The sequence below is a fragment of the Falco punctatus genome, assembly GCF_963210335.1.
Source record: "Falco punctatus genome assembly, chromosome: 7".
Classification (NCBI taxonomy): domain Eukaryota; kingdom Metazoa; phylum Chordata; class Aves; order Falconiformes; family Falconidae; genus Falco; species Falco punctatus.
This window is the reverse complement of record NC_137587.1, coordinates 32,809,117-32,874,360: the sequence shown is the minus strand read 5'-3', so window position 1 is coordinate 32,874,360 and position 65,244 is coordinate 32,809,117. Positions and strand designations below refer to the sequence as shown.

Here is a 65,244-nt window from a genome sequence, read left to right as displayed (position 1 = left end):
ACTAATCTTCTAGGACTTTTACTCAGCACAGCATCTGGGTCACTTGGGGTTGGCCATAGCAACAGGCTCGAGAAATAAGACCCCCTGTTTTGTGTAAATGGCTATATACTTACACTTGTAGTGAGGTTTGCATAATTGTGTGTTATTGTAATGATGTGGTTATATTTCTCTTCTTGATGTTTAAAACAGGAGATCAGTATGTACTAGAAACAGGCTTATAAAACTTTAAAACGTGACATCCATTTACTAGTGCTTGCACAGCTCAGTGAATCTGTACATAAATATTATTACGCCATCAAACAGAAATATGATAAAGCCACTAATGAGTTAGCATGTTGGCTGATGGTGAATCATATAAAGGAAAATGTAAAACATTCAGCACTGAGATTTTTTTGAAGCAGTCTAAGGAAATGCCTAGTTTCTGATGGAAAATGTAGATTGAATATTCCTCCATTGTCTTGATCCCTTCACTGGTTATGTTAGGCAGGCTCTAGCGTCATTCTCATCAATCATACAGTCTCAAACAGATCAGCTGAAATTAAGGTCAATGAGGCAAAGAGAAATAGCTCGTTGTACCGGAAATTTTGTATTTTTCCCTGTCTGATTAGTTGCATTGTTGCTATAGCTGAGTTGTCAGCTGTCAGCTAATGGCCCAAACCTGCAAATACATATTCACATGCATATTAACGGTAAAGGAACTTACCCCTCAATCTGTTATGTACACGCAGAGTTTTAGCAGGGTGAGTAGCTAAATTATGGCCTGGTGTATATTACGCAGTGTCAACAGGAGTGTAAGAATGATAATTGTTTGGTCTTACTTTTGGGTTTTAATCTGCTAAAATTGCATGTCTGACATACAGTTTTGTTTTCTTTTAGCTAATGCAAACATTTCATATGTTTCTCTGCTGACATTTGTTTGAAAATGTACAACTGTAATGATGAAACTTCATCCCACAGAATTCCTTTAGGCTTCAGAAATAATGGTATCTAATTATTATAAAAATACTACTAACAATGCTCACTGGATGCAAAGAAAACCACTATCTTTTCCTGCCCACAATAACAAATTATTTAAACATTGACAATGTCATCTTCATTCTTCCTTATGCATCCAATACCAACATTTTTGCATTAGCCATTGTTATTAGAGAAATAAGAGTAGTATCTGCAAAACTGAAATTGAATTGATTGGTAAGGGAAAAAAAGCAGCACATTAAAATTTGAAAACATATATAGTAAATTTTAATCCATATCTTAAATTGACAAAGCCAGAATTATTTATAAAGTCTTTCCTATTGAGTCTGCAGGAACTGAAAGTGAGAAATCAGACCTCTGCTACACAATCATTTTATTGCATTTACCCACCACCAACATCAACCCACCATAATACTGCTGCTCCTCAAGAAGGTAAGTATAGTGGACAGCAGCCAGCCTCCTCTGCTCCAGCTCTGGCTCACCGTGGCTCCCGTCTGGTGTCCCTTGCTAATGCTAGACTAGTAACACCTTGCCTCCAGAGACTGACTGACTGAGACTCATTATGATGAGGTCTGCACGATATCAAGGCCACATTAAGATACCAGGGACTTTAATTGTTTCCTGAAGACCTGGCTCCAGGAGGCATTTGGGTATAACAAATTCTCAGCATCATAAGACAAATCTGCCTGGGTCTAACTGGTAACTGAGCCTGTGAAGAACCCAGAGCCCAGGTGATAAACCTGCATTTCCCATGCTATGTAGGATGATAGGATGGAAAATGGTCCTCATCAGCACTCCAGGCAAGTCAGCTGGTTGTTGTCAGCAAGAAATGGATGCTCCTGCTGCTCCTCCTGCCCTGCAGGAGGGACTTTGCTCCCTAGTTTACATTAGGGAAGCCCAAAGCTGCTTTCACCCAGGTGGAAGGAAGCTCTGCAGCTGCCACGAGAGGAGTGCCACAAGGACCACGTTAGGCTGAATTTGTACTGCTTGCAGAGGAAAGGATCCCAGTGCCGTAAGCGTAGCTAAGTACCATCTATGAACAAGGCAGGATGTCCTGTTGGTCTACAGAGCTTGACTTGGGATCCAGGCTTTGGTACAAAACCCTGCTGCAGGGGCCAGTTACAGCCCAGACCCACCCCCACTGGCAGTCACGGATACTCTGTCTGCGAGAGACTGCACACGGAGGGCTGTGCGCTGAGTGCATGGCACCGCACAGGCATGTTTCAGGATGAACAGGCACCTTTTAGGTAACGGCTATATTATATAAAGTTGGATCATAGGGAACGGTTGGGTGCTTTCAACCCTACAAATTACCTTTCACCATCTGAGTCCCCAGCTGAAATGGAAATAAGCAAACCTAATGCTTAAGACAATGAGAGTCTTATTGGATACCAGATGGTTCATATGTAGATAAATTCATATGGATGCATGTGGGATTTCAGCCTGGTGTAAGGGTTTCCATGCTGGACAGGTTTTGTTTCTCTTGGATCAGTGGTGGGGAAGGAGAGCTACGCTGAGTTTGTAAGACCCTTTGGGAAGAGCCTCCAAAACGCACAGCCAGGCATGCAAGCAGTGCAGGTTCTGCAGGGTGTCTGCAGGGTATCTGCTGGGAATAAATGTGAACAGATTTTTTTTTTTTTTCCCACTGCATAATGTACTATTCCTTACATTTGTAAATCTTTGTAAATCTGTGCATTCTGCTCCAAAGAAGACAAACCCTCTCAGCAAAAAAAAAAAAAAAAAAAAACAAACCAAAAAAAAGAGGTGCTTACGGATATGTGCAGTGAGTTCCTAGGCTGCCAAAAAGTACTCTTGGGAAGCAAGCCAGAGTCACTCGGAGGCCTGGTCAGTGTTTTCTTTGGAAGGTTGCAGCTGGAAATTGCTGCTGAAACATTTTCACTGAGGTTCTTTCTTTCAATTAGACATATTTCTTCCAGAAACTTTCCAAGGAACAATAATATTTTTTTCTTCAAAATACTGGCTAACCAGAAACAAGGTACTCCAGCCAAATCTCAGACTATTTAGTTAGTGAATTCTGCAGTGCTGCCTCCCTGGAGTTTTAATTGAGTTACTTTTTATCCCCATTCCCCTCTCTGGGCCAAGTTCTCTGCTTATGCCACAATGCACTCTGAAACGTCAGTTCTCACTCAGCAATGATGAGACCTCCTGACATGGATGAGACCCTGGAGCATTTGAGGTGAGCTCTAGGATATAGATTAAAGGGAAGTATAAGATACTTGGACTTAAGCAATGCGTCATACTAAAGTGTTATCACAACTTAACTGAAGCTTTTCTTGTATTTGGCTGCCTACTGAATCAAAATTTTACCTGTGGGCCAGGGGAGGGATGGGTCTGGGAATTCAACTAGAACAGTATCTACTAGGTTATCAGACAATAACACAAAGACGATCACTGACTGTCCTTAAAATGATATGGTAGACCTTTACACCACAATAAATCAAAACAGCAGCTTCCAGAGGGTCCCAAGCCGGGTACATGTAAAAACTGTCCTGAAGTGCAACGAGCTGCACACTGCTGCAGAGCTGCAGGCAGAAGGAGCAAAAGGTACGTAACTGAAAAGACTGCCCTGTCAGACAGCACACAAGAAGATATATTCCTGTATGAAGATGTGATTCCCGAGATGATGAACTTTCAGTGTCAATTATAGGAGCCACTGGTGAGAGCGGTAGCCTTTCTTCTTTCTCTCCACTTGATTGTGTGCATAATGTAATGTAAATAGTTTTATCTTCTTCTTTCTTGAAAGTCTTCTGTACCTACCCGACAACACATCAGACACTAGCAAGGAGAATGTCACTTTCCTGTCACCTCAGGAAAATATCTTTGACTCCCATAACACAAACCATCAAACTATATAGGAGGATAATTTAAAAATACAATCTTATTCTTAGTTGACAGAAGCAAAAGTTGATGTTTTCATATCTTATTAAGACACTGGATATTAATTTCCTTCTACTCAAATGCAAACATGAAATTTCCTGTCACTAATGGAGTAATATTTTATTTTTAAAAATCTACTTTGGAAATTATTTGCATTACAAGCCAAGCCAAGCCAAAAATGAGACTATCAGCTATTTCCCTGCCAAAGCAGATTTACCATTCAGCACCTGTAATGAGAAGTTTTATTCAACTATTTATACTGCAGTTGTTGCCTATAAGGTATCTACGATATATTTGTTACCCGGTTGAGTATTTCTTACAGGTGCATGCTGAAAACTGCTCACGTAGAGAAGCATGAGGGTAACTTGGCTCCAGCTGGCACTCGGCAGAAAGCAGGCCTGCGTGCAGCTGCCTAGTCGGCATACTTTCAGATCTTTTTACAAAACATTTCCCTTCCACAGTCATTCTTGAAAACATACTTTTCCCATATCAGTATTCATGAATACCAAATAAAAGGTAAAGAAATTGCCCTTGAAGAAAACTCTTCATTTTTATTTAAATGAATACACAATGAATCTACTTAAGAAGTACCTGCCCCAGGATATTTCTAGAACTATCTGTGAACAGAAACCTGTAAAATTATAATATTAAGTGTTAAACTGTTTATGGAATGAGATAAACCTTTCTTCCTATTTCAGAGTGCAGTAAAAGCCCTGTGGCAAAGCACATGGCACACGGCTGTGGAGGGCGCAGGGTGGTAGGCAGCTGGACACACTGCCTACGCCAAGACTAACAGGCAAAGGACAGCACACCCGCAGCTGGAAACTCGTTCCCTAATGGGTCTTCTGTTGGGGAAGGCAGAGTAAACACAGAGTCCTCAGGCTTCCTGATCCACCAGTCCAGCTTAAGCACCTTTGGGCTATTTGCAGTGCCTGTCTTGTTGAAGATGCCACCCACCCGTGTGTCTGGAGTGTAACTGTGATGAGCAGCAAAAGTTGATGCTTTAGGGGGGTGGGTGTGTTATATGTTGTTTTACAATGCAGAGCTATTATTTGTAATATTAATAGAAGTACTTAATGAAATTTCATTCATTAACCATCTTCATGGCCACAAGATGATGACAAGTAGTATCATTTGACACAGAGGGAGGCAAAGAAATATCAGGCATCAGAACTCCATCTCTTGACTCAAACACTGCCCTTTCCCAGGCTTCCCCTCCAGAAGACAGATATGAGCCTCAGGAAGATTGCTTTGGTGTTTTCAGGAGAAGGAGAGGTTCGAGAGAAACATCTGCAGACACAGGACCCTGCCAGCACAAGGGCAAGCTGGGGTTGGCCTGGTGGCTGGGGTACGTGCAGGTGTGCTCTGGGACATAAGCACCAATGCCATTGCCACATGCTGCCATCAGCAGTAGTTTAACCAGAAGAAAAAATACAGAGTGGAGGCAAGTATATTTTAGCTTTTTTTTTCCCCCCCCCCCATTCCGGATGATCAAAAAGCAGAGTTTGCTAATTCCTTATAATTACTTGTGAATAACTTATAAATTAAAAACCAAGATCTGCCTCACCAAGCTCCACTGAACTGTTTCTCCACTAATGTTTCTCACCCTCTCCAGGACCTGCAGCTCCACCAGCACCGTCCAAACATAAATGTTTCCTCAACCACACCGGCATGCTTGGCACTTTCTTTCTGTGCTGTTCTCTGCTGGTTCAAATCTCTGCTCATTTTCTCGCCCTGTCATGTTTTCATTAATTTTTATTCTTTCTTCCTTCAGTTTTCATTTTGGATTTAATTTTTATTTATTTACTGACCTTTTCCCTTCTTCTAGTGGATTTGTTATTGAATGTATGATACCCACAAGTGACTAAACACCTCTGTTTATGAGAGGTGCCCCTCAGGGTTTTCTGGGCTTGATTTTATATCCTGCAATGAAATTCCATATTTTTGACACCAGTCTTAGCCCCTAGGAACTGGTGAAAAAGCTCATTACTGATTCCAGAGGAGCAGGACTGAGACTTTAGAATCAAATTTTTTACAGCTCCAGCTGATTTCAATAGTAATCCCCCTTGTGCATCTGAGGATGCAATCCAAACCACAAGTCAGTAAACATTTTTTTAAGAGGATATGTCAGAGTTAATGGGCAACGTACTTAGGCAGCTTGAGGCAAAATTGAATTCTCATATTTTTAATGCTTCATATATTTATAGGTACTGAACTCTGAAGAAAAATGGTGACCATCATCATTGTACATTCCTGTCAAAAACATAAGTCATACAACTTCACTGCACTGACCTCAGTTAAAGCACATGTCAGAGAATCGTATAGTGTTAATGATCCTCACATTTAAAATATTTACAGTCTCGATTTTGCTTAAGCCCCTCACTACAGGCTCTCTAAATTTCTCTTTTCAGCTGCATAAACCTTTGCTGGCTTCTCTCAATATAAATACTTAGAGAATGTGACCAGATTCTGAAAGTCATAAATGCTGTGAATTTTGTAATATTTTTGTGAGATGCCTCAATATTCCTTTCATTAGCTTTTTTTTTTTTTTTTTTTTAAAAAAAAAAAAAAAAAAAACCTATAAATAGAGCCTGCTTTCTGCAACCAGTCTCCAAAGGTCACCTTACAATGTTTTGCTATTTCCCGTATTAAGCAGCAATGCTTTTCAGCTGACATTCCAACTTCAAGTCATGCATATGAGCATGATGTGAGCTTGCTTCAGACCACAGTGAGAGGGCTGCAAACAAGACTGCTGTATAATTGCTGAGAAAAATAACATCCATTGTCAAAAAGGGCACTTCATCAAACAAAATTTAGCTGCATGAATACAAGTGTCTCCAAATATTTGGTTCATGCTAAAAATATAGCACATTTATTAAAAATATATATTTATAAACATTGGTATGAACAGACACAAATGTTAAGCAAATGAGAAAAGAAAAATAACCATGTAACGTATTTCTCCCAACATGTTATCAGTTTTAGGCAGACCTTGGTCAATGGAATTGTTTTTTTCATGATTGCACCATATGTTCATTCTAAATAAAAAGCTTGTCAGATTCAATGTAAATAAAAGCAAAAACCAAGAAAAAACCAGTCATTTCACCTAACAGACATGTGATCTGTGCTATGAAGCTATCATTGAGTTCAATCTTTGCGGGTATACAGTATGCATTTCTAATTGTATATAGCATAGAGCTTCTTTCTTTCTTTTTTTTTTTTTTTTTCTCCCCCAAAGTGTGTTAAAACAACATATCCCTGATGGATTTCTTCAAAGCTACAACTTACATAATTGCAGTCATTTTCTTCCAAACTGAAAACCAAACTGAAAGGAAGTAGGCAGGACAAGAGAGTTAAGCTTGTTACTGTGTGAAAAAGTCTTGTTAAATTAATTGTGCTTCAGCCTTCGCTGCCTGCAGGCAGTGCTTTTGTGATGTGTTAATATAATACAGAGTCAATTCTGATTAAACAACTTGTCAATAATCAGCAATGTTTGTCGTCACTTTTAATGGCTGTTTTATCTGGTCTATTTGCATGCCTTCTAGTTTACAGTGTTGTGTAAATATACACAAAAATGATCACAATGAGGTTCAGAATTGTCCCAATAATTCCAAGCATTGCCAAGATGGTTTCTTCCTTGCTTTCCTTTTCTTGACTGCCTTTATCTTCTTCATTTCCACTAGTGATTACCATCTTGGTGGCCAGTTTCTTTATCCTCCCTTTCAGGATAACCTGGATTTAGGAACAAAAACATTAAAATGGATTGTTAGTTCGAGTTTCCAAACTCATACTAATAGTGGAGCCAATTGAAGAATTTTTGCCCCATAATGCGTTATATGAAGAATTCACTTTGAAAGTATTAATATTTTTACTAGCTATTTAGTAAATGCTTAATTAAAATGATAATTCAGCTAGCCTGTAGATTACTTATAACCCTCCATTAACACTCTGCTTTTGTGGCAGCAATCGTCCGTAACACATATAACTCATCTGCGATGTTGTTATAAAATTGGTCAGAAATGTACTGATGAGGTGTGACTCCACCAGCATCAGCGGGGACTTTGCCTGCGTTAGGGCTACAGGAGATCATCTCATCAAGTTGTGGAGACCCTAGATTTACACTGTAGTTCCAAGAAGCAAGTGGGTGAGGGAAATAAAACTCGGAAGACCTCTTTTTTAATAGGAAAAATCACCAAAGACAAAGGTATTTTGTCTCCTATTGAGAAGGAAGACAGCAGTGACTTCCTAATAAATAATTCAAAATGGAAGCAAAACCAAAATAACATCCATCTTGCCTTTTATTTTCCTCGTTCCTAATGCACAAGGAAAAGTTACTTGCAGTGCAGTGAGTTGAAGTGTATCGATCTGCCTGCAGGGAGAATACAGACATTTCCCAAGCAGCAGCCTCATCCTCTGCTTCAAAAAAGAGGATTCTTCAAACATGGGACCAGCCCTGACTTCTGGCACTGCTGGAGCCACGAACAAGGCAGCTCTCTTGGTCTTCCAGAGACCCAGACTCTGAGACCTGGGTAAACATTTGATTGTTCAAGTAAAAATGGATAAGCTCTATTTATCTGTGCTTATCTAACGCTGCAAATTTTGCTCTCATGGGCAAACCAGAGTGCCACAGAAAACTGAAAAAGGTTGGCTGGTTTCCCAAAGACAACTGATCTGCCAACAGCTGGGTTCCGGCAATGCCCTGCTGTTACCTCCCAAGCTGTAAACCATATCCCATGATGTTCCTGCTGCAGGAAGCAGTGGTAGGATGCAGCAAAAAATGCTCCCCAACAGCTCCTGCCTTTTAGAGGGGTTTGTTTGGAGAAGGGGGGCACAGGCACTTCCCTCATTCCTCCCTCTGGTAACCCATGGAGCAAACACGCTAGATCCCACGCAGCACAGATGTTCAGGGTGATGAGGGCTCCTCAAGAACAGGCCACAATCTGCACGGACACATGTGTGTGCGTCCCAGCACATGTCACCAGAGGGGAGCCCTGACCTGCAGCTCCACTGAGCTCCTGGGCTGCACAGCCGTAGAGCAGCCACCAGAGCACCAAAAGGATGGAAAGGACTGGGAGAGGTAAGCAAACCCTGTGACAGAGAGACTGAGAGCAAAAATGGAGAATCCAGACAAAGCAACTTGCATTTGGTCACATCTGCAAGTTGTTTATATGTAGGACAGTGAGTAACTACTGGCAGCTTCCTAGAACGGGTGTCCTGGTTGAATTCAGCAGGTACAAGTGATTAGCAGTGAGTAAGGCAGAAGCGGGGACCTGTGGAGGTGCCACTGGCCTTTATACTTACACTTGTGTTAGCATTTACGTGTTTTACCTTAGCATCACCAAGTGATTCAGAGGAAAACAAGAATGAAAGAGTCAGTAACCTGAGGGTATCCATGACAGAATCAAGTCAGCAGGAGCAGGAGGCACCAGGCAGAGGGATACTACATCAGACAGCAGAGCATGCTCATCTAGCAGGTCTTCAGGTAACCTGCCCCAGGAGAGCAAAGCTTCAGAGTCACCAGGTACCTCTCAGGGATGCTGGCTCCTGTGGCCCCGCTGCAGGTTCCCTTCCAGCCCCCAGAAACATCCCTGTCCCCACAGTTCCTCCAGCCACAGCCACCCGCAACTCCTCCTGCAGGACCTACCTCTTCTAGCAGCAGAAGGGCTTTGTCATATTGCCCCCAGCTGGTGTCCAGGGGACGGCTTGGTTGCATCTGACGGGTGCCCTCCCTATCATATTAATTGCCACCATATACAGTCAGTGATACCTTAACAAGCAAATTGGCTCTGGGAAGTCACAGGAGAATTCCTACTAAAGCCATTTACACTAACCTCACAACCAAAGCACATCCACTCCGTGTGGCATCAGATCACAAACTCGCATCCCAAGCTATGATGCGCAGCCATTACTTCACCCGCAAAGCCATGAGTCATTTGGATATCATGTTCTTTTCCCCTTCAGTAACTGGGAGGTTTTCCCTCTGGCCATATGTTTGCATTTCACTGTTTCTTTGAAAAATCAAGTGGGATCACAAATATGATCTGATAAAATCCCAGGCCTGGAACACAAGGATTTGAAGGGAGGGTGAAGTCCTTGCTGACTGGCTCCCACAAGAGCCAAGCGCTCTTGATTCAGCACTCTGGCTCCCACAGAAATATGGTCATACCCAAGCATCTTGTGGGTCAAGCCCTTCTGGCTCTGAAAAAAGCCAGAGAAGGTACAGTGGGCCTCTCTGCATCCCATGGTTTAGGCAGTTTCCCATTCACATGAATATAAACCCACAGCGAGCAGTGCAGAGCCCCAGATGGGGTGGATTTGCACACGCACTGCATCCACAGACACTCTTAACTTTGACATGGTGACTGCACCACATGCACTAGACAATCTCATTTCTAGGATTAATGTGAGCAGAGGCAGCATGAGGGCATCTGAACCCCTCTTATTAACATCCCCAATCTTTTCTTACTAAAGTCAAACTGTGAAGCATAAAGTTAGTGTCAAACTCTTTCAGGACACTAGATCCTAAAAATGTGATTTTTTTGGAGATCATCTCAGTTGCTGCATTCATGCCTGTGTGCTCTCTATTTGTTTGGCTCATGCTATGATGCAGCCTGGGACTGCATGAACTGCATCCTTTTTGGGTGAAACTACACCCAAAGATGTGCTCCAGGAGCTCTTCATGTGCTATAAAAACAATAAAATCGATTTCAGTTCATGGCAGCAGGGGCCCAGACAAAAGCTTATCTGAAGTAAAACCCCCAAAACATGTGTAGTGTGGACACTGGCACCATTAGTTTCCCTGGAGGAGTTGCTCCAGCAGGTCCAGGCTGCTCACCATTTAATACATCACCTAAACTACGAGAGAGAGCGAGCACAGTGGGCTTGGTATTAAGAAGCATTTAACATTCAAACAGGACAGGACTGGGACCAAATGCAATTATATTAGTACTCTGCCAAATATAGTACTGTTGAAATCGAGGTAAGCGTTGACTTTGAACTGTGAGGAGACCAGAATCAAAATTGCTTCTCCACATTTAAGAACTGACCTTGGGAGAAGAGGAGCACTCTCCTAATGTTAGATTCAAGACTTTAACCTTCACAGATCTCATGCTTAGAGTAGTATTTTGGATAGCTGAAGTGTGGGGGGTTTTTTTGCTACTGGGAAAATATTTGCTGTCAGTTTTAGTATAATTACACCAATTAAGAAAAATAAAGAAGTTTTCTGGCTTTCTGGGTACTTTTTTTCAACCTTTATTATTCTCTTCTGGAAATTGCTTTCGTTTTTTTGACATTGTTTCACATTTGTAAGATTCTTATGACACTTTACTCCTTTTATATTTTTTATACTTTTTATATTTATGCTTGTCAGAAACATTCCTTTTGTTTACCCAGAACTGCTGCTAGAACTGCTGAGACAGGAGGGATAGAGAGTACTAGATTTACCAGCTCTTTAATAACTATCCCTGTTATTTACTTACTACTTCATTAAGAAAGTGCTTTCCTGCCACATCAAAATTACTGTGTTTCCTACTTCATTTTGTAAGATTCATTATTAACTTAACATCAGCCTTTTGAAAAGCTACGTATTCCAAAAAGCTAGCCATGGAAAGATATGTATTCCACATATTTTGCCTTGCACAGGGGAGAAAAGGACAGTTCGGTGGTTAGGACACTCCTTGCGCTATTCATGTCCTTGCCTTACTGCTGAATTCTTAGATATCTACAGGAAATCCACTTTAAGCCTCCCTCTGCCTCAGTTTCTCACCTGTGAGATTCTTTGAAGAACCGCCCAGCCTATGTCAGAGAACGATCCATAACATAAGTCAGGCCTCACAAATACTTCCAAAAGAGGGAGACACTAACATGGAAAATTTCAGATCCAGCAGTGCTGTAAAATATACGCACTACCATCACCCCAGATCTGTGGGATCTGTTGTACGCCACTGTCATTGCAAACAGCCCAGCGAACAAGGCAAAGCATTTCTAGCCAAAGGAGATAATCCTTACTTGTCTCTTCATTCTCAGCATGAACAGCAACTGAGCTAAAGGTGATGGCTTAGTGGCAGGGCTTTGGAAAAGGCAGCAGCAAGCACACTTTAGTGAATTTACTGCAGTATGTTTGTCACATCGAAGATACAAAGCACATCCCTCGTGAAGCACCTGTCCCAACATATCTGTCAGCTTTTGAAATCACTGGCACCTTGACTAGCTCTTGAAAAAGTTTTGTAATCTTAAATAATTTCTCTTCTAAGTCATTATTTACGAGCTCCCCAAAAAGGCTTCAGGTGGAGGGTGCAGCTGGCAGAAGCGGAGCTTCTGGGAAGTCTGAGGAGGGGAGGATGGTCCAGGCTTTGCCGGAGGCCCTCACCACTCGTGCTGACCAGCCCCGTTTTGCCATGTATTATCTGGCACTTTGAAAGACAGGAACGAAAACTTCTGAAAAGCTCCCAGGGTCAGATGCTCAGCTGGTACAAAGCAGTCTCCCTCCCCTGAGTTCAGCTGAGCCACCTCCACTTACACTCGCTGAGGATCTGGCTCCTTGTACTCAATCTAGCTTGAATATCAGCAAGCACAAATTTAGTATTCTTAATCCATAATCACAGACAATCACCAGCCAAATTGTTTTGATATTTAAACTTGTTTACAGTCCCCAGGCTATTAGTTGTGATGACACATTAAGAGATAAGAGAGGTTTAATTTTCTGAGGATAGTTCCACCCTCTGGGGATAAGAAACACACAGCAGAAACTTGTTTTGATTAGCAAACAGAAATCATACAAAACCGAGTGTGAGTTCAGATGCTGCTGAACTGACACCTTCCCTTATCTCACAAAGTACTCGAATTACCAAGCAAGGAGGAGAGGCTCCGAGGATTTAACCCCACTTGAACATCACAGCCCACTGGACTTCTGCTCCTTTCCTCCTAACAAGTTATTTTAATCTCATTTTCAGCCAAGGGCAGACTTGGGAAAGTTGGGTGCTCAGCGCAAGTCCTGGACAGCCTCCAGGCAAGATGCTAGGCAGGGCAGTTCGGTGGATGCTGCACTGCTGCTCCTGATCTGTGGGAAGAAGGCAAACAGTGCGCACATTTGTGCTCGCTGGCAGTCCCTTTTCTAAGGATTACATGGGCATATTCTCACTCCTGTGATGACTTCATATCCACTCGCAACCCTTGTACTGTTTTGACTGGATAAGACCTCTCCTAAACTCCGCTAACATAGTATGTTGTCAGCTGTCAGTCAAGATCCTGCTCAGAGAAGCACTGGCGGGTGCAGGGACACACATTTGCATTTATTTTTAGCGTTGGATTTCAGGGAACTGAAAAGCACCATGTAAATGCAAGATAAGGCCAAAAGAAGCTCTGAGGCCATAAGAAACTTCACTAAAAGCTCATTCAGACATAGCAGCTTGCACAGGCAATGTGCAGTACGTGTGAATAGCGGATTAATTGAAATGGAATGAGCAGCAACTAATGTACGGTAGAAATCAGAATACATGAGAAAAGCAAAGAACAGCCATGGTAGAAATCAGAATATGTGAGAAAAGCAAAGAACAGCCATAAGAAAAATGAGAGAGGGAGACAAGGAAAGGTGCCAAGGGAGAGGTCTTTCATTAGAGAAAAAAGACCAGAAAGAGCAGGAATGTGAGCCAGGTTCAATAACACTCCTCAGCAGTGAGCAGAGACCAGCGCCTAAAGAAAAGAGATGTCTCAGCAGAGAGAGGACACAAGCACTTATGTAGTCCTCAAGCAGGAAAATAAACCCACGTCAGGCTGCTGCTCTGCTGGCTGGTTTTAGTCAGTGGGAAATACATGCTATTTATAGCACTGCAGCCAGGATATTTCCAAAGGTTCAGCAATGTGAAATCTCCTCTAGAATAAAGGGAAGCACTCAGCAGCAAAGAGGTTATTCTGAGAGGGCAGAATTCAAATAAGTAATGCATTACAGGGCTCATTCTGCTCCCCACCATGGCTCTGATCCAGTTTATTTAGACAGCTGGTTTTGTTCCCCGGGCAACTCAGAACTTAGAGGATGCAAAGGACTTGCAGCCAGGTTTACAATTTTACCTTTCTTCTCATCATTTGTGTCTCTAGGACCATCCACAGCCCTGAAATGCTCAGGATACCTAAGCTCTGTTATAAGACCAAATATTTTGAATACAAGTATCCTTATCTTCAATACAAAGCTATGATCTATAGCAGAATAATGATCCTTAAATACCAGGCTATTACTACAGACTCTCTTTTGCCTGCCTCCTGCAGACAGTGTTATCCACAGATTCACTAAGAGCCTTTGGCTCCTCCCTTATAGTAAGGTCTCACATACCAGGATACCTAAGGCTTCACAAGTCCTACTTTGTGAAAGAAATAAACCTGAATGAAATGAGAATAAGTCAGCCTTTAACACACAGCCCTCTCCTCTTTGATATGGGATGCACTATGAAGAACGAATTGTTATTGATCAAAATGAGTAGTTCATTTAAAACACAGCTGCAAGATTTCCAAACTTTGCAAATCCAGAAATGATTAATTTTCTGGCTGTGCCTAAACAGAGGTGAAATTTCAGTAGAATTCTGCATGGTTTAGACTGATTTACTTTGTGTTCACAGTCCATTTTCCTGATACACAGTACTGTGGTTGGTTGCCTGGTACTGATACTCAGAAGCAACTCTCAGTTGGTACTGCAGCACACACTTGCCATTTTCCTCCTTTTAAATACACAGTATTTCTTTTCAGACCTTTTGAGTCAAAAGAGTATTTCCTCCCTCCCACTCTTCCTGAGGTTAGCCCCTGATACCCTCTATCAGCAAGAAGAGAGGAGGGATAACAGGGTCTATGGTTATTTTGGCTGCATGAATCCCTCTGCAATGTCTGCAAATGCACTGGCTCTCAAAAAAATTCTGACTGTCTGCGCTCCATTTTCAGACAATTTAATGCTCTGCTGCAATAAATGGCTAGTGCTGAAAGATAAAAGTTGCATATTGCAGACACAGTGACAGAGGACAGATCTGGGCTCCGTCTTTGTATAGTTTCTGCTGAGCCCTGTCCTGCAGAGCCTAAGGGATTCCTGTCCCAGAATCAGCAGCTGCAATGGAGAAGGAGAAGAGAAGCCAAACATCAACCCCAGACAGGTCTGTGTCTCACTGCTGTTCCTTTCCCATCAGTGGCGATGGGACAGAAGGAGCTAGCCACAGTGATTTCCCAGAACTGCCTTAGAAAACGTCCAGTAAAGGCCAAACAGGCTGCGGTGTTAGTGGGCATAAAAGTAGCCAAACGGAGCCAGATGACAGTCCTGCTGACCAGATGTCTCCTTGTCGTTAGCTGATGCCAAAGGTGCACAGCGTGACTGCAGCAATGCTTACCCCACTGTAGCTAACTAGGATCCAGAAATCTGCAGCTCAAGGACTTCCTCCACCAGAGTAAGCATCTTTGGGTTTCATGCCTCTCTATAGATTTGTTTTCTCTAAATTTGTCTAATTGCTGCTTGCACTTATTTTTCCCCTATACAGTGTCCTGTAGCAATGAGCTCAAAAGAAAATTAAAGGACATCTGTAAAAGGATCCACTTGTTATTTGAACCTGTTACTTCATTCCTTATTGTAATTTGTGAAACTGTGAGAAATCAGCTTTTATTCTGCAGGCCACCTAGAATGCTGGAATTTTCTTATCATAGCCCTGTAGTCATCTTTTTTCAAGACTGAAAAATCCTGGTCTGTCTAGTTGTTTCCTCGAACAGAAGCCATTCTGTGCTTTTGGTTATTTTTCTTGCCTCTCTCTCTTCCTTGTCTAGTTATCCAAGGAGGGTTTGAAGCAACAAAGGGCAAAACCTTTCTGGGCTTCTGGTATTAGTGTGCAGCCCGTGCATTGACCTTGCTCTCCAAAGGTTTCATAATTTATAGATACCAAGGTTGTTAGAACAGACACTTTTCATTTGAAGAAAAGAGAAGGAAAAAGAGAAGAAAAAGAGAAAAGAGAAAAAAGAAAAAGAGAAAAAAGAAAAAGAGAAAAAAGAAAAAGAGAAAAAGAGAAAGAGAATTAAAAAAAAAAAAAAAAAAGAAAAAGAAAGGTAACATCTCTCCTTCTCACACTCCAGAAATTATGATAAAATAAAATTTGAAGCTTGAAGTCAGAGTTCTCTCTGTTAGTACTTTGCCCATCTTTCCTGAGCTTAAGAAAGCAGAACAACAAAAAAACTCTACAGTGAACACACCCAGATGCTGGCATATCCAGATTAAAAAAAAAACCAAACCAACCACCACCAAACAACACCCAACTATTAAAAGCCTTAAAATTTACATTTTTGACCAGATAAAAGTAGCATGAGCTGAAATAGCTAGGTGAAAGAATGAGATGTTGAAGTATCTCTTTCCATTATTTCAGATCTCAGCACCTCATTTTCTATTTCAAGGGCATCTCCAGGATTCTCTTTTAGAAGCAAAAATACACTGAAGCCCCGTAAAGGGAAAAAATACAATACCCACGTCTTAGAGAAAGACAGGTCTCTTATCTGCCAGGAAGCAAAAAACCTCTGTCATAAGCAGTTTAAAGATCTGTCCTCAACCACTGTGTGCTGGAATGGAAACTCAGCTGCTTCACAAGGTACAAGAAATATTAAGAGATGGGAAACTGGCACAAATTTGTATTAATTTTTTTGCTATATAATATCTCTAAATTCAGCCATGGCCAGAAGATGATTTGGCCTGTAATGGATCAAACTACCTTTACTTCAGATGTAACCTCTCCTTATAAAACAAACATGCACCAGTAGAGCATCCAGAAACCTGAGGGACATAACACCAGAGCTTCTCTAGAAAAAAGCTGTTAATTTGTGGGTACAACAACAATCTAGGAAGTTTAAAGTCTCCAGTTTTAATTCTATATCTATATTCCAAAATTAATTATCTATATTCCAAACTTAATTATCAACTACAGCTACATGAAGGGACACTGCAAATAATTCTAGCCTTCTGACACTTTCTGATTTAGGAAAGTTGTGCTCAGGTTTTTTTATAACTTTAAAAGTTATAATTATTTGGTCTGAAATGATACATGCCAGCCGTTTGTCTCAAGGAAAATATTTCCCTGGTCGTGGACTGGAGAAATCACCCAGTTTTGCTGTTGATAGGAATGATGCTTAGAATCCAATTATTGGTTTACCCATATAAAATACTGGCAACCTTTTCAGTGAAATACTCAAGTATCTTCACTTATGAAGCAAGGACTGCATTCTCAATTTTATTGTAGCTGATACAAGTGCAGAAGAAGGTCTTGTGCAGCATAAAATATGTTTCTTTTTAGATGATGAGTTTTGAAAAAGAAATTACCTCTCTTGTAATTTTTTCCTGTTTAATTACTCTCTTGCAGCATTTCAATAGGTTGAAATGTCATTGACAGTTGTTAATATGAACATTTGAATAGCAAAAGGCTTACAGTTTGCTATTAAAAAATAAATTCTTTGTTGTTTTTTTTAATTAATTTGAAAAGACCAGCCAAACATGCTATAATTAAAGGTAATACAGGATAAATTCAGCCTGCTTCTGTTCATGTGTTGTCAGGTAGGTTTTAGCTAAGCACTATTCTATTCACTAAATCCCAGCTTCAGTCTGAATGCAGTGCACTTGCACTTGCCATAGAAGAGGAGAGAAAAAAGTTTTTCCTTGTAGGATGCTTCAATTTTATTCACACACACCCCCACCACACACACCCCCACCCCCCAGCATTTAAAAGGAGGCAGGAGAGTCTGAGAAGAGCAGCAGTCTTTTGTCTACAGACATGAGATGTTACCCTGAGGAACAGGACAACTCATTCATGCCACACTTTTCAAAGTTGCTCCCCTGTCCTGGGTTTCTGGGAGCCTGCCTTGAATATCTGAAGGTGGTGAGTACTAGCTATTGTCGTGGAAGCCAACGGGAACTGCAGTATGTGCCGTCACATCCCCCCCAAAAATTACATGGGGCACCCACAATTACAGATACTTGTAATCTTACTTTTTTTTTGCCTTAGGCGACCAGCTGTACTATGGAGTAATGATACCCAGAATTGCTATTAAGGTGCTGTACATGGAGATTAGTCGGTGTTTGCGTGTGGCAAGGACCTGCACAGTGGAACACCCTGGAATGTCCCAGCAGGAAATAATTTTGCCTTCACAGCAGAGTCTGAGCTGTGCATTGAAAAGTGAAAAGAAAATCAGGAAGTGAACTCACAAACTGTATCATCTATTATGTGCACCAAGTGAGACTCAGATCCTGGGCAAAAATAGTCTGTGACTGATGCACCTGTGCAAGGTGGCAAATTAATGGAGTAGAGACAATTTTACTTGCAGCATTTCTTAGCTTCAAGTGCTGAGCTGTGCAACCTTGATAATGTTCTTTTCACATACTGTTTTGTGTGTAATTGTTACCTATATGAGCCCAAATTTTAAAATAGACCACTTCCCTATTGGATGCCTTTTTTAGGACACAGTTGCAGCTGACTCTTAAAGGTGCCAATAACCTGCAACTCATGCTGAAGGCTACTGGCACGGTCACAGCAACGCTATCCAAACTCTGATAATTTCAAAGCCTCTTTCAAAGTCCTGGGATGAGCACTCCAAAACGGAGGCAGCCAAAAATCCCTTGCCACTTTTAAAATATGAGGTCTAATAAGATAAAATAACAGATAATTTGAGGAAGAAGCTAGTTTCTAAAACAAAGTTATCAAAGTAGGATAACACTCCAGGCAACCAACTCCCACACCTTTTATCATCATCATTAGTCATTTATATTGCAGCAGCATGCGGCAACCCCTGCTGACGTCTGGGCTAGAAACCAGACACAGATAGCAAGAACGATGCCTATCCCAAGCAGCTTACAAAATTACAACAGTACGAAGTACGGGAAGGGGGGCAGGGGGGAAGAAGAGAAGGTTGAAGCGAGTTGCTGAAGGTCGATTTGCACAAACCTGGCACAGCCAGGAGAGCCAGGCCCTCAATCCATGGGAGCAGCTGCCCCTCTGGCTTGCACTCAGAGCAAGCATGGCGTGGGGGAGAGGTGGCAGCTCTACTTGTGCAGGTTCCACACTCCTGGGGAAACAAGTTGGTTGTGCAGGGGGTAACGCGTTTGGGAAAACAGGAGAGCGAGGTGACACTTCTCTTCAGGGCTTGGGGTAGAGCTCTGTGGCACAGCAGAGGAGTGGAATTTGGAGTGAAAAGGTCACAATTCACTCACCAAATGCTCTGGCAACTCATCAGGATGGGCAGTGAAGAGAGGAGGATGGGAAGACCTGGATTTCCTAATCCCCATGCACTGGCATGTTGTTATAACAAGTGCCTGCTGTTGGGACTTGTGGATATCACAGTTGCAGAATGATTGAGGTTGGGGCAACCTCTGGAATTCACCTGGTCCAACCTCCCTGCTCAAGCAAGTTCACTGATAGCCAGTTGCCCAGAGCCATGTCCAGACAGCTTTTCAACATCTCCAAGCATGGAGACTTCACAACCCCTCCATGCAACCTGTTCCAGTGCTCAGTCACCCTCACAGTGACATGCTTCCTGACGTTCACATGTTTCCATTGTTCAGCAAAGGATGTCACCTTGCATATGGAGCAAAACCATTTGGATTAATTTTTTGTTTTATAGCTTGCTCCTATCCTTTTTAAAAAGATACAAATGATGTTGCTATAGATCTGGAGAGAATATTTGCTATGTCTTCCAACCCTGTACAGTATACCTAACAGCCCATGTTCTTTCTCTGTCTGCAGTGGGTACTGTACTATATAAGGAACATATTTTGATAGCTAATGTAATGCAATGTACACAACATGTTGCCTCAAGGTCATGGTAAGTTGTATCTGTTTATATGATGCATCTTGACATACTCCAATGTAGTGCCAGTAATTTAAAACAATGCCCATATAAAGTATGAATAAGACCAAGAACCTAGCCACAAAAGTGAAAATATTTCACTTCTTTCTTATATTAAGAGTGTTCAGTAGCATATCACTAATTTTTCTTAAGGTTTTAGGAAGAAGAATATATATTTTCCTACATCTTTTTTCATTGGCCATCAGCCAAATTTCATTCATAAAACTTTGAGCAAAATGAGTCTTAAAAGGAAAGCTAATCTGAATGTATGCCTCCAGAACAGAGCGCCAGATTTAACCCTGTTTTTTTTAACATATAATAGATTCTTTAAAAATATTGCTTGCAATAAAGGGGCTGCTAATAATAAATAAAATATTCATAGTATCTTAATTATGCAAAATTGGTCACTGGAAATTATTGTGTGTAACTCTCGGAGTCCTTACAACACACAGGGAGAGCACTGAGTCCCACTGAACTGGTGTGATAAGCAAATTAATATCAGTATGTCTAAAAACAGTAGGTTGGTAACATTTCTTTCAACTTAATTTTCAAAACAAAGTGTTCATCTGTTATGAATTGTTTCCCAAGATATTCTGAATGTTCACACAGACCTGTCTTCTATTCTAGCAGCTGTCACACCATTCCTATAGGACTGATGCTTTCTCCATTAAGATACTTTGCTCACATTTGTAAAGTATCCATTTGGCTCTGCTTGTGTTTTGAAAGCAAAACCGTCCTTTAGGGAGATGTTTATCCATTTCTTCCCCTTTTATGCTGTAAGGCAGAATCAACGAGTGCTGGGGTGAGGTGACTGGGAGAAATGAGCATACCAGTAAAAAAATAGCTTGTGGTCATGGACCATATAAAACCCAGAAGACAGCAGCCCTGCAGTGGGACAATGTTCTTCAGGCTCTGGTGAGAGAAAGGAGTTTCCTCATGAATAAAAACTGGGAAATAAACAGTATATCATAACAGATATTCAGGTGTTGCCAGTTCACAACATTTAAGGAAATTCTAGTAGACAGAAAATAATTTAAGATCCTGCATGTGTCATGTATCCGGGATTAAAACAAAAGAAAAAAAGAAAAAAGACACTTGGGCCAAACTTTTTCAAAGGCCATTTGAGGGCTAATTTAAGAGACTGAATTAAATATTAGTTCAGGTCAACCTGAAAATTCTGATAGTAATCATTCATACTCTAAGAAAACTTCTGGATTTGCTTTACTATGTAGGAAAAAAATGGAAGGCTAATTGGTGGGCAAAACTCAGTGCTGGTTCAAATCTGGACTAAGAAATGATACCTTCAAGTGAATACTCACAGACACTGGTAAACATAATTAACCTATTCAATGGTACCATAGCATTCCTAGATATTATGATTTCAGAACCTATCTGTAATGTAAATTAAACTGGCAGTTGTACTGATTAATATTAGACGTGAAAGGAATAAGGCTGCGTGACTGAAAAACTGAATGTGGAAAGTGCTTTAAAATATGGTGTCACTCTACCACCCACCCAGAAAACCTGAGGCAGATCAAGATTAAAAACTTTATCTAAATTCATGAGGCTGCCCATTGAAGCTCCAGAGAACTGAACTATTTTTCTCAGTTTCCAGATCAGTACCTTCTTCTTTGGACCACATTGTCTGTCTGGACCATCTAGTTTAAACTGTTGCAGCTCAGCTTCAATTTATACTGGTTAAAGTGTTGCAGCATAAGCTTTTTAACAAGTCACTTTGCAGCACCAACAATTTAATTCAGCTTAAGAGAAACGTAGAAATAGAAACAGTAAAATGTCTTTTGACCTTTGCTGTTGGCTACAGTCAAAACCATGCAACAAAAAGAGCAGAGAGGAAATGTAGGACATATGCTCAAGATGATCAAAAAAATGTTTGGGCATGTAACGGTACATTGAAGAAAACATTCAAGAACAATTCATCCTGCTGAAAATATTATTCCCATAAGGCTGCAAGGGTCAGTGTCATCTTAAATTATGTACTGTACAAGTGCCAGCCATAGAAAACGATCCACCCACAGGCCCTACACTCTTGGGCAGGAGGCCACTAAACACTAGCAATTGATCTATAGCTCTAGAGACTACAAGTAGGGGCACAAAAAAACCAAAATGTGCAGATTCCTTTTTTTTTTTTTTTTTTTTTTTTTTTTTGCTATTATACTTAGTATTTTGCTAAAGAAGATGATGAATATAACATTAATAATAACACTGTCTTGTCAATTCAATGTTAATCAATGCCGATGATGAATGAAAATAAAAACACGTCAGAAAAACATCATTTAACTGATGTTAACTGATCATTAACATTGTTTAATTGATACAGAAGCAACCATCCAAAGATTTCTCTTTGAAGTAGTTTTGCTCCAAAGACTTCCTCGCTGGCTAATTGTATTCACACAAGCCTGCTTAACTTAAGAACTCAAACTAAGTCCTATTTTGCTTATCCTATCAGTCCTTAGCTTCTCCCAAACGTCACTGACACAGGTGAAATATCCAACCCTTGTTCTCCTCATAGGGTTGAGACTTTCTGTAATCCTCTAATCCTCTAAACCACTTTTTTTTTTTTTTTTTTTTTACACTGAAACTGGAAGCCATGTTACACATGCCGCGGGTCCAACAGGGGACATCCTTTTGTCATCCAGCAACTTCTGCTGAGCTTGGCATGGGTATTTGCCTCAGTCAGACCACAGACCTGGCCCTGCCTTTCCGGAAGCCTTTCAAGTTGCAGTCTGACATTCGAACCACACTTTTCAATTCCTTAGATCTCCAGATGCCAAGTAGATTCCAATAATTCACATAGAAACTCTGCACAGTGGCTGGTGACTGAAATACAGCCAGGTCTCAAGTGAAGCACGAGCAGTTACAAACCAAAGAGCCATGCCAAATGGTCCAGAGGAGAGGAAGAGATGAAGTTTTTTTTTCTGAAGAGAAAGTGTATAGCAAATTTATACAGGAAAACGTCTTATTCCATGAATCAAAAGACGTAACCTTTCTTTGCCAAAAACTGGAGAGCCTAAAAGCTCATAACTACATTAGTAAAGCAATTATATTAGCTTGCCTGTATTTTAAAAACCCAAGACAAAATTTTAATGCTTCTGACTTTGCTTTTTAAATAGAAAGTGAGAGTTACACTAGACAAACTCCAATTTAAAATCTCAGTGGGGCGGACAGCTGTGTTGAAGAAGAAAGCTTTTTCACAGTACAAGCTTGTGGATTGATTTTAATAATGAACATTTTCTTTTCATACATCCAATATTTATGTTCTTTTTGTTATTTGAAAACCTGTCTGGGGACACATAAATCTGCCTGCATCATAATTACACTTGCCTACATTTCATGCCTATAATGAGATTAGGACCTATGGCAGCAGCTAGAGGAAAACTGGACAATCTATTCTGCATGGGTTAGTAAGAGAGACTCCAGTAATTTTTACAAAAGAATAATCTATTTCATGGAGAAGAAATTAATTCTCAAATAATAAATAATGTCAAATTTTCAGGAAGATAAGGTTTGGCCAGGAGCATTTTTTGGCTTTTCTGAAAGAAAACATTTAGAGGACTCCTGAGTCTGTCCGCCAAGCTTATGACTCTTTCTTCCAGCTGCTTCCAATTCCTTCTTCCTTTTTCCAGCCCTTTCTTCACTGGAGCTTGCTTGGAGGGACCAGGCCAAAGCAGGAGCTGCTCACTGGCAAGGGGTGGTTGCAGGTAGCCTGTGGAGTAAAGCAGCATTGCTGCTGGCTCACTGTGCTCGGGGCTGGGGGGGTGAAAGGAAGATGAATGTAGGCTGGTGGAGTTCTACCAAGAGAAAGCTTAGGGTTGTACAACTCGTAGTTACATTCAAGCCCCCCCAAATAACCCAAGATTCAGGCTTTTTATGGAAACCCACTGGCAGTGTTTTACTTTGAATACTGCTGCTTCTTGGACTACAAATGTCAAAAGCATATCTGTAGTGATGCGCTGCTGCAGGCTGGCCTTGAGAAACCCTTCATAAAAATCTGTCAGTGAGGCTGAGTGACTTCCCTCCTCTGATGAAGTCATCCATTTTGGTCACAGCTACGCTCTCTGCACTCTCCCTTGGGCTAAAATAAACATTACTGAGAAGAAAATGTGCATGACCTACAAATGCACAGCATTTCACCACGTGCAGGTATTTGCAAATAATTAAGGACAGAATAGCTGTCTCATAGATACCTGCATGTACACCATGCTCTACCAGCCTGATGACTGTGCCACCCTCCATACACCTCACAACCAGCTAAGGACAAGCCCTTCCACACTGCACTTGCAGTAACGCTTTTGCTGTACGCTGCTGCCTGTCACAGGAAGGATGGCTGAGTGGCCCGAACACCAGGTGGGGACTGGGGAGTTAGGGCCTCTAGGTCCTGGGGGCACATCTGTGAGCATGGGGACGCCCTTTGCGTTGGGAAGTTGGTCAGCATGAGCAGTCCTGGCTCTGAGAAACTGTGTCTCCATTCTCCCTGCTCATTAGCACTCTCTCCCCAGGTGCGTGCTGCCAGAAGGATGCTGTGCAGAGCTACCAAATATTTCATTTAAGTACATGATTTCCACCTTGTCAAAGCACTGTATGGGCTGCCTCTCCCTTGCTGTTGCTAGGTGGCAATTGCTAACCAGCAAAACAGGGATTTGCAAAAATGACTGCTCTTCATAGATGGCACGTTGCCCTCTCTCAAGAGCCATAATCCCTCGGTTAGCACAAGTTTCTGTTGCCTTCCTTCTGTTTTCTCATTCCTGACTTCTTGTAAATGCTAATTTTGGGGTTTTTTTCTGTGTCATTTTTCTGTCAAAACTGTAAACACTTGAATATTACTAGGCATCTCATCAAAGGAAGATTTACAGATGTTTGGTCTTCATTATTTTGTTATACTTTTACGCTTTTTTTTTTTTAACAGCAAGTAAACAAGACATTTAAAACCTCCCAAACATGGCTTATAAATTCCTTCCATTCCAACTTGCAGCCATTTATAACTGACGTCACCTGTACCTCTGCTGCAGTTACAGGACTGCTGCATACCTAACCGTGCCTGAGGTAGCTCCAGCATACCCAGATGGGAGCAGAAGTCTCCTAGAAAGTACAAGCGTCTGCATCCCCCATGCGCACCATGAGGAGCAGCTACTTAAGACCACAGCCATAGTCCTGCTATATCCTTAGATGCACCCCGAAGCCCATGATCTACATCTTTCCGCTGCCTGTTGCTTAATCCAGCTAGATCGTGCCAGCTGGGTACATTTATACAGGTTGTTTACTATAACTGTAAATAAACACCCTAAATGGAGATATGCAGTGATTTTGTGAGGAGGATGAAGAAATCAGTTCCTTTCATTGTCAATCATTTTCATGGATTTTTGTGGCTGACAAAAAGGCTTTTTGAGCGAAACTAAACAAGACGTGTGCTAAACCTCAGAGATATCCAGCTGCAGAGTAACTCTGCTAATACCAGTGGAGGTCTGCATGCAAAGGCATCGTGCAGAGACACAGAGATGTCCTGAACATTTACTGAAGCCCTAAGTATTCTGCAGACAAAAGCCTGAAGCAGGAAAAGAAAGAAAGTTTCAAGTAAAGAAATCAAGTGCAAAGCCACAGTCTGTTTCTATTTTTTACCACAGCAACTTGTACCAGCGGTGACAATAAAAACAGTCAGTGGTGTGATCCAGCTGTAAAAGATATCAGTGGCACAATTCTCGCTGGCTCCACCAGGTACTGCATTAGGCTCTGAAAGCAAACTCCACCTAGACAGGCAATAGTGGCAGGGGAAAAAAAAAATAATTATAGTAACTTGTCACCTAAATTGCATATGTATTGACCCCATATCCCTGTGTTAGTCCCTGAAAATGACCCATAGAGTAAGTTATCAGCCCCAGTAGCCTCAAAGAAGAGGACTGTGTGACAATGAAGATTCACAGAAAGTCCCTTTCTTTGGCTGTCCTACTACCATTTAGTAACAGCTTGTTCCGAGAACAGCCCCTGCCTCATGCTGCAGCATTGCTTTCTAGCTTAGGTATTTAAAGAAAAGTATAGATATACCCACAAGGACATCAGCAAAGATCAGTGGCAAATGATCTTCATTGCAAAAAGCATTAAGGATGTTGAAGATATTAATCATTCATACCAAAAATCAGCATAAAGATCCACATGTAATACTGATAACTGTGGCCAGGTATCTGATAAAGCAACCGGTGAAACTAATTACCCACCTTTTGGCCGCGTTTTATTCTGTCTATGTGCAGAGTTAGTTACGGAGGTTGCATTCACTTATAATTTAACTCTCTAGAAGAGGCTGGTTTTCTTACAGTTTGTATAGTATCTACCGCTGTCAGGCTCTGATGTCAATAACTGATAACAGCTGCAATCTATGTGATAAGCACAGGACAAAAAGGCTCCCAGATTTCAAGCACACCCTCTACTTGGGTAGAGTTCACATTCTCAGAGGGGCTCATGCTAAGCCTCGCAGCTGTTCAGAGCACCTGCAGGTGCAGCAGGGTCAAATCCTGCCAACAGCTTGCAGAAGCAACCTCCACTGCAGCCCACAGTCAAGCAGAGCACTGAGGTCTGTCTGCTCAGCCTCATTATTTTCCATGTGTCCTTCAGGACCTGAATTTCACATGAGCTATAATAGATCCAAGAGGTTTCTTTTGAGCTCATGGTCCTGCACAAGCATAAATCAATATATTTATTGTATTCTAGGTTACATGAAAAAGAATCAGCCTTGCATATTTGTGCTGTATCATCCAATCGGCAAGCTAGAAGAAGTAGGGCCAAATCCTGAGGGGGTTAAGCCAGTCAAGCTACATCAGCAAACACCATCTGAAAGCATAGGCATTTTTTGGCATATATCTTAAACTGTCAGGAGGAGCAACCTGTGAGCAATGCAGTACTTGACCTGTCAGCATGATACAGATCATTTAAGTACCTTTTTTACAAACATTAACAGATTAATCTTCACCTTGGGACACACAAGCAAGGTTCAGTACCCCTGACAAGCAGATCTGGAAGCTGACTTACACAGGGGTTGTGACCTATTTCCAGGAGAACACAGCATCTTTACATCTTACAAAAACAGAGAAGGGGATGGGACTTCATACCTCCACACAGAAGAAAAAGAAGTGTGAAGCAGATAACAGCTTTGGCCCAGCCACTCATGTCTGTGGGGAAATTGGACTTTCTTAAGTGCTGATTTCCTGGCTCCTCTTCAATTCACACCGGCTGTGACAATCCCAAGTAGGATGGTAGCTCTCATCCCAGCACAGAGGACACAGGCACGTTCGTGTGCAAAGCACTGCATTTCACACCCAAAGTATAAAGTAAACCAAGCAGTTGAAGTGGAAAAGTCCTATCTGCTTGCAAGTTCCTTACCCAAACAGCTACCCAAAGCATCTCAGCTCATTTCAGTGGGATCTGTTTCTAAAAGCAGTAGCAGTCAACATATACTAAGACATGGGCGAAAGCTGAGTCTTATGTATATGGCTTGGGCTTTGCACTGAGGAGCAGGGAGGCTCTGTGATGGGTACAGCCCACAAGATCATACCGACAGAGCTCATAGACCAAGAAAGTGGGACATGGACATGACCTATGCGGCCATGCTGGCTGTTTAGTTTAATTATCTGGGAAATATCGTTAGTGCACATATGATTTATGCAGCTGAGGGGTCTGTTCTTAGAGGTATCACCGAGGGTCGAGGAGTTGTCTATAAGCCACAGGAGACTGGGAGATCAGGTCCCTGGAGAGGCAGGGCAGAGAGTGATCCCCACAGCTGTGTCTCTTTGCAGAAGGGCCATGCACACACACACTGAATAGGCAAGAGGCTCAGTTCATACACACATGCAATGGGCAGATGTATCCATACACACTGTCATGGGGGTTAGTGATGTGCATCCACTGGGACAGACACAAAAAGGGTCAAGGGAAGATGCATCTGTATAGGCACTAGCTAGAGATGTGTGAGCAAGGAGGACATGCCACCGGATTCTTAAGATATACAGTAATTCAGGTGTTGTAACTTGGTAAAAATATTTGGGATTTATCCCTGAAGAACTGATGTCAGGAAGGTCTCATTTGTTTTATGAAGGAAATTGCTTATTGATCCTGTCTGTTTGCATCATATTCACACTGTACTACTCCTGTGCTTAACCTGCAGGGATTCAGAAAGGCTGTTTCTCTCCTCATGCGTGACTTGACTTCTGCAGGGAGATGCTGCACCTCCATGTGAGATCCCAGAGAAGCGCCATGGGTAGGAACAGGTCATGAGGTAGGGAGCACTGGTGTTTCTGATGGTAAAATCCCTGTGATGCCCATTTGGTGTGCTTTCTTCATGTACTTACAAATCTACTGAAAGCCAAAGGAGAAATCACAAATTTGGAGACAGATCAGGCAAAACTATCGTAAGATTCTCTCTGTAACATTAGCCATAGTCTACTTAATTTTTAAAAATCTTTTTCTAAAGAATTATCAGGATTTAGAGATGCTTTTGAACTGTCTTTTGTGAAACATGGCAGATGTGACTTGTGATCTTTTACTAGCTTACTAAAATTCAGTGAGGAGGACTGGAATTATTTTGTGGTGAGAAGAAATGGATGGAGCAGATGCTCTGTGAGCCCTTCTGCATTGAACATCCATTGCACGGTTTTCAGGGTGGAGACAAAAACTAGACCCAGAGATACCAGTGATCCCTTACAATTCTATTTGAGAGCACATGAACAGATGCAGAATTTGAAGGACAGAAATTAGGAGCAGAAGTAACAGACCAACCCTTCCTCCATCGGCTCTGATGTGCTAGCAATATTAAAACCATATTACAAGGTACACCACATTGCACACTCAGGATGTTCCCAGTGACATGACATATCGAAACATTCTGAGCATTACGTAAAGTCATGTGAAAGATATTGTTCCCTTTATACTGAGTTAATATCTCAGAGCAGCTCCAGAGGATCAGGTACAACGTAGATTGCCACACATTTCCACAGGAGTGTTTTGAGAACACAACCAGCTCCAGAGCATTTTGATGCAATGTAAAGCATTTACTATGGAATGAAAACACAGGAACCCAACACAAACAGACATGAAATTGGTGAAATGGATGACTCTTTCTCAGGAAACCTTTGTTTTCTACCTTTGATTAATACAGATACAGAACAAGTACTATGTTCAGCAGCACAGAAACAATAGTACCCTAAGGGGCATTGCGGTCATCCATTAAGAGCTGCTTTCAAGAATGCTTTAAAAGCCTGTCCAAAATCTTGCCTTCTACTGCTAAGTATTTTGTACTGCTTCTATATCCAGTGAAAAGTTACATTTACTGAGAATCCCTGAACAAAAACCTTTCAATCAGGTTTTGGTTTAGGCACAAAGTAAAAAAAGAAATTCCAACAACACATAGATCACCTGTCTTAATAAACAATCTTGCTTTCTGCTTTCTCATCCTAAAAGTTAAATGCTTTTGTTTTCAGGTACCAGACCAAGCTTCCTTAAAAGGAATTTTTTGGTACTCTTAACATAGTTCAGTAACATCTGACTTTATAGACAGTATAGCTAGATTTTGGGATGTGTCAAAGTCAAGTCCTAATTTTTTCTCATCAAATATATCAGTTTCACATGGAGGATAAAGTGAGCTTTTCAATATTTAAAGACATGCATAAAACGATAAGTCCCAGATTTTCAGAAGTCAGAAGTTAAGAATATGCATTGCATTATTATCCTCATTAATCAAGTAACAAACTATTAAAGCATGATTTATATTCACAAATACCACGTTGTTTTCTATTCACACCACTCTTTTCTGTGTAGCTTGGTTGAAAACTGGAACAGGCATTCCTCCAAGCTGTTTTCTCATGAAGAGCTGTACAAGACATCCTTTACCCTTTTTGCAGTCTCTTATTTCATCATACTGATCTCTTTGGCTCATCAACTTTTCTCCAGGCTCTTTTTCCCCCTAAGGTTCTTACCATGAATGAAATTATTTATGTTAATGGACTTCAGTGCTTCTCCAATTTTTCTTAGCCAACTAAAAACCACCTAACCTAACCTGTCAAAGTTCAATAATTACCCTCCTATTATCACTAGATTTACTTTCCTGATGTATTAATGTTGTAGAAAATAAATATTATTTATAGAATAAATATACATAATATATACACCCCATGCTCAGATTCTCAAAAGGTATTTCGATCCCTTAGTCCCTCTGATTTAAAAAAGAACTAGAAGCCATATGACAAGTTCTTAAACACCAGCATGTGTTTGAATGTAAACTCTTTTATGTATTCTAATATCCAGGATTCCATGGAAAAATTGCCAGCTCAACTGGAAAAGCCTTTCAGAACCTCTTTTATGTTATTTAAAGATAACATTAGGTCTAGTTTAGGACAGAGAGCGGAGGTAGGCTGGGAACAACCCTGTGTACCATCATTGCTGATGGAAATAGAGTGCAAGTGATCCTCCTGGCTGTCCTGAGCCCTGTGCATTGGAAAGCAGTATTCTGAAGCAAGTGATTTAATTGCTCACTATAATGGATTATATCTTGACTAAGGTATTCCTTTCTAATCCTTTTCATTGCAAGCCAGTAGAAAGTTCATGTCAGAAAAAAGTGTACTTGTTGCATGCGGTAGGGTGCATTTTAAGTTCTCTTATTAACGGTTCTCAGAAATGAAACATAATTAAGATGAGGTTTCCAGTGGAAGTACGGCTTTTAATCAGACTTTCATAATCTTTTACATTAATATGGTAATTGGGCAAGTACAGTACCTGTCAGCATCCAGAGGTGCATCACACTTGGAGCTCTATAAGTAGACCAGAGTGAAGCAGATACCCCTTAAGCTTCTGGGATATTCTGCTGCGGAACTCTCCAAAACACTGGCACATTTGCAAAAAGCTTTTTTCCTTCTTGACATGTACAAATTTTCCATGGATTTGTATTAAGATCCCAAGGCAGATGTTTTTTCCTACCTTCAGATGTAATTTTAGCAGCAAAGTACTTTTTGTACAAACCACCTTCTCCTTTTTCATAAAGAGGGTAAAAAGCTGAAAGATCACCTTGGACAGAGGAGGCGTACTGGGGTAAATAAGAATCACTGTTAGGTACCATATTCTCTGTGTCATCTTTTTGTGCGCAAGTGCTGGATCCACAGTGAGCTGTGTCAATTCTAGCTAACAAATCATCAGGGTTTTTTATGTTTTACCTGGATTTTTTTTTTCTATGCTGAAATTTGATTAATTTACCAAGAGCCCTCAAAACCATTACATAGCCCCACAGCTATCCCTAAACCCTGACAGCATAAACAGATGCACATGTACATCCCCTAGAACCTGTATGGCATATTTAGGATATTCCTATTTAGTAATTTTCTGTTTAATCTAGGATATACCTCCCCTGTGTAGCAAAGCAATTAAATAATTAATAGTTATATTAAAACAGAATGGTTCGGGAGAGAAGAAAGGATTTTTAGGACAACTGTCAGACTGGAAAGGAAGTAAGCATCAATAATTCCCTTTCACATTTGATACTTCAACTAGTATTAACTTAAAAATCAAAATGCAAGTCATTAAGCAAAAAAATGAACAAAATGAAGAGCAACCTTGCAGGGACAGTGATGAACTGAGAATAAGGATGTTTGGGTTCAATTCCGAACTCTTCCCTTGCCAGTATAGCTCTGGGCAGTTTCTTTGTTCCTCAGTTCCTTATCTATTTAATAAGGATATTAATACTCAATTAATTCTACTCCTTGCTTGCATGCTTTTTGAAGACCTCCTGAAGGTTTCTGTAGTAGAAAGTACTTCTGGCATCTGTAAAACTCTCAGCAAAATGGAGGCCCCCTTTTTGTTGGAGATACAAGAAAAATTAAAGAAGGGAATTGCAATCAGAGCTTACATCTACCATAGACCTGGTAAGAACTGTTCGGTATCGGTAATACAGGGCTATACAATGCATAACGCTTCAGAAAGCTTCAGTTAACGAACTGACCTGTGAGAGCTAGTAAATATTGGGACAGCTATAACAGATCTAGTTAAAGTATATACAACAAAATATTTCCCTGTCAAGAGAAAAAAAAAAAAATAGCGCTGCAAATCTGCACTGAGAAAAACATATAAACAGGTATCTGCATAATTTCTTGTAACAAATGAAAGTCTGTCAAAAATGTTAAAAGGAAATATGTCATTTGCTTTTTATTTTTAAAAAACATTATGCTTCTTCAATATTTTTACCCTGGTTTATGAAAAACACAGATGCTGATTTACTGAAATTTCTTGTCAGATAAATACTCTTCCTGTGGCTATTTGTGTTTAAACAACTCATTTGGTTTTGCTCTGGGTTTTTCTGTGGGCCTTTCAGAAATCAGGTTTTTTCTGGGTCTTGAATCAAGACAGCTCCAGCCATTCTGAGTACAGGAACTGCTTATGTGTTGGATTATTAAAGTACATTTTTCTTGACTAGAAAGAGTTGCTGCAAGTGTGCGAAGTATTTCTACCGTTCAGTATAACTGCCCTGATAATGCAGATGGTTCAAACTCTAATTCTCAGAGTTTCTCTAAAGATAGTTCAATGGACTCATATGAAATACATGCGTTTTCAGCATCAAGCCTTTATTGAATAGTATCTTAAACGCAAAGGAAATTACTAATTTTACTTGCTTTAGAATTAACAGAGAAAGCCAAATACAGCCACTGCTCAAATGTTTCAATGATTAAAAATGTCACTAAAGAAAAAGTTCTAAGTCACAGTAAATAACTGACAAAAATGTCTGCTAAAGGCAGCAAACATCCTATGTCATGCAAAAACTTCTCTCAGAATCACATGCTCTTTAGAAAATAATCCACTCCTCTTACTACATATATGTTGCTGTTATAGGGATAAAAGAAACAGACAAACCTATTGCTGCACTAGTGTATCACATACATTATAAAGGTTGCTATGCTTGCTTTTTCTAATATTTTTCTTCCTTCCATAATGCACAGCCTAGCGTAAAAAAAAAACAACCTATGATCATTATTCTGAAAAGGAACCTTCTTTACAAATTACAATGAAGGAAATATTACTTGTTATGTAATATATATCCTAATAATACAGACATTTATAAGTACGCAAAATTGCACAGGGAAAAGAAATCCTGATGATTTTTTGCTTCTTATTTCAATACATATCTATATTCTCTAGGAAGCGTACTCTAATTATGACTTCATATTGTGCTTCTATACCCTAAAGATAAATATGTTCCTGGATCAAGTAAAAAGCTAAACATGTATTAGCTAAAAAATGAACATATTTAATACAGCAGAGAGCTTGTTAAATATCCTTGAACCTAATAATACTGAGTACTTTTGTAAGTTCAGTGATATTTTAAAGGATTTTTTTTTTTTTTTTTAGTTGCTGGAAGAATTGACAATACCTAGTAGCAATTTTAATACTGTCACAAAAATAGATAAGGCAATGAATGATTCCAATAGGAATACACTTCACTCAGATTTGGAGACCACTAATAAAAGTAAACTTTTGCATACTGTGATAACTCTTCACTAATAATGTACCTGTACAGTTTCATGATCTTTAAGAATTTAATTAACCTATTTTTCTTGTCCTAATTACAATGGAAAGGGATTCACATGGGTAAAAGGAAAAATTATTTTGTTTAGAAGGGAAATACAAATTATGCCTGAAGCCTAATAAATCCGTTGCCATGACAGTCAAAGAGCCTGGTCTTATAAAACCTCTCATGATTTATTCACATGAGTAGTTCTTACTCATTTTGTTGGTTTTGACCTCTCCTGTCCTGAGTGACCACTGTAACAGATGGAGCCCAAAGTCATGGACTAAATGAACTCAGTAGACATTTTGTGGACATTTCTGGACATTTTACAGGGGTGGTCCATAGACTAAGGGAACAATATCATTATATTATATCAAAGGATGGAAAAGTGGTGGTGGTGGTTAATGAGGTTGTATTGGATAGTGAGCATGATGTAAATGGTATGGAATATGGGGTAGAAAATGTGCTGCTTTTGGCTCTGACAGAGTTAATTTTCTTCATAGTAGCTTGTACAAGGCTATGTTTTAGATTTGTGCTGAAAAAAGTGTTGGTAACACTGTTTTCCTTACTGCTTAGTAGTGCTTACAGAGAGTCAAGGTCTTTTCTGCTTCTCACACCACCCCACCAGCGAGCAGGCTGGGAGTGCATAAGAAGTAGGGAGGGGGACACAGCAGGGGCAGTTGACCCCAAAAGACCAAAGGTATATTCCATACCATATGACATCATACTCAGCATATAAAGCTGGCAGAAGAAGGAAGGGAGGACGTTCAAAGCGATGGCATTTTGTCATCCCAAGTAACTGTTACACACGACGGAGCCCTGCTTCCTTAGAGATGGCTGACCACCTGCCTGCCCATGGGAAGTGGTGAATGAATTCCTTGTTCTCACACCAAATCAAAAACACAGCACTGCACCAGCTACTAAGAAGAAAATTAACTCTATTGTAGCTGAAACCAGGAGAGCTTTGCTTGCGTGCATGGTTTTTGCTTTACCTATTAAATAGCTTTTATCTCAACCCATGAATTTTCTCACTTTTACTATTCTTTCTCCCATTCCACTTCAGGGGAGTGAGTGAGCAGCTGTGTGGGGCTTAGTTGCCTGCTGGGGTTAAAGCATGACACTTGTATACAAGTTGTCCCATTGAATGAAATAAAACTGCTGATGTGAGAGAGATTTGCAATGGGAAACTTGATTTTACGATACAGTCCTTGTTCACAAAAAGAGCTGAGGGGACTGCTTCCGCAAGTAAGAGCTTCTTTCAGCAGTGAAGACTGGAAGATAACATTTATGGGTTGTATTGTCGTTCCTCAGTTTTCCTTATTGGTTCATATACTAGTCACATATTTTTAGATGGTAAAATACACAAAAAATCTGCTTCAACACACATATATGCATATTTTGAATCTTTACTCCTAAAATCAAGGCTGGTTTCTTTGAATCCTACTGAAAATTTGTCACACTACAGCAAAGTGTTTGTATCATCTTGGCTTCCTCCTACTGCAGTGATTTGAAAAAGCTGCATTAGAATTCTTTCTCTAAAAACTGTCTTATGGAGTTCTTCATCATACAAAGGAGACATGTATTGGGAACTACTACAAAATTCCATCTTTTTAATAGGATTTAAGCTCTGATTCTTGTTCATGAATCCTGGTGTGGCCTGGCCTGGCCTTTTTGCTTTGGCTCTTTGCATCCCCCTCTCCGTCAAAACCTGCTGCCAGGAACCCATCATCTCCATACCCAGCTGGACAGCCTGTTGCAACCACCACACAAACCTGCTTCTGGTCCATTTCTAACCCTTCCAAAAGCAGTGGGATTTGTGAGGGATTACACTCAAAGTGGGGGCAGGCCCTAACGATAGTTTGCTCCTCAAAGAGGCATTCAACTTTCCCTCTTCCAAACTCCGTGATCAATCAGAATGCATAAGAATATATATATATTTCACATCACCACTCTTTTCATCTTCTAATTCTACCCTGATTTCTGAAACACAGATCCAAGTAAACTAGGCTTTCTGGAAAACTAACCGGTTGTTCCATCTTACTACACTCACTATATAATTCCTGATCTGCTTGGCAATTTCCTGATAACGACCCTAAATTTTGGTAAGTCGGGTAGTTAGTTGAGAACATCACCTTGCACTCTCCTAGCATCTTTCATTCAGGAAGATAAAAGCACATTACTACAGCTGTTAATGAAAAATATCTCGCAACATCCACTGAAGCCATTTACAATAATTCTCAACACCCTGCTAATACACGACAAAAATTACTTGATATGAGAACATCTCATACAGGGTTTGCTTATTTTATGACTTGGGTCATCAAGGGCAACATTGTCATAATTCACAGTGGTCATTTTCTGGCTTTCTGATGTGTGTAAAAGGATCTGCCTCCCACTGCATCTAAAACACAGCATCCAAGTCTGCATTTGATATTTGTTTCCCATGGGAAACAAAATAAAGTAAATCTTTTGTACCTGCAGATCTTGCAGACATTCAAACCCCTTCTGTAGCTTTTATTTAGTCCACTAGCATTTATTCAGAACTATTCCTATGTTGATACAGGATTTCTTTTGCCTTCTATTGGTCAGTGCACAACTGAGGTGCAGGGAAGGTATAGCACCATGACCCCAGAGAGACAGACAGAGCGAAAGAAAGAGGAGGTAGAAGGAAGGGAATGGAGGGAGGAAAAGAGAGAAAGAAATGTCAGAGCAAATTCTTAAACATCCTCTCTAGCATGGAAATATGTATAATACAGCTACTGATGTTCCAGTCCAAGTGCAAATGACAGCACAGGTGTGCACAAACACACACACGCACATACACACTGTCACAAAGCAAGGGAGAAAGACAGAAATGATCTTACAAAGCTGCTGCAGTAATCAGGACACTTGCTCCTGGAAACAACCATACAAACAAACATTCTTTTATTAGATTTCTACATTTTTTGAATTTTCATTTGATTATTGCTATTATTTTTACCTCTCACTACAGAAGAAATACGGTTATTATTAAAAAGAAGGAAAAAGGCCTTACCATGCAGTGCATCAGGAAGAGATGAGAAGCACAGAGCATGCTGCAGAGATTAAGCTCAGCATGGCATTCAGATATCCTTTGGAATTGAAGAAAATTGTCCAACCCATTCGTCCTAACAAAGCGGACAAGTTTTCTCTAGGCTTGAATTTTTCACCAGAAGTCAGATCCTTACAGTGCATTATATTTTCTTCTTCAGGAGATATATTTCCTCCAGTTAAGTTTCAGCTCTGCAATGCCATTTCCAATCAGCTCTGAGAAGTTCTTCATTCCCAGATTCGTGGTGTCATCAGAGGGACTCCAAAGAAAATCAAAGAAAGAAAGAAAAAAAGAAAATAATACCTTACCAAAGCCCTGAAATTACTATGCAGAAAAGAAGAAAAAAACCTTCAACAACCCCTCATTTATTCTATTATCTACGTGTTTCACAACAATCAGTACTACCTCTTTGGTCTCATATATGCAGTGCTGATTACTTGTAACAAACGAAGAGGCAAAAACTTTCCCAATTCACACATCATGCATTTTCATTACTGCTGCTCAACTGCGCACTACCAAAGAACCCTTCTCATCCTAAGGAAGCTTTAAAATCATCTGACAAAAACATCAGCTATCCCTTTCCCTTCCCAAAGAATATGAACATTAGAATTTCTAGAAAAGTGTTGGAAAAGGCTTGACAAATAACCCAAAAATACAAAGTAGATCTAAAAGCAAAACACTGGAAGCAGGAGAGTTCTTGAGCAAGGAGATACCTTGCCCGAAGGATTTAGGAACACATGCACTAAGTCATCGTAGGAAAGCAGAAAAGGATAAAGAACGGTGGCTAATGGGGGGGTTTGAGAGGATGGGGTGGGACCAAATGGGTGTCAGGTGGGAGTGGGATCCTGAGTCACCCTCAGCCTCCTGCCTTCTCGCTGACAGCAGCTCGGGCTTCCCCTGCACTTTCTGCAAAGCATATTAATTGATTCTGGTTGCTGAGCAACTAACTCTGGGGAGCCACATCGACGGCTCGGTCTCCGGCACTGCTTCGGCAACAGCAGCAGGGAGAGGGGACAGTCTCCCCCGTCTGCCTCCTCCTGGGGCTCACTCACCCTCTCCAGGATGCCCTCAGCTGCCCCGCAGGGAAGCTTTGCCAGAAAAAGGAAAAAGCCCCCATTAATGCAGCAGGGAGAGGCGGTGGGTTGCTCCCCGACCCTGCGCGGCTCTGGCAGAGCTCGGGCGAGCAGCCCCAGTCCCTGCTAACAGCACCGCTGCAGCCCCCGGCCCCTGCGGGGTGCTGGGACAGGGGGGGTGGTGCAGCCGTGGGAAACCCACCCGGGCATGGCAGAGGTAGGTGAACCAGGGTGGTGCAGCTTCCTTCTGAAAAGCAAAGCTGGGTTAACCCTCTGGTTCTCCAGGCACACTGCAAAGATGTTACTAAAATGACAAGCAACTCCCATGGTTATGTCAACTCACGGGTTCAAAAGTGAGTTCCTAGTTGGACCTGTGGCCGTTTAAGCTCTGTCCCTGCAATGGTGGGTTATCGTGTTGCTCTTCAGACAGAGCAGACACTCTGTAAGACACACAGTAAGCCAGAGCCACCAGGCAGAAGAATTGCCTGGATGTCTGTGTCAGAAACTGCAAAATGGAGCTTTCTAACAGAACCTTATCATTACTTTAACCAATGTTCTATTTAAGTTCCTTATAGAAGAGAGGCAGCAATGGCACTGGTTAGTCTTGGCCCATAAAAGAGATGAGATAACTAAATAACTGGAGCTGGCTCAAAGGGGCTTGTCCTAGAGTATCTCTCTTGATGGCCCCATAGGAACGACACAGGGGATTTCTGCAAGGTTGATGCCAAGTGGATAGAGCCTGAGCAGGGCCTGGCCACTGCAATTTGTGGCAGGGCCTCCACCAACTTCTGTGGCTCTAGAGCATGAAAAACATCTCCAAAACACCATTGTCCAAAACAAGACATTTCTCTTGTGCTCTTGTTTTGGATAAATCCTTAGTCAGACCATGGCACTCGTTCAACACTAAGCTGTCTTTCTGTTGCACAGGTAAGATGTAAGAAATTAAAAGACTTCAGGATTTCTCTCCATGTGACCTGGCAGTAAGTGCAATATCAGATCTTGGCCAAACTGCTCATGCGTGATTGCTGTCAAAGACCTGAGCTAGATCAGCTTTTTCTTCTGTTATAGCAATAGGACATGTTAAAGGGCAAGGCCCTGAGAACTGCCTTAGCTTGCAGTCACATAGACAAAATTATCTATTTTTCCCCTTGAAAAACTCCAACCTATAGCTTGTATGCACTAGCTAAATGGCAAACACCAGGTCTTTGTGGAAAACGGACGGGTTATCTTAAGCAAAAGAGTAATTTTTCTGACAGTAGCTTAGCACCTACCATACTCTGCTTTCATGCTTTATAAAAAAAGATCTAGTTTAGCCTCACTTTCTTAGCAAAGCCAGATGCTTCACGTATATTTCAATGTGCAGGAAGGACCACTAGAGCAGGTTAGCAGAGCTGCTATATAAAACAGATTGCAGAACATATTCAGTTCTTCCAACATGTCTTCTGATATGAGCACACACTGGGTATTCCTAATTCCCCAGGTACAGCACACAGAGAAATATGGGAATCTAAGTATTGATTTAGTAAATGAAAGTCATTTAACCTCCTACCAACAACAGAGTAAAGCAGGATATTTCTAAGGAAGAGACCCTGTAGTTCACTTATGCCATGAAAATGTGTCTCCTTAGGTTGTCTAACATACTAAACCCATACTAAAGCACACTAAACCCACACATAATAAATATAGACTGTTCTTGATTTGTATGGTCATGATTCATGTAAATATTTTGGTATCATTCATTCTCCCTTTACCTCTTCTTCTGACTCTCTGGATATTTCTTTTGACGACCTCTCATAGTACCTCATCTTTGTTCCTGGTTACGAATAAATCCAGCAAGGTTTCCTCTAGCAGTGGCTGATGCAAAGAACATATTTTTTTGTGTGTTGCTGCTCATATATGACATTGCTTCCTTTAGTCCACAAGTTTACTTGCTTCCAACAAAGTGCTGAAGACTGACAAAAAGCAGGGTGAAAGGGAGGTAACTCACATCTGTGTCATAGCAGGATCCATCATACATGTTAGTCCTGGGAAATGGCATTCTAACCAGTGCTTTCAAGTCTACTTTCTGGAGATGCCATGCTTTTAAAAGGCAATTTATTCCAGTGCCTCGCTACTGTAACTAAATACGGTATTTCTAAGCTCCATTGCTGTGAAGTTAAACATACTATTTCTTGTCCTATTTACAATGATCAAGGAAAAGAACTCCTCCACTCCTCATTGGAACTACCTTTTATGTATATAAAATTAAATATTTCTCTTCTTAGGCTCTTCCCTCTCTAGATTAAAACTTATTTGAGCCTTTACTCTTCTGTCACTTTTTAGGGAATGGTTTATCACACATAAGATCGTAAGAGTCAGAAATACAGAAAACGGTGTGGAATGTACATCCTTATACATACGTTATCAATGCAAACAAAAGTAAAATATAGCAAAGAGACAGTGTCTGGCTTAGGAAGTGAGTCACGTAACATAGGAACAGGGAAACAAAAGGACACTGCTTCATCTAGCTGTGATAATAAGGTTAAATAGTGTTTTAATACTCCTTTTTCCTTTTCTGAATGAAATGGGGTGACAGAAAGGAGGAGTTTAAATACAGCTAGGTTGTGTGTGTCTGTCAATGAGTCCTTCCAACCCATGGAAGAAGATGATTCAATTTAAGGGCATAAGAGAAAAAAAGACTACTTTTTCTTGTGGATTTGTATGATGATTTATGAAATGGTAAATAAAAGAGGGAAGCTAGCACAGGATCTCAGGTATATATTACATGAAAAACAGAGAAACAGACAGAGAAAAGAGTAGGGGGGTGTAAGTGCATGAGAGTGATGAAAGCCTGATAAACATATAAATGTTAGACTAAGGGAACAAAGAGAGATGGAGAGATTTCCCAAATTCTTACAAAGAAATTATGAAGTCTACATTAACATATTTCACCACACACATAGTAAAGGAAGATTTGTTTCAACATGTTAAGTGGTAGTTTGTCGGGGTTTTTCCACTTTTATCCCCTTACATTAACACTGATGCCTGCTTTTACCCTCAACAGTACACTTTAAAAAGTGTGATAACTAATGATTAATATTGTAATGTGCCTTTTTTTGTACTTTAGTTTTACAAGGCAGAATACCAAACAGTGTTGAAGCTCTCTGTATTGGAGCAAATATCATAAAAAGTGCTAGGGAAGTGCAGTTGAAGGGCAAAGCAATAACATAAAACAACCATAGAAAGGAAGCAAGTCAACAACTGGTCATTTCAAAGTGAAGGCAAACTGGCATGTAAGAAGAAGCCATCAGATCATTAAAAGAAATTGTAGAAGAGAAGTTTGGAGGTGTCAGAGTTTGTGCAATTTTTAACTTTTTTTTTTAGAAAATGCAAAGCTGCTTAGATGAAATTCAGCTTCTTACAGAAAGCAAGTACACTATCTCTGTTTCACTTACACAAGGCTTGAACTTAATGTCATATAAACACATTTTATTATGCATTGAAAAGGCTGAGTAATGGATGTGTTCTGTTCCTATTCCATTTTCTATTTATCTTTTTTCTTACCACCTTTCTATCCCTTCAATAGCAGCATTATCCTCTTTGAGAAAATTAGTGTCCTGTGAGTCTAAGGACCAGAGCAAACTAGGACCCAGTCAGTCCTCGTACCCAGAGGGAATGGTACAACTGTTGTCCCACCAAAATCATGTTGGCTACTGCAGCAGAATCAAATAGGCAGCATCCCTCATTGTTCAAGCCCTGTAACTAAACAGGGGCCATACTACCAGACCTTGGACATCAAAATAACTGGAAGATGCAGCAAGACATGGCAACTGGTTGGGCAGAAACCCATTTCAGATCTTAGACTGGCTCCTCTGCGCTGCTAAGACCTGATAAAAGAAAAAGTCTCCAGGGAGACAAATGGGAAGAAAAAAAGTCCCATCTATCAATATGTTATGCTCCAGGGTGTAGGAAAGGACCGGGTGGCAGGATAACATTTGAAGAAGGCAAGTGAGGGCTGCAGCAAGTGTGAAGTGGTGGTCCAGGCTAGGGAAGCAGTGCCTTTCTCCAGCTAGGATGCCTGTGCTGCAGGGAGGGAGGGCAGTGAGGGCAAATGGGCTCCTTGCTGTGCTGGGTGATTACTGTCCCCTGGCCTGAAGCAGAGCAGAGGCTCCTAGGGACTCGGAAGATGTGGGTACAGGCTGTCAGGTTTTAAGAAGCTGAAGCAGAAAAATCTCCCAGGAATCTCCCTGCAAGTGTCAGGAGCAGGAAAGATAAGGGATCTGGAAACAGAGGTGTGCCAGCATTGCTCCTTGGGTGCTCAGACTACTGCAGCAGCCACTGTTGTCAGGAGATGCCTTCTCACAGGGCAATGCAGAGGGCCACTCCTGTGAGCTCTGAACTGAGTGACAGGGGAAACCTCCCCAGTTCACTCAGCTGCCCACCACAACATCACCTGGCCACCAGATACAAATGAAACAGCTTGTTTATGAAAACACTAGCCTTCATCGCAATCGTGCTTTAATACTTGATGGAGACCACCACTTCATTCCTTGCCAGCTGCACCTTTTCTGGTAGTTGTCATTTGAGAACTGCATTAGATTTTTAAAAGTAGTACTGTATGTAAAGGATACAGTAATTCTAACATAAATACAAAGATATCATGGAAAGCTTGAAATAAGAGGTATAATTCAATTATGAACTAAATTTTAATTAAAAACCTGTGAAAATAATTTGAAAAAGAAGTTTTCTGGATACGTTTCTCAAGTTTAACCTTCCAATATCCTGTGTCTCAATTACAATACAAACAACTGAACTGATTTCTTGTCTTTTTTGTTCAAATGCCATAATACATGCACGAGAGTCTGAGCTTCAGTGAGTGCATTTCTAGGTCACCATCAGCAGTTAATTGGAAAATCTAACCATAAGAAATAGATTTGCATTCAAAAAAATATCCAAAAGCATGACAGAGGATGTACACATATTTCCATCTATCTGCAGTGTATTTAGCATACCTTAAAACTATTTCTAACATACTTCAAATGTATTATTATTATTATTATAATTTTCAATATTCTATATGGCAACTGGTCTCATTCTTACTTAGTTTCCATCAGTGCAACTCAAACGAGGATATCATAGTTGTCAAAAACTTGCAACAGTAAGAATATAGTACAACCAATGGTAAGTAAAGCCAGTAAAATGCAAAACATTTAGATTTGTTGTTCTCTTTATTTTTAAATAAATGCTGCTTTACTATAACTTAACCACTAACTAAGGAACGATAAAAGGTTACAGCTTGTGATTACTAACTGTTGGGCTTTCTCATACTTTCACAAGTTATGAAATAAATTTTAATAGATCTGATTCAATTTCATTTATAGAAAAGTAAACCTCCCACATTCACTGATTTCAATGAAATCATCCTTAATTCACATCAGTGTAGCTAGTAACAATAGGTACGCAGCAACAACTTTTCATTGCAGACTCAGCTTCAGTTTAAATTTGCTATATACCAGTAACGTAGCAGTGCTTCCATTATATTACCCTAACACTAAAAACAACATTTCAATATAGCTGTATCCAAAATGTATGCAAAAAAATGTGACTACCTGGCTACAAGCAAAGCCAAATTCACTGTAGAAAATACATGCACTAAGTATCCTTTTCCTTTAGAAAAAGAAAACCTGGTTTGAAATAAACTTCATAGCACAAAAATGGAACACAAATAAATAATCTCATTCTTTTAAAAAGGGTTATCTTGAGATAAAATACCATTTTGTATAAGCAAGATGCAGTGAGAGTTTTATTTTTGGGGGGGTTATCAATACTGAACACAAGTTACATGTCAAACAAGTGGTCTGATCCTACTCCTCTGGCCTCAGTAGCAAAATGCTCCTTGATTTCTATGGGAAGAGGGCTGGGCTTTCTGTTATTAGGCGACTACTACAGTCTCAGACAAAAACTGCTTAGCTTTTTGCACCAAATAGAGTCAGACTTGCACCTCTAATGCTGCTTAAATAGACTAGTTCCATGTGTACATTAAACCACTCCAGAAGACAGGTACTATTCTCTGAAAGGTGATGTGTTTGCAGTGTCTGTGTTCCAACTGGAATCTCATTAGAAAAACAGTAATCTTGCTGTACAGCTGTGTAGTAAGATAGGACATGCAACGCATGAATTCATTGAATCCCAAGGGTGATCATCTCCCTGAAATCCTTTTCTAGATAAGCATGTTCACACATGGTAAAAAAAAAGCTCTCAAGCAGCAACAGTTATTACTGCTGAATAAATATTCACATTACTTCTCAACAGGCAATATACTCACCTGGCAAAAAAAAAAAAATAATAGTATGCTCATGAAGGATTAGACAGGCACTGACTAAATTAGTCCTACTGCAGTTAAGCTCTTTGGTGTGTATTACTATTTAATACCATAGAACAAAAACTTCTTTCTCTCCCCCCTCCATTTTTTTTCTCTTTCTTTAATAGAACAAGAGTTCCTATTGTGGGTTGACTTCCAAGCATTAAGAAAGGTAACATAACCTGACTATTCACACCTAGAGTTCTTAATTACTGCACTACACACAAGACATTGCTAAAATGAATGCTGCACAGTAGCCAAAGGAGTCCTAATAAATACTCTAAAATGCAGAGTATGAGTGTTGGCGTGATACTCCACGGTACTTGAATAAATGTACTTTGAGGAATTTGACAAAAGCTAGATTTAAGTAACTGCTAGCGTTTCTATTCTGAATACCATCATCCAGAATCTCAGTATTCTGACTGGTAGAGCCTTTCAAAACAAGCCTGTTTATTCTTTGCTTTACAAAAGACTCATCAGCTGGTTTGCTTTGTTTCTGTTTGCCACTAGCAGAGGTATATTTGTAAGCAGCTTTCTGATGAAAGTCACTGGGAAAAGCTCAGCAAGTCTATGAAGTTTGACAGAGAAAGTCCTCTAGACGGGGGGAAAGCAAACTCCATTTGCCATCCTCTGTCTGGCTCTTTTAAACCCTTCCTAAAGTAATGACTCACTCCATTGATTAGTATTTTGAACTTTACAGATGAATAAAGCATAGGTAATTAGAAGAGTTCCTCATAGCCAAATGATAAAAGCAAAATATACCAATATAGATCCAAAAGGTACTCCAAGGTACCCCTTTAACAAAAAAAAAAAACCCAAACTCAAACCAGAACTGTCTTAAACATGTTAACCTTTTACAACATACCTATCTGTTAAATATTCCAATCTTTTTAGGCTTTTCCCTGGTGCTGGTCTCTGTTTAATTAATTAATCACAGTGTTTGCACATCTTGAACGCTTTGTTTTAATGTCTCACTCCCTTTTGTGGCTTGATCTGCTGTGAGTGTTTAATGAGAGCCATTTCTCAGGTTTTTATGCGGAATTATTATATGAAGGAGAAAGTGATAATAACTCAGTCTTCTGTTAATTACACATCTAATTATTCTCAGAATTTTATTTATAATTGTGTCTGCCAGCAGGCTTTGTTTCAATTATCATAGCCAGATTGGAAACAGACCTTAAATTAATTGCTTTCTGTAAACAACCATATTTTCAAACAAAAAATAAGTATTAATATTTATTTTTTTAACTCAAAATACTCCCTTCTCTGATAGTCATTCTTGTAAACTAAAACCTTAGAGAGCCATATAAAATCTTAGCCCTTCAATAATAACAATACATAAGCTAGCAAATGTTCTTAGAGGACAACAAAATAACTTCATTAAGACAAATACTATTTATGGTCAAAGGGGGGTTGTTTTTTTTTTCTGAACGGTAATCAGGCCTTTTATGTTAAAAGTCTTCAAATAGGAAGCCTCACCTCTAGAGGCACAGCGGTGCCATTACTCAAATAGAATAAGCGTTCTTTCAAGGGTGAAAGGGAAAGAAACACCTGGTTTTGATGCTGTTAGATTCCCACTTGCGAGCTAGGAAACCCCTTGTGTACCACAGTATTTCTACAATGATGCAGAACTCATCTGAAATGTAAGCTGCTCAAAGATCTCAGTCCAGGAAATCACACTTTCAGAGAAAAACTGTTCAACAAAAATCATCTTTAGAAAGTACAATCCTATACATATTATTGCATTTATCATATAGGATAACATTGTTTTAACCATAACGATCAATCTAGAAGTAATTGTAGGATGACAGAAAGAGATTCAGACACAGATATTTCACAGAGCACAGATGACTGACGTACACATCCTCTTCCAATAATATATAAATGTATACAATAGTTGCATATTTTAGGGATTAAGTTGTAGTAGGATTCAGATCTTGGCTATAGAAAGCAAAATTATTTCTTATAGGTAGTGGATCTGTAACCTGACAGAGAGAAAATGACACTGTGCAATACTGCACATTTAAAATTTAAGAAATAGTTTGCTTTTATATCGAACACATTTCCCTTCGACACCAGTCCCCTGCGAGCCCCTACTCCCTTACCAAAATGAATGCTGGAAGAGAAGCCCGTGAGACTTACCTGTCTGCTTTACAGGAGACAAAGAAGTTTAAAGCATCAAAGTTCTTGTGACAATCAGCCACTAACATTTAGGTTACCTGGAAATAATTACATTCTTCCATCTTTTAGCTTTCTCAGTAAGTGAAAGCTGGTGATGGATGCCAGCAGCCTTGTTAAAATATCACTGTAATCCGTTCAAGCTCTGGAGATTGCTTAGAAAACCAAGTCATAAACACGCAGTGTCTATAGCTTCACAAGCAGCTCAGCATTTTCCAAGCGTGTACATGTCTTCCTTTTCCAATACTGTACTTTACAGAACACACTACCTATTTCAATTTCAATAGAAAGAACACAGTTTTTGAGAGTGAATTCTATGTGAACAAAAGTGTTTTACATGTTTAAGCTTTCTCACATCAAATAATTATGATTTCAGGAAAGGATTTTTTGGTTGTTGCTCTTTCCTCTTTAAAAAAAAAAAAAAGAGCTTCAAATAGAGAAGCAAGAAGCAAGAAGCAAAGAAGAGAATATAGCAGTTCAAGAAGCAGCAGGGAAGGGTGGGTGTCTTGTGATTGCTTTGAGTTAATACTCCTCAGGGGGAGATGAAAAAAGCACAAATACAGCAAAATCTGTCTTACAGAGTAAAAATCTGTTGTATAAGCCAGTCTCTGGCAAAGAAAAACAGCATGTGCATTTATTCCATTAATTTCTAGTGTGCTAGAGTACAAAGGAAATTAGAACCTTTATGTTTATTAGAGGCAAACAGGTAGGAAAAGGAAAGAAAATTCAGTATATGTAACTACTATAATTGTTTCTGCTCCCCCGAGAAACGTATCAGATAGCTCCAAAATCTATCATCAATGTGAATGTGAAAGAAGCATTTATGAGTACCACAGAACATTTTATCATTACCAATATTGTCTAGAGCACATGCGAAGAACGAACATTTAATAATGCTGCATCCCCTAGATACAAATAAATGCATTGTGACTATTCTTTCTATAGCCTAAACATACCAGGTCTTTGGACTCACTGGAAAATATGACTATGGAGGCTGTTATAAGAATCATAAGTGCTGAACACTTTGGAATAACTGACACAATTACCGACACTAAGCAATGGGAACTTCAGCCTGAAAACCTTAATTCAAATCCCACTGAAACCCATGAAAATAGATTTTGAGAGGCTGTGGATGAGGACCTTTGCCAGCTGGCTCCTGTGTCCCTAGGCAGCACTATGTAGTTAGATCATAAAGTCACCAAAAACATCTTGGAAGGAGCTGGTTGAAAGCCTGCTCTGACCTGAAGCTCTCCTGGATATAACAGTGTGATGTTGGGTCTGAATTTGCTCAGATAATGTATGCAGCACTAACACATGGCTGTTCCCTTCAGGGCCAAAAAGAAAACATTCCATTTATTTGTATGATGAGTCCAGTCACAGACCAAAATGCCACTGAACCAAATGCTATTCAAGCATAAAACAAAGAAACTCCCCAGCTGCATGAATTTACGGTCCATCTGTCCCCTTTCATACTTTCCACACACACTGCCCACCTGCAGTGCCACCAAATCTTGCAGAAGACAGGGTTCTTAAATTTAAAGCTTTCCTATTACTAATACTGCCATACTTTAGATAGTTTTTTTCCCCATAGCAGAGCTTGATCCAGCCCTTAACAATCAGTGAAAACATTACATTTTGAAAAAATAAAATTAAAATTGACCCGATTTCCACTATCCCAGTTGTTAGAGGGGCTAGAGTCAATGTTCATCTGTGTGATAAACTTAAAATATGAAAAACGGGGAATGGCCCATGTTTCGCATTTGAGCTCTGAGGAACTGCACACACCAGATAGAGCAAATCCCACATCCTTGGCACAGAAGAAATCATTGATAGCTCAGGGCTTTGCCTGAAAATGTTGCAGCACTAAGTTTAGTTTGCATATTCCTTTGCCATATTCACAATTTTGTATTTTGCTGCAGTCCAAGCATCATCCTAAGCTTATATGTGCATGGAAAACTGCCTGCCCTTTGATAATGCTTTGGCTGCTGATCTTGTAGGGGAAGTATTTGCTTATGTGTCCCTAAGCATTAGATATGCTGGCAACTCCCTCTCTATATCCAATGCCCAGGTAGAAGGCAAATGCTGTTTCTGGATGCTCAGCAGCCCCACTGCCCCTGGAAAAGCCAAAACTAGGAAGGTGGGAATGCAGTGTTTTGAAGCATTGCAGAGGAAATCCCCAGCCTACCACTCAGTCCAGCAGCTTTCAGTGACATCTTGAGCTTTATTAACACCCCCCAGACCCTTCCAGGTCCCTAAAAAAATTTCCCTCTTCCTTGTCAACTCTGAAATTTGGCTAAGTGTTTGTTCCTTTTGAGAGTCTTCCCACTAGCACAGCGCTGCTCTCCAGCCAAGCCTTGACAGAGCCTCACATGCAGTACCCCTGTGATAAAAAAAGCAATAAAGCTGTTGCACCATCTATCTCAGCATATGTAAGCAAACAGCAACACTTCCATCCAAAAAGAAACTGCCACTGCTACCCCATGCAGTGCTTTCTGCACACTAACATATATTCCTCACGATGCTAAGTGGATACCACAGATGAAGGGTTATCCCCAGGAACTGTCACTGCAACAGTCTCTGACATATGGCAGAAATCTCTATGCCCATCCTGTTTTCAAACCACATGTGATTTCTAAATATGCTTATCACACATTCTGTCTTTTTAGCATGCCCAGAGTTCCCATTTTGGGTTTCCAGCACAAAAAATCTTTGAAGAAGTCTAATGCTGAATGGAATTTTGAAAGGCTGGACCATTTTAATACTAGGGAGTAGGAGAAAAATATTAGAAAAAAAGATACAAGATATCAGTGGCTTCATTCAGAAGCAGAGACCAGGGCCATGAAATTTGTTAAGCATCAAGAATTTCTGTTTTGACACTACAAAGTGCACCTGCCTTTAGAAATTATTTTGAATGCCTGGATTCCCCCTCTTCCATCAGGTCCAATAATCCTTGTGTAAAAATACATGCCTTGTATTTTGTACAAAACACTTCCAGCACTCAAAGATACATTTCAGGAATAGAGGTCAACGTGTGTATGTCCCAAAGCGAGGATATTAATAACACTAAAAGATCTATAGTTTTCCATGAGACATGTCATTTCAGCTACTGGCTGTAAAAAATTGAATTTGTTCCAAGGGTTGTTTTTGCATAGGAAGGTGATGCTACCCTTGAAGAGGGCTTATGGATATCACCCTCTCATTCTGGGAGAGTCTTGAGTGTCCCAGGAAGGAGTCTGAGCATCTTCATCTCCTTTTGAAAGTCAGCGGGAACTGAGTGAGCATATATGGCCCCTCAAGGAGCCAGGATACTAGCAAGCATGATATAACGCTGTATTGTGTGACTTGGATTTTCCCAGGTATTATTCGAGCATGAAAAAAGCCTTTGACAGACTGGGATCAATTAATTTATTAATTAATTGATAATTAATTAATTAATAATCAATTAATACATGCATGTTCCTGAGCACCAAAGACCTCCAAATATACTACTTTGTATCCTGCTCAGAGAATCCTTACCAAAGCAATTCTCTCTATGCATCTTGGCAAGATATTTTCACTAAATATTATATTCTGCACAATTTCCTTGGTGAAGTGTTATCAAATGGCAAAACAGTCCCAAGACCTGAAAAAAATGCTAAAAAATCATAACAACTACTAAAAGTTAGCACTGTCCATGGTGCTGAGTCTTGTAAGAAGAAACAATAAACAATGAACACAGAGATAAAAAGAGGTGGAAACTGGTGTCTAACGATTATGTTACTTCCATTTCTAACCAGAAACATAAATCCTGATGCACTCTGTGCATATCCATATTCATATCTGGAATAAATTTATTTGTGCTTAAACAAGTCGTCCCTATATATAAGAATGAGGACGTTGAGTCAGCAGGCCTAACATTCAGTTTTGGCTTGAGTTCAGCCATATTTTAAAATAAAAGTTTGTGATTACTTCTACTTGTAGCAGCAGCAGCAAGAAATTCAAGAACTGTGTTTAGTTTTGATTAAGCTCAAACAGTTCCTTTATGTCAGATACAAAATCAGTTCTAAAGCTGCAGAGCTGGACAGGCTGCTATTGGGCTATCTTAAGATAGTCCCCTAGAGATCAAAGTATATTACATTCCCTGCAAAAGAGTGGAATGTATATGTAAACACATCTAGAGCGTGCCAATGCACGTGTCAACATGAATCTAAACTGACAACTTTTTATTTGTTGTCCTATCCTTAGTGTTCCAGTGCCCAAATATCTAATGCAAGCTTGAGAAAGAGGCAGCATTTTTTTCATAGTCCAGAAAGAGAGAAAACTCCTTCACCAAAGGAAAATTACTCTGATCTTTCTGCTGTTTTAAGAGAAGGTTACAACACATTTGCTGCAGGCATCATGGATGGGATGAATAGGGGGATACTGCAATAAGCTGACAGGATACATGGATATAATGCCATTATTTTTTTTCCTCTGACTTCTATGAACTATACCGGGTACAAGAGTGCATCACAGTCTGAAGTGAGCTAGATCCGTCAGCTCTTGAGGAGTGCGGGGCAGAAATCTAAGTTGCTTGATGACCCCTCAGCCCCCTAAAGATAAAAGAAAAAATGCCAAATGGAGGTGGAACAGAAAGAAGAAAGACTATTGAAGAAAGGTCAACTCAAGGATAAAAGTAGTCATGGGAAAGGCTTATGGCAAAGAAGAAATAGGAACGTCAATGGGGGAAAAGCTGTAGGAAGAGGGTTAGAGAGAACAGAGGTATAGGCTGAGGGCAATGGGTGATAGCATTAAAGCATATGCAAAAGGACAAAGATGTGAAGCAAACAGCCTGGAATCCTGGCAGAAACTACCTGGAATCAGGTAAGAAGGAAGAAGATTCCCCAAACTGCAATTTGATCATGTAATGGAATTAGCTAGCAGGATTGAAAATTCTTCTGATTTACTTTACTCTCCAGGAACAAATCACTGGCAATAATTGAAAAAAGAAGGTGAACATTATCCTAATTTGGTTGTTCATCTTTTTAAATAGCTCTCGGCAACATTTCAGGACTAAGCTTTTACTGAAGCATTTATCAGAAAACATTTCTTTTACTTCTGTAGTGTTTGCTACCTGACATACAAGTACCCGGGATCTGGATGCTTAGAAGCATATTGCTTTCTCATGGAGAACCCAAGCGTGTTCTTGAAAACTGAGCTGGAGCAATACGTGAAAATATTGCTCCAGCCTTTCAATACCATTCATAAATTAAAAGCCACCACCACCAAGCTGCCAAAGGAGCTGTTTCAGCTATGCAGTTTTACACTGCGTTGATATGAATTAGGCATGCTCTTATGGGTGGCTACTGTGTCTCAGCTGACCAGAATGGCAAATTCCAGCTCACAGTCAATAAGCAAAAGTTAAGAGCTTTTTAACTTCTTTCGACACCAAAACCCATACCAGTTGACATTTTTCCTTGCTTCAGTTTTAATATCACACATTGTCTTCTACCAAGTAGTGCTCATTCAAGGCCTAGTGAGTGTCAGTGCTGCTCAGCTAGAACCCCAAAGGGATTAAAACCCTGGATGTAATGGCAACAAGTACAGGACAAAAAGAACATTTCAAAAATCACAGGCTTATAAGATAATTCAGGTTGGAAGGGACCTCAGGAGGTCATCCAGCCAATCTTTGACTCTGACCCAGTTTTGCCTGCTTGCCAGATGCACCCACTTTTCTCTCAAGCATAGCTGTAGGAACCAGCTTTTATCGGTATGTGTGTCTTGAACAGATGTCACAAATTTTATTGTTCTTTCTTTTAAATTTTTTTCTAATTTCATACCTTCAAGAAAAGACAGTGCTTAAATATTATGAATGTATTATAGCATTCTCACCATATGCTAGTCTGTAGGCTTGATAAAACACAGATAAATAAATCCCAGATAAATTAAAAGAAGATAAATAAACCACCGTTATTATATATGCTGCTATTTTGATACAGGCATTGCATGGGAAAGATATTTGGTCACTTATGAAGGGTTCAGCCCAGTCATCCGTTCATGAGAGCATTCACATTGCAGAGAGCCTGACCACAGTTCTTTCCTGAGCACTTTGAACAGTACATGCAGTAACATTTTTTAAACTCCATTTGAACAGAAAAGAAAGTATGTTTGCATCTCATGTGACTCATTAACTGAACAGAGCGATCATATATCAATCAAGCTACATATAGAGAGGAATATATTATCACAGTGAGTCTGTAGTCTTGTTTCTAATTAACATGGCTTAACCAGACACAATAAGCAGTCTCACTGTGTAAGCACACTCCTGTGACTGTCATACAAAAAAATAACCTGGAAAGGTTAAAAGGATTTCAGTCCAAAAACCTTGTAATTTTTTCATCATCACAGTTCAATTTCATTTCAACTTGCAGCTTTCGAAGGTAGCAGTTGAGAACAGTATTTGAAGACCGAGAGCTAGTATCATCATTACCCATATGCTAAACAGACACATTTACTTCTCAAAAAAAGACATTGTGATGCTTTCATTATAATTGGTAAACTGCTTTGCAATCACAGAAAGAAAACACTGTCCAAAGCCAAACAATTTTTATTCGTAAGAAATTTTTTGCTTTTTAGTCCACTTGTAGACTTCCATTTACATGTTTCCTCTTTCTTACTCCTACAAAATCTTCTGCTGTTTGGTCTTTAGTTTGCATTTTTATCCTTATCTTTGGAAACAGTTTACGCTGGGTTCTGTCATAATGCTTTGCACATTTGCCCTACTGAATATCAAAGAACACCGCTTTTTTTACGAAGTCATTAGGAAACAAAATTTCATAAACGCTAGTATCATGCACATTACAAAACAGCATTTTGCAGTCTTAGCTTTGCATCCTTAACTAACAATCCCCACTGAAGAGTAACACTGCTTGACTTTACCAGATTTCTTGTATAGTTATTTTTTTAAAAAATACCTCTTTTGTTTATCCAAGAACAATAAAATACAGAAACTTAAGATAGGCAAAGAATAAACAAATAGTATTGTTACCCATATCCGTACTGTACCAGCACTTTGTCAAGAGAAACTATCCTGAACCTTCTGTCCTGAGGCTTTAAAGCAAAGGTCACAGTAACTTGTGCTCATGAAAGATCCTGTGGCTTTTCCCATAAGCTTCAGGTGACAACTGCAGAATCTTGGACAAAATCCAACTCAGGAAATTGCCTTCTAACTGTATCAAATAATTTCTACAGATTCGACTGAGTAATGTATTTTTTTCTACTCTCCATCTTAAGCTCCTGTTGCTGGGCAGCCTTCAGTAACATGAACATTTTATCCAAGAGTTCTTTTGAATTCCAAACACTCCTAAATAGTTAAATTTCACAAAGTATATTAGTAACTGGATTCAAAGGAGCCATAAAAGCTCAAGCTTTTCTATTTTCTATCTTTCATTAAAGAAATAAGTTCTTGTTCTAACACAGTATTTTTCTAAACTCTATATCTAACTTCACAATGGGTAATTTCTTATTCCTTTTTATTTATTTTTCTCCTACAAATGATGAAAAATAATCTCTTCTTTAAGCTATCTTTTTAGAGTCTGATTGTGAATTTTTAGCATGAGAAAAGACAGGACCTGTTTCTTCATTTTTAACATAGCTGATGTAATGGACAGTATGTTTTTTGTTAATTACTCTAAACCTGAATTATTTAAAGAGCAATGGTCAAAGGCTAGACACTTTCAGCTGCTTGAAAGTGCAACTAGAGCCCCTGGATTAGCTTGCAATGCCATCATGAGCCTGAAATTTATGGGGAACATTAGGACCAAGGTTCTGTGAATATTATGGCTGAAGGTTTTGGAAAAACTTAACTCAGCAAAGCCACAAGAGAGCACCATCCAAGTCTGCTGTCCTACAGCAGTTTCACAGTTGAACATTATCTGCCTCTCTCCATCAGCAGCCCCTGGGCAGTGATCCATTCTGAGGAGGTCCTTTGTCTCAGCCAGTTCTGTTCCAGTTGCTTGAACAGGGTGAGGCTTATTGTCAGTGAAGGGGGGGGGGGGGGGGGCTGGCCATCCTGGTGCACAAGAAGTGTCACACTAAATCACTTTTAATAGATTTTGTTTTGCAGACACATGCCTAGACCTGCTGGAAATCTCAAACAGTTCTATAAATGCTGAATGACTGTACTAGAAGATATATGTTTAAAGGCTACACCTTCCTAAGAAACATCACTTTCACACTTGAGTTCTCCTCTGTCTTATAATACCTATATTATGATGAAAAATATATTTATAGTCTGTGAAGAAAATATCATCTCCTGTGAAGACAAAGCCATTAAGGTTCTTTTGGTCTACATAGGCTTATTTCCTTCTAACTGCGTACATTTTTGTCCACAGTTAGTTTTAGATAATAATATTATTCTCTACTAAGTATTTCAAATGATATATCGAGTACTTATTCTATCAAACAGCTGCCATAAAATAGTCTTAAAATGGAAGATTAAGATCCCCAAATTCAGTCCCTGACAGCATTATAATTGCATATACAATCTTAATACAGCCATGGGCATATGCAGTTTTGAATATAATTTTCATATACTTTATGCATCTCTTTATGATTTAAAGATACATGTGAAACAGCATTAAATAAAGACCAGGTAATATTTTCACAGACAAACTACAGGAAAGAGAACAAAGTTTGTCCATGCATTTTGAAATTCCAGGTATTTAATAAACTACAGCTTCTAATATGTGCAAGAGAGGGAGAACTGGAGGGGCATATTTGTGTCTTTAAATGGGATAATGATTATATTTTAGAGGAGTGATAATCTGCAAGGAAGGTCCCATTCACTAGGAAGCATTAGCTCCTAAATGCAACCTCAACAGGATACAGTAAGTTGCACACTATAAACAATCCTCTTTGAGCCTATCAGAAACTGTAGTATACTGGGTGATAATCCATGTTCTTTCATTAATCTTCAATATTCAAGTTCGTGTTTTTTTCTTTGAAACTTTAATACACTTCTAACACTTTGCTTTGTTTTTTTAATATATTACACACATGCTCATGAAGATGAAGAGAACCAACTAGCAATATTTTCACAAAAATATATTTTGTTTCATAGCCTGTGGAATAATTTAACAAGTATGCATACATAACAGGAACAATTACCTAGTTCTGCAATATGTTTCATCTGTTACATTGTATTTCTCATTCTAAACACCTACTGTACAAGCTTCTCCCAAACAATTCTCATAAAATACATGATGGGTGATCATTACAGAGAGTTATATTTCTGAATTAAACTATTTAAAGCTGAATAAAATAAAGCAAATTCTGTTCTCATTTATACTTTAATGCAAAATTTGCTTAATAAATTATTTTTTAGCGGAATTCCACAAAGCTTTTGTAATGAAATCCAGAACAAGGAGAGAGCCCTCAGCCATACCGAATTTACAGAAAGGTTTTCTCTAACGTGCCCATTTTTTAAAATTCTGTTAATCTCACAGTCTTTACAATTACATATATATCATAGATGACAGTGGTATTCATAACTAAACCCAAGAAAATAGTTTTTTTTCCTGTTTTTCTTTTGTTACCAGTTTTTTCAGCTTTGTCCTTCAGCAAGTTATTTAAAACTTCTGTTCTCAGGACTTATTTATTCTTGTCTCTCCTCAGTGAAGTTATAGGGCTAATTTATATGCAGCAAACACATAAAAATTCCACAAGAATCTGCACAAATATTTCCCTATCCTTTTACACAATATCTCATTGTTACAGTAGTTGATTTCTCTACAGTTTTAACAAAATACATGCTCTATACTTCTTAATAAATCATGAGAGAATACCTATTAGATAAAAAGTAAAAAAAGGGTATGAAAAGTTAGAAATGTTGATATGGCTTTCCTAAACAAAAACAAAACAAAACAAACAAACAAAAAAAACCAACAAAAAAACCCAACACACCAACAAAACTCTGAAAAAAATAATCCCTATTAATCTAACAGTCTTAGAGCCTATATTATGCATAATATGACTCAACACACAACACAGATACTTTGCCCATCAAAAATTTGAAACCTATATGGTTTTCCACCAGAAAGACGTGTTATAAGCAATAAGGCAACAATCAAATTTCATTTTAGCAGTTTTGTTGGTCTACAGTGGAACAAAGTATAACCAATACATATTTTTTTTCTCCAAGTCTGATATTACTATGCCCTCAAAAACCATTATATCTGTGGCTTTGCATAAAAAGAGGGAGGTGAGGGGTGGCGGGGTGGAGTGGATAGAAGAAGAAACATGAATCGCTTAATCTAAGGAAATATAAAAACTTCTAAATTATTGCAAAGTGGGACAGGTACACCAAAAGAACATTTGAGATACTGACTTTTTGTTTCCCAGTTTCAATGTTAAAATCTAGGGTTGAAATTCTGTTCTATTTCTCTTAGGTGACCATTTTCATTGAAATAGGAATTCGTTCAGATTTATTGTGAAGTATCAGAACAGGAGAGGACCTCTTAAGGCAGCCACTCATTCTTTTTCTAGCCAACTATGTAATTCCTGTACTTGATTTCCAGTGCATGAGTCACAAGATATGCTTTAGATAAAAAAACCAGAGACAAAGATTCAACACAGAGGACGGCTGTATTCAAGTATTCTACAATGAAATTTCCAAAGATGTTTTCAGTTTTGGTATCTGCTGCCCGGTGAACATGCTTTTGGGGATCAACATCTGTGAATGCAAGTGAGACTTCTCATTTCCATTCTGTCAGGATGGGTTTTAGACAATATGAACCATTACTTCCATAGAAAAAAGGTGAATGCCTGTTTGAAAGGCGCTACTGTCTGTCTGAGGTGATATTTTTGCGAGCATTGGAAATTTTGCTCCAGTTTTATGATCTTTGAGAATGTTGCTCTATTTTTTCATTGTTTGGTGCTGGGAATTTATATCTCAGAGTAGAAGAATAAACCCCAAATTTTAAGCAAAACGCTGCCAAAGTTTTCTGCCTGTCCTTTTCTCTTCTTCTTATAGCTCCCCCCGCCCCCTTTTTTTTTGGGGGGGGGGGGGGGGGGGGGTGCGGGGAGGGGGAAGAAAGGAGGAGGGGAAAAAGGCTTTTACAAGAAAACAAAGTTATTCTTTTCTGACAGCAAGACAACAAATTTACCGATTACCATATGGAATAAGGGAATACAAGTGATTGTATGTTCAGGCTTACTGTCATTACTAAAGCTAATCTATGGATTCAGTTGGTAATATTTTTGAATATTGTCAGCTCATTGAATTTATAAAGAGAAAATCTTCCTCTATAATTCTTTACACAAACCCAGGAGGTTTTTATGTGCAAACCCACAAGCCCAGGCACCAGCACTGTGTGTGAATACTTATATTTCAAGGCCACGATAAGTGCTAATCCCTAGGTTATTCTTTCCTGACAAAAGAATGATCTCCAAGACTTCCAGTCAACAGTCATTCTCAGCCCTAAAAATTTTTCCCTAGGCACGAGGCCCTCTATTCAAGAAAATTTATTTGAAACAGTATAAAGGCAATACAGAACTAAACTTACCCTTGCACAACTTAGTAGACCTTTCCTGATCACATTTGAGATCCAGAAGATACATTTGATTGATCTTTATAGATACAATATCTCTAATCACTGTGGCTCGATAATCTTGCCCCTTAGCTAAACAAGTTATCTCAGAACTAAAGTATCAGTAATTCAGTTACACAGGTTTTCTTGTTTTGTTTGGTTTTGTACTAACTAGGAAACAGTCACTCCGGGTAAGGCACAGAATTTTCTGTCCTTCTGCCCCTCACTCCATTCAGTTTGCCCAAATACCATCTTCAGCTACTAGTGAACATCAACGTGATGTACCCACATGAATCTTTTCCTGTCTCTTCAGGTGCTCCGCTGACAACAGAATTATAGGAAGTACTTAACAGAAGACCCTTTTGTAGTGAACTCATTATCTTTTGAAATGTCTTTATTTCAGTGCAACTTCCTTTCTGTTCACATGATTTGTATTTCCTGTCACAATTTAAAGGAATTTCTATATTATTTCCATTTCATAAATCCATCATATGAGATAGGTTTAAGAAAGTCAATAATATATTTTTTTCTCCTTTCATCTTTAGAAAGAACACTTTGTCTGAACTTCTACATTAGTGATGAAAAAAATTGAGTACAGTTGTGCAGAAGAGCTTAGTTATTAAAATGTGAATTAATCATATAAAAGGGAAAACCTCATTGCATTTTAATGTAGTATTCACAAGATGTGATAAGTGATTCTCTTTGTTCTGGGTTTTGTCTTTGCTCTCACAATCTTGTTCTTTTTTCTCTTAAATACTACTACTTATGGTCTATGAACTATGCTGGATATAACATTTAAAGTCATAATTACATGGGTCAGAAAACATGTCACAAGTGTTCTGTGAGTTCTTAAATTCAAATCAAAACTTCAGATTTTAAGAGAAGACTTGCATTTTTTTTTTCCTCCTTTTCAAGGAGAAAACATAGGTCATTCTCTGTTGGAGAAACTGTACTGAAATCATTGGAGTTATACCAACAGATAATTTGACTCAGAAGGTATCAGCATTTGAATGCTGCAATACTGCCTAATTTAATTATTTAGCAGACATAAGTCTATATGCCTTGTTCAGGTCTCACTGAAAAATAAAGCAAAGGACATGTTTCTCTGTGTACCAAGGGTATATTGATATTCTTTTTATCCCAGGAGATGGAGAAATAAAAACCTGCTAAAATGTTGAAGGTAAAAGATGCTGTCATGTTTTGGGTCTGATCACAAAGATCAGGTGGATGAGGCATTTTCTGGGCAACGGACACAAATGTGAAGAGCACAGGACAGGTTTGTGGCAGAACTCTTTCATCATCCAAACAACTGCTGGGAAAGGAAGGTAGCAGGAACATATTGGCAGCAAAGTCTTGAAATATCCTGGTGACATTTTGTTTCTATAAAAGGTGAAGAAAGCAAGTAGAGGAAAAGGTTTTCTGACTGTCTTTTTGGCCAGCCTGGAAGAACTGGTTGAGAATGTGCGGATGAAGTAACTTGTCTGAGAGTGACTGTGAAATATGATAGAACTAACCATCCTCAGACAGAAAGGAGAACACAAGCATCGTAAATCATGGAGCTTAGGACAGCAGAGTGCAATAAACACTGGGAGGTGGAAATGCTAGATTTTTACATAATGTCAGTAAAAAGGCAAAAGGGAATTGGGAAGAGATGGTAGTGCTGTTAAAGAGAAACAAACAAACAAACAAGGACAACTCACAGACACAAAGTATCCTGAACTAGAGTATCAACAGTCTAGGGATAAAATCAGAAAGGCAAAACATAACTTCTGAGAAAATAAAATACAGAAGAAAATACTCAATATTTACATTATTAGTACTAGAAGATTAAGAAAAAAGATGGCCTATTCCTCAACAGGAACCTTGAGGATGTCACAGTACTCATGACATCTTTGCTTCTGTCTTCACTAAAAATGTCAACAGTGATCTTACAGCTAAGAAAATTAGTTGCAGAGACAGAGATGAGTAAAAAAAAACAGAATGGTAACAAATAGATTGGAAAATGGGTAAATGAGAGGTTTTAAGATAAGATAGGCTCACTGAAAATTATGTGTAGGTATTTTCCTTCAACCAGCTTTTTATCCCAGGGATGATGAATCTTTTGAAAGCTTGGCAAAAATAAGTAACGCTCCAAAAACCTGGGAAAAGGCTACTGCTACACCTATTAAAAAAAAAAAAAAAAAAAAAAAAAAAAAAAAAAAGAAGGGAGACAGGCAAGAGGAGAGAAAACACTCAACTTAATTTCAGTGCCGGAAATATCCCGGAACAAAGAGTCAAACAAATCATTCACAAATACCTAAAAGACAGCAAAGATATAAGCTACTGCCAACATGAACCTTTCAATATTAAATTATATTAAATGAATCTAACTTTCTAATGGGAAAATGATCAGAATTCTTAAGATGTAACAGTGGAAAATAAGTAGACAAAAATAACTAGTCACAAGTGGTGTTGTCAGTCACAAGCGGTGTTCCCCAGGGCTCAGTACTGGGGCCAGTCCCATTTAGCATCTTTACTAACCATCTGGACGAGGTTATCAAGTGTACTCTCAATAAGTTTGCAGAAGACACCAAGTTGTTTGGGAGTGTTGATCTGCTGGAGGGCAGGCAGGCTCTGCAGGGGGGTCTGGACAGGCTGGACCCATGGGACGAGGCCAGTTGTATGAGGTTCAACAAGGCTCAGTGCCGGGTCCTGCACTTGGGTCACAGCAGCCCCACACAGCGCTACGGGCTGGGGCAGAGCGGCTGGAGAGCTGCTGGAGAGCTCTCTGGTGGAAAAGGACCTGGGGGTGCTGGTCAAGAGCTGGCTCAACATGAGCCAGCAGTGTGCCCAGGTGGCCAAGAAGGCCAACAGCATCCTGGCTTGTATCAGAAAGTGTGGCCAGCAGGACTGGGAAAGAGACTGTCCCCCTGCACTTGGCACTGGTGAGGTCACCCCTCAAATCCGGCGTTGTGGTCCCCTCACTACAAGACAGACATTGAGGTGCTGGAGGGCAATCAAAGAAGGGCAACAAAGCTGATGAAGGGTCTGGAGCACAAGTCCTGTGAGGAGCAGCTGAGGGAGCTGGGGTTTTTTAGCCTGGAGAAAAGGGGACTCAGCAGGGACCTTATTGCTCTCTACAACTACCTGAAGGGAGGTTGTAGCAAGGTGGGTGTTGGTCTCTTCTCCCAAGTAGCAAGCAATAGAATGAGAGGAGACAGCCTCAAGTTGCACCAGGAGAGGTTTAGATTGGCTATTAGGAAAAAATTCTTTGCTGAAAGGGTGGCTAATCATTGAAACAGGCTGCCCAGGGAGGTGGTTGAGTCACCATCCCTGGCGACATTTTAAAAATGCATAGATATGGCACTTAGGAATATGATTTAGCAGTGGCCTTGGCAGTCCTGGTTAATGGCTGGACTTGATGATCTTATAGGTCTTTTCCAGCCTAAACGTTGTTATGATTCTATAATAAGACAAAACTAAACTTCACTGAGCTGAGTATCCTTTCTCTGACAGAAGCCACTAGGAGGTGTCAGGGAAGAACATGCAAAAATGTGGTGGTAAGAATATACTTAACTTTCCTGTAGGACGCTGTCCTGGTTTTAACAAATACAAGCCTTAATCACTTTCAGAGCTAGAAATAGTATTAACAACTATATTAGTCTATTCCATTCAAAATGAAAAGATATTTTACATAAATTTTTGCAGAATCTGCTGTTACACTACATTTCCATAAATAAACTGCATGACATTATGAATAGAATACATTTATTAAATGTGGAGATCATACCAAAGTAGTAGATGTTTCAAGCACTAAAATAATCTTGACAGGTTAGAGAACTGTCCTGCAAAAAAACAGAATTAAGGGGGGGGGGGGGGGGGGGGGGCGGGGGGATGGGGGGTGTTGGGTGTTAATGAAGTTATACACTTATATTACACTACACAAATAGAGGATAGATAATTACAGATCCACTCTGCTGTAAAAGGTCTGAGGATTAAAGTGGATCAGATCTGAGGACATGCCAATAATGTTGCTGAAGGCAAACATCCTGCCTAAATGAAAGGCTGTCTGCAAGAGCTGGTGCAGCATCCACTGGAGTATGTTTCAAGTTGCAAGCACTACTCCTCAAGAATAGTCTAAGTTGCTGGGAAGAAGCTAAGAGAGCAGGGAGAATGATAGCATTCAAGAAAATATTGTTGAAGAGAGGTTGAAGGGGTCATTTAATCTACAGGAGATAAACCTGAAAGGAGATTTAACAGTTTTCAGATGTACAAAGGGTAGCTGTAATGAAGAGACTAAGCAATTCTCCATAACCACTAGGGGACAAACCAAGATGTTTCACACTTAAGTATCAACCAGGATAACCGAAAGCCAGGCATTGGAAAAACTTGTGGACAACCAAAATTGTCCATAAAAGCAGCTAAGTCTCCATCATTGGGGTTTATCAGGGAAAAAGTTAGGCAAACGCCTATCAGAAAAGGCTTAGACATAAATGACACAGCTGCAGGTAAGGAGGGTGGTACCCTGAGTCTCTTCCTGCTTTAGTTTCTGTGAACTTACTTTTCTCTATATTTTTGGATAAAGGCAAATAGCTACTAGAACAAACCACTAATGTGTGTAGTAGATTCTACATTACTTCTAGTTGCATTTGAAGATAAGCGTCCTTCCTATGATATATACTGTCCTGCAACAGGTTATTAATTTGGCTTTATTTGGGAATTACTGACAGTGACTTTATGGGTTTTCTGCTGAAGGACATTAAACTATGTGCCTCTACTAGTTTCTTATGGCCTTACTAGCTGGGACACTATAAATAGATTACTTAAAAAATTCACTCAGTGTGCTATCAAAGATACTGCTGATTTTTTCTTTCACAAGGTTGTACTACACTGTACCTATACATGAGGCTCTGAAGGGACAAGAAGCAGTGATCTCAAACTGCAGTCCAAGAAATTCCATTCAAACTTCAGAACAAAACTCTTTTACTCTGACAGTGTTTGAATGCTGCAGCGTGTTGCCCAGAAATGTTACAGAATCTCCATCCCTGCAGATATTCAAAACCCTGAGCAACCTGCAGTAGTTGACCCTGCTTTGAGCAGGGCTTTGGTCTGCACAGACTCCAGAGGCTCCTTCTAACCTCAGCCTCCTGTGATTCTGTGAGATCCTGTGAATCCTATATTGCAACTACATTAAATGCATCTATTACAGATCAATCAAGTGAAAACTCTGAAGCATTCAAGAATGAAAGTAAAAAAAAAAATTATATGAAAAACCTCTCTCCTGTCATGGTCCACATGGATTTTTTTTTCTGCTGCATCCTAATTATTTTTGTTCCAACTGGATGCTTTTTCTAATGAAAATTAGGCTGTTTTCTGCTGTCAAGAGTGTAAGAAATGGATCTGGTGAAAGCTAAGTTACATGCTTTGTAAGATGACACCCTATATGTATGCGATAAGCAGCGAGGCAAAAAAGTGTAAGAAGGCTTGGTGAAAAGGGGAACATGATGAGATGTTCCACATGAATTGGAAGCTATAAAGACCAATTTAGAACAATATTTTAGAATGGATAATATGAAATTACAGATGAGAAAAACAGAAACTTGGAATGGAATATGCTTAAAAGTAAAATGGACAAAATGCTGGAAAATGTTCAGCATGCATACAAAGACAGGGAATGGAGGCAAAACCAGAAGGAATCAGCTTCTGCAGCCCAGTGAGGGTTGCTCTCAGATTCTCTCACCATCAAATCTGGAACTTTACCATATACAGGTCACATCTTGTGACTGATACAAACCAAATTATCTTGTGACTGAGGGTTCATCGGTATTGGTTCTTTTTAAAGGCTCTCAAATAGAATCATAGAATGGTTTGAATTAGAAGACACCTTAACAATCATCTAGTTCCAACCCCCTGCCACAGGCCAGGACACCTTCCACTACAGCAAGTTGCTCAAAGCCCCATCCAGCCTGGCCTTGAACACTTCCAGGGATGGGATATCCTAAACTTATCTGGGCAACCCATTCTAGCGCCTCACCACCCTCACAGTGGAGAATTTCTTGCTAATACCAATCTAAATCTACCCTTTTTTAGTTTGAAAGTATTATCCCTTGTTGCATTGCAACAGACCCTACTAAAAAGTCGGTCCTTTTTTAGAAGCCCTGTTTAAGTATTGAAAGGTTGCTCTAAGGTCTCCCTGGAGCATTCTCCTCTCTAGGCTGAGCAACCCCAACACTCTCAGCCTGACTCCACAGGAGAGGCACTCCAGCCCTCTGATCATCTTTGTGGCCCTCCTCTGGACTCATTCCAACAGGTCCATGCCCTTCTTATGTTGGGGGGCCCAGAGCTGAACACAGTACTCCAGGTGTGGTCTCAATGACAGCCAAGTAGAAGGGGAAAATCAACTCCTTCAACCTGCTGATGACACTTCTTTTGATGCAGCCCAGGATTCAATTGGCTTTCTGGGCTGCAAGAGCACATTGTCAGGCTGTGTTGAGCTTTTTTGTCCACCAGTATCCCCAAGTCCTTCCCCTCAGGGCTGCTTTTAATCCATTCTCTGCCCACCCTGTATTGATACTGGGACTTGCCTTGACCCAGGTGCAGGACCTTGCACTTGGCCTTGTTGAACTTCACGCGGTTTGCATGGGCCCACCTGTCAAAGCTTGTCAAAGAAGGCTTGTGTTTATCCCAGGACAAGGGAAGCAGGACAACCTGACTAACTCACTTCCTCATTGAGCACAGTTTTTCAGAGTAAGAATCACCTTCTTTGATTTATCTGACCCCTCAGAAGAAACCACAGACACAGCACAAACAAGCTTTTCCCATGATGCATGGAAGTGTTAGATGCCTCTGAATGGGACTGAGAATCACCAGTAAATATAGCAAGCACTGTGCTAATTACAGGTAATAGTAACAAGTAACAACTGCGCACTTAAACCTTGTGTGAGTATCAGCTATTCTGGAAAGACAAGACTTCTTAATTCACTTAAATGGTTGAAAGAAATGGAAGCGGTGATTGTAATTTATGTTATAGATTAGAAGTTACATGTTTTCATATAGGAAATAGAAATACAAAACCTTCTCCAGCCTGCTGTTCAAACTCAAAATTCTCATCTTCCACCAGCATGACTTAACATTACTGTCTGAAAAGAAGGTTTGGATGGGAATCACTTTCCTGCAGAAGCCCTGTCATGACACAATAAAGAATTCACTGTTCCCCTATACTAATAAACTTACTACTCAAATTTACCAACAATTTGAGAATGCAATTTCATTTGAAAATGAAAAATAAAGGCAAAGTCACTGTTAAAGTGAATTCAACTGTGAATAGCAAATTGCATCCTGGAGCAAATGCACTCATTACGCTCAAAGAAAGGATGAGAACTCCCACAGTTAAATAAAACTAGTAGGAAAAATAATTGCTTGATAAATCAGAGTAATTAAATTTTGCACATGTGAATGCTACCACACCTCTGCCTTCAGCACAACAAGGCTAGCCCTGTAGCACCGAACCAGCACATAAAGCCTAACCCCTTTACACCCTGAAAAATCTATCACTGAAAGACCTCTGAAAGAAAGAAAGGCACACCTCTTCCCTGTTAGGTCTTCTTTAATGAGGAATGGGAAATCATGCCCCACAAAGCTACCGGGATCAGAGCAGTAAAAAACAGTGGTGGTGCTACCTAGTTCCTATTCAGCTTTTGCCAGTATCCCACTGATCATTAGTGTGTCTTCTAGAATTTTAAAAACATCTTATTTTAAAACAGTAGACTTTTCCTTTGGGAACCTGCCTGACAGGTCATTTG

At 39.8% G+C, this 65,244-nt stretch overlaps 1 protein-coding gene across 3 annotated transcripts; it reads right to left on the bottom strand.

The window, feature by feature from the left end:
• Positions 1-5,348: 5,348 nt before the first annotated feature.
• TUNAR (transmembrane neural differentiation associated intracellular calcium regulator) lies at positions 5,349-37,803 on the bottom strand. Of its 3 annotated transcripts, XM_080396284.1 has the most exons (3): positions 36,291-37,803; positions 36,121-36,151; positions 5,349-7,605 (listed from the first exon to the last, which is right to left on the bottom strand). In XM_080396284.1, the coding sequence occupies exon 3, from the start codon at positions 7,564-7,566 to the stop codon at positions 7,420-7,422; it is 147 nt and encodes a 48-aa protein (XP_080252410.1). In that variant the 5' UTR covers positions 7,567-7,605; positions 36,121-36,151; positions 36,291-37,803; the 3' UTR covers positions 5,349-7,419. The 3 variants fall into 3 exon arrangements, with proteins under 3 accessions (XP_080252410.1, XP_080252408.1, XP_080252409.1); XM_080396282.1 differs by having other exon boundaries at positions 36,121-37,803; XM_080396283.1 differs by lacking the exon at positions 36,121-36,151.
• Between the last annotated feature and the right edge of the window lie 27,441 nt (positions 37,804-65,244).

What these genes read in the sequence shown, in the direction of transcription:
- TUNAR (XM_080396282.1), bottom strand. Translation starts at nt 36,177, where the DNA reads ATGTTTGTTTGTATGGTTGTTTCCAGGAGCAAGTGTCCTGATTACTGC. An exon ending in CTGATTACTGCAGCAGCTTT is followed by an intron (nt 7,606 to 36,120) that starts GTAAGATCATTT and finishes TCCTAAATCCAG; the next exon opens with GTTATCCTGAAAGGGAGGAT.